Source organism: Ceratotherium simum, chromosome 25 (genome assembly GCF_057802395.1).
Source record: "Ceratotherium simum simum isolate JZ-2026a chromosome 25, ASM5780239v1, whole genome shotgun sequence".
NCBI lineage: Eukaryota > Metazoa > Chordata > Mammalia > Perissodactyla > Rhinocerotidae > Ceratotherium > Ceratotherium simum.
Window position 1 is genome coordinate 11,167,660 of NC_141924.1, and position 69,518 is coordinate 11,237,177.

Below are 69,518 nucleotides of genomic sequence, written 5' to 3' on the forward strand. Positions count from 1 at the left end.
GGCTGCTCATGTGCCCGGCGAGTCAGTGCTGATGTTGCCAGGAGCCCTGGTTCCTTAGCATGTGGACCTCTCCATGGGTCTGCTGAGTGGCCTCACAGTATGGCCACTAGCTTCCCCCAGAGTGGGTGGTCCCAGAGGGAGAGCAGGGAGGAAGCACAGTGGCTTTAACAACCGAGTCTCAGAAGTCCTGCACCACAGTACTCAGAGGGGACTGTGTGAGGGCGTGAGTTCCTGGAGCAAGGTATCACGGGGCTGTCTTAAGGGCCGGCTACTACAGTTTCTTCATCGTTTCACTGATGAAGAAACGGAGGCTCAGGGAGGTCAGTAGTTTACCCAGGGCCACACAGCTGGATTAGAGCCCAGATCTGACTCGTGGTGCTCCTGGATCCCTGTTAGTAGCTGTAGTGTTCTTATGGTGAGATGGGGAAGGACAAAGATGAATCCGCCTTGCAGAATCGTAGGGGAGTTTACTGGGCTTGTGATGAGCCAGGCTGAAAGAGCTGCACGTAGAATAAGCCCTCCTGGCATCGCAGTACAGTCATGCATTGCTTAATGACAGTGACACGTTCTGAGAAGTGCGCCCTTAGGTGATTTCTGGGTGACAGACCTAGATGGTGTAGCCCACTCCACACCTACGCTCTGTAGTGCTGATCTATGGGGCCACCGTCGTATATGCGGTCCGTCGTTGACTGAAATGTCGTTACGCAGTGCATGACTGTGTTTTCCCAGTCCCCTCTCAGTTCAGCCCTCCTCCCGTCCCGTAGCAGCCCGCACCCCCTGCCTGGTGATGGGCATTAGCAGGGGGACTGGAGAATGGAGCCTGCATGTGTGACCTTTGCTCCCCACTTGGAGCTGTTTGACTTACAAGTTCCATGTGATGGCCTCACTCTCTTCCTAGGAGCTCTTGGCCTCTGGTGACAGGTGGCAGTAGAAGGTACTATTCCAGAGTGATCCAGGCCCCCGTAACACCTTAGCACCAGGAACCTTTCTTGGATTGTATAAATTTCCTCCAGAGTCAATAAGACAAATCCCCAAATTATAAAACTCCAGCCCTCGAGTAGGGGAAGAGCGTGGCCTCCAGCCCTGTTTTAACAAGAGTTAGATGGGGCGTCAACAGAGGGCTGGACCCACATAGGGCTGCACTGCAGCTCAGAGCCAAGGAGCGCCCCTGGAGGGACGGAGGGGTGCCTCAAGGCTGCTGGCAGAGCACTGTCCTTGTGGCTGTGTGACGTGGTGCACCCCAGTGCTGTGTGTACCCTTCGGTTAACTCAGTTAAGAAACTTAGACCTCGGCCTCACACCATCTCCCTGGCAGCTAGCTGTTTCAGCTTTGGGGGTCCTTTAGTAAGCAAAGACTCCATTCCCGTAACGAAGAATAACTCTTTAATTTATCTGCTTCATAAATCCAGATTTGTTTTTTATTGGTCAGTTTTCAATTTGTACCGCTTGTGTGCTCCTCTGCTGTGCACCAAAGGAATATGCCACGGCCCCCATCCCTGAGCCGCTTATAGCCCCCTGGGAGAGGAGGCTGCACTGGGGCCAAGACGAGTGGCTGAGCCGGGCCAGGCGGGGGGCTGGGGCGGGTCAGGGGCGGCTCTCCGGGCTGGGGGAGGGTTGGGGTGCTCCTGGCTCAGGCGGGGGTCACAGCATGAGCAGAGGCGCGGCAGTGGGTGGGAGGGCGGGGCTGACCCGCCGTGCCCTGGCTTGCCCCCGCAGCGGCTGTACAGCATGGACCTGCGGAGCTCCCACAAGGCCAAGGGCAAGGAGAAGCTCTGCTTCTCCCTGGCGCGCCCACTCGGCAGCGGGAGCCCCGAGGGGGTGGTCAAGGCGGGGGCGCCTGAGCTGGCGGACAAGGGCCCCTTGGTGCCCACCCTGCCCTTCCCGCTCCGCAAGCCGCGCAAGGCCCACAAGTACCTGCGGCTCTCACGCAAGAAGTTCCCGCCCCGCGGGCCCAACCTGGAGAGCCACAGCCATCGACGGGAGCTCTTCCTGCAGGAGTCGCCGGCCCCGGACGTCCTGCAGGCGACCGGCGAGTGGGAGCCTGCTGAGCAGCCCCCCGAAGAGGAGGGTAAGGCGGCCCAGGCCCAGAGACCCTGAGACTGGAAAGGTCCCTTGAGTCCTCAGTGCCCAGAGAGGGCCCGGGGTGTTCCCAAGGCCACACAGCCTGCAGGGACCCTGGCACCTCTCTGCAGTCCCACTCCAGAGGCGCTCTCCTCCAGCCAGGGAGGATAGGTGTAGCGGCCAGCCTCGAGCCGGGCCCTGACCTGGCTGGAGACTCAGGAGGACCGGGTGTTGGAGGGTGGTGGCGGTCTGCATGTTGCCACCTGCTCCCACCTTCCCCCTTTGTCATCAACACTGTCGCCCGTCTGTCTGTCTTTCTCCCATGGCTGCAGCAGATGCAGACCTGGCTGAGGGGCCCCCTCCCTGGACACCCACGCTCCCCCCAAGTGAAGTGACAGTGACCGATATCACCGCCAACTCCATCACCGTCACCTTCCGCGAGGCCCAGGCAGCTGAGGGCTTCTTCCGAGACCGCAGCGGGAAGTTCTGAGTCACCATTTTTACTCTTCTTAAACTGTTTTCTTTAGGGCTTGGGGTGGGGACTTCCAGAGATGGGGAGGGGTTGGGGTGGGGTAATTATTTTATTTAAAAAAATATGGAACAGGAGATATGGTGGGGAGACCCAACACCCTCCCACCCCTCTGCCCCCTTCTCTACGCGTGATGTTTACAGAGAAGCTTGGGGGTCTGTTTCAGGGGCCAGGGCAGCCTGGCACTGCTCTGTCAGTTGGGGTGCCATCTCCAGGGTGGGATGGGGACAGAGCCACTCTCCCCTGGACACCTCCGTCACCATTCTTCTCTAGAGACATGGCAGCTGGTCCTAGGAACTAAAGGAGGGTGGGAGGGCCCCAAACCTCCCCCATGAGCAGCCCACCCCAGCCTTTCTGGTTGGTTTCCCTTTTCCTTTTTTGGGGGGGAGGGGTCTTTATTTCTAACTTTCCGCTCCAGCTTTGCAGTGAGATGTGGAGGCTGGCTTTGGCCAAAAGTCAGAGAGGAGGGCAGGAGGAAGGGTTTGAGATTGCTGGAGTGTGTCTGTGCCCTTCAGAGAGGCCTCTCCCTTCCCCAGCTGCCAGCGGAGCCCCTTCCACTGAGAGTTCCGCCCCCACCACCTGGCCTGTGAGAAAGGCTGCGTGCACACCCAGGCGCACAGCTCTGCGTGCACTGCCCCTCGCGCCCCTGTGACTGCGTGTCTGTGTCTGCAGACGGGTGCGGTGGGTCTGGCAAACCTCCTGTTTAGAAACCCTGACCAGGTGAATGTGAGGGGATTCACAGCACAAAGGAACTTGCCACGGGCACCCTCCACTCACACCACCTTGCTCGGCACATCATGTGACAGCTCTGTCCCAACTCAGTTTGCTCCCAGCTGTCAGCGGAGGGCAGGGTCCAGCCGTGGACGCTCCAGGCGTGCAGATGCAGTTTGGGCGCCTCACCTGGCCAGCCGCAGCGTGCAGGGGGGCCCTGTCCTTCCTCCCCGAGGGGCTCTTATCCTCTCTGACTCAGGTGGCTTTTCGGCCCTTCCCACTCCCCTCTTTTTCTGCCCTCCCTTCCAACTCAGCCAACCCAGACGTGGGTGTGGGTGGTGGGGGAAGGGAGTGTCCCACCACCTTCTCAGGGCTCCCTCGACTCCTGACACCCTTCCCCCTTCCCTTCTGTGTCCCCTCGCCATCCACCCTAAATGCCACAGCTAGAGCTGACCTGTGCTTCTGCGCGGGCGGTGTGGGGACGGGCCTCGGCCGTGTCTTCCCGTGGTCGGGCTGCAGTGGACGGTGGGTCAGGTTGTGTCTGCCGGCAGGAAGCTTTCTAGTTTGTACACGTGTGCCCCGTGGGCTAGTAGCTTCCTTGGCATTGAGGAGTGACTTCTCCCCTATCCCAGCCCTGTGGGGTGAAAAAGCCAGAGTGGGGGGGGGGGCGCCAGGGGAGCCAGTAAAAGGCTGGCTCCTTGCCCCCCCATTGTCAGGGTGGGGCACTCCTGTTACCCGGGCCCCGCCATCCCCCAGCTGTCTCCCCCTCTCTGCTTTCCTTGAGGAAGTCAGCAGAATCCCTGCTGAGGCAAGGATAGGGCGCTTCTTCCCCCAGACCCCTTCCCAACTTCCCAAACCAAAGACAGCCTGCACCCCCTTTTTGTTTGGGGTGCCCTGCCGGCAAGATACCCAAATCCCTGAGTCTCTCTCCCCTTCCTCTTTAGTCATTCGTTGTCCACGGTCAATTCAGTGCTTCCACTGGGGGATGGTCCCGTCGAGGTGACTTGACACATCCGCAGCCTGAGTAGTTGAATCTAGAGGAGTCTGTGGGGTGGGTCAGGGAAAGGAGGGCAGCAGGGAATCCTACCTGCCCAGATGTGGGACCTTGGGGGGCGAAGTGCAGCTTGGAGTTGGGGGCTTTCCCAGCAGAGGTGAGGGGGGTGGAGGGGGGTAGAGGGGCCTTCTCTAGTTGAATGCGGTTGGCTGTGGCTTTGGGACGTGGCTGGCAGCTCCCAGTAGAAGTCATCCTCCCATCCCCGGGAACGTGGGCCCTCTTCCTGCCTCGTGGGCACTTTCGAAGAGCCCTTTGTGCACTTTGTGGTTTGGGGCCCTTTTGTGGGATGAGCAGCTGTTTGTCGGTCAGCCGCCTCAGAACACTTGTTGCCTCTTACTCAGCCCTTCGTGGCCCACAGGGCACCTGTGTCTCGGGGGCTGAACCCTGCAGCAGGCCGGCTTCCGGGGGCAGGGCTGTGGGCTAGAGACCTCTCTAAGGGGTTGGGTGTGGTGTGCAGGCCTCCTCCCAGCCCTGAGCGTCCCAGAGGAGTGAGAGGGGGCAAGGCCGACACTGACCTTCTGCCTCACCCCACCGCCACCCCAGAAGGCCAGTACTCCAGAGGGTGGGGGTGCTCAGAAAGAGTTGGACCACCTGTCTTTCCTTCCCCAGCCCCACCTGTTTTGAATGTAGAGAGACCAGTTGGTACTTTTCTTTGGCTGTGGGCTGGGGCGAGGACGGTGTTCCTCCCCTGGCACGGCCACTTGTAGTGCCGTGAGCCGTGGGCGCCCTGATGAGCATCACTCCTAGGACGGTGATGGGCGATCGCATTGCCAACTTTCTCCTCCTCTCCTGCCCGGGTGGGCGCTCTGCTGCTGGGAGGTGTTTCTCTTTTGCTCTGTAAGTGGTAGCCTGGCCTCCGAGTCCCAGCACAGGAACGCCTCCTTTGCACAGAATGGGCATCGAGCTTTGTTCAGACGAAATGAATGTATTTGGGAAGGTGGGGCTGAGTCGATTCCAAGCACATGCCTTTTCTGAGTGAGTGTGTGCTGGGGAGAGCTAGAGTGGATGCAGAGCACGGTTTTATTTTTGTACTGATATTGGTAAGAGACTATAGCATCTATTTATTTAGATGATTTATCTGGTAAATGAGGCAAAAAATTACTAAAAATACATTAAAAATGATTTTAAAAAAAAACCTCTTGCATTCGAGCCTTCCTTTTGATGGTGTCACAGCTGTGTGGGGAAAGAGCTCCAGCCCCGGGTGGCGGGCTGGGATTTAGGGCCGAGCTCTGCCCGTCTCTGACCATGACCTTGGACAGGTCGTTCCGTTTTCTGAGCCCTCCAGACGTACCGTGAAGATTGATTCAGGTGATGAGTGGAACTGGCAATTGGAGGGTAGACGGACAGGTGCCCACTGTGGGGGTCCCCGCAGGGTATCGTCAGAGGCCGAGCAGAGCTTCTGGTCTCATCTCTGCTTCCTGCCAAGAGATTTGTGTTCTAGAACGTAGGGTGGTCAGCGTCCCAGGTCTCTGCAGTTGCAGGTTCTGGAACCCGGGATGGTCATGGCCTAACTCTCATCTACCATTCTGTGCCACCAACCCAGAGGGTGGTGGTCGGAGCAGAAAAGAGTGAGCGACGGGAGAGTCCTCCAAGCACGTCTGCCTGGGAGCGGGCGGGGCTGGCAGCGGGGAGAACAGGTAAGAGGCTGCTGCCACCCCCCGGGTGGGGGATGGTGAAGGCTGCAGCCAGGACGTGTCAGTGACGGGAGAATGGATGGGCCAGAGGTAGACTTAGGAGGGAGGATTGTCAAGACATTTTCGCCATGATTTGGTATGAGGGCGAGGGAGGTGTCACAGTTATGCCCGCGTTTCCAGTTTAGACAACTGCGTAGTGGTGGTTCTTTACCTGGATGGAGACTAAAGGAGGAGAAGCAGGATTGGAGGTGCCTTGGTCACCCTGAAAAATAGAGCCTAAAACAAGGGTTTTCTAGTCAGGGGGTTCATTTGGGAAGTGACCCAAGGAGCAGGGATGAGCAATTGGAATGGGTCAGGGAAGGAAGAAAAGGCACGAGGAGGAGCATCATTGAGGTCACCCTTATGGCAACTGGCGTGTTGTTCATTCTACCCGAGATCACCCAAGAAGTATACAAACATCCCCCAGAATTGGCCACTCCCAAAGGATGAGGGATGGGAGCATTACCCATTGAGTGCCATCCATCGTTGTTTGAGGGTTGCCCCCGGGTGTGCTAACCCGATCCCCCAACTCCCAAGCTTTGCATATGCCGGCTCCCACCTGTCCGTTACCCCGTCCACTGTATTGGAAGAGCCTGGGGTGGAAAGTGGAGACGTGCGGCCAGGACAATCCCATGTGGAACTGTCTGCCCCATCCACAGCTGCAGTCAGAGCTGAGGCCAAGACAGGAGTGCCCAAGGCGGGCACTAGAGGTGTCTGACACAGCTCACCCCTTGCCCTGCTCCACTTCCTGCATTCTCCGTAATAAATCCACTCTTTCACTGAGTCTTCAAAGAGGGGACCAGTTATAATCTCTGTAAATGAAGACTTGATAACTGATGGTTGGTGGCACACACCACGGTCCTCGGTGCTGCTGCTGGCCCCGAGGCTGTAGTGGATACTCGTCGTCTCCCTGCTTCCCGACTCTGCCCCGCACTCAGCCAGTGTTCCCGCTGGCTGGCTTACTCGCCCGGTGGGGAGACTCAGCCTCTCGTCCATGGAGAGTGTGAGCCTCGTCAACTAGTCCTTGCCCAGTCAGGCTGAGGTTGCAGCAAGTGCCTGTTTACAGTCACCACTGGGCACCAAGAGATGCCCGGTGGCAGACAAACTCCTCTCTGCCCACAGCGCTGACCCTGGCATCTCTTGTAATCATGGTCAGTTAACCTCATCAATTTAGTAACCACTCTTTTTGGCAAAGTGACCAGCCGATAGTTGTAGCTCCAGTTTCTGGGGAATTCCTTACACTGTCCCCTGGCAGAAACGTTCCCTCCGCTGGGCAGCAGGACCTCTGGTCTACCAGGGTCTAAGTTGCAGTGGTGAGGAGGGCCTGTGCAGCGTCCCCGCCTTGGCTGTCCCTGGACGCGGCACCACTGGTTCAGTGCATACACTAACCCTGGAGGACCGTGCCCCAGCTCTGCAGGGTGATGATGGTGGCGATGGCATAGATGGTGGTGATGCCGTGGACAGCGAAGGCAAAGCCACGTCCTGAGTGGGTCTGCCATCTGGTAAGCGTGAACTGCTGGCCTCTCCAGCGGGAAGGGAGGCTAATGCAATCAACTTGCCACGAAGTTTCCAGCTGATCTCCTTGAGGGCTGGCCGTATATCGAGGGCTCGCTGTCAGTACCTGCCTCTGACAGGTTGGACGTTCATCAGCTGTGGGAACTAGCCTTGGGACCAGCTTTGTGAAAGGAAGCCCATGCTGTTGGGCCCACGTGTAGCCTCCCTTTCATCCACTGGTGGGCTGATTGTGCAGGCACTGTGTGGCAAGGACAGAGGCTGCCTGTCATCCACCGTCAGATGGATGGATGGATCATTCTGTCCTGTTTCTTGAGTCTTATTTACGGTGAGTGCTCTCTAGTGGGCACAAATCTGAGATACAGTCTGCCCTCTTCAAGAGAACATGGTCAGATGTAATAAATCCATCCCCAAATTTCTACCAGCTTGAGCCTTCTGGCTCCTTCCCCAAACCTATGCCAAGTCTGTTTTAGCGTTTATTATGGTCACCTGCAGAAGCACCTGGAGCCCCTCACCCAAAATTTGGTTCAGATGTTGAGATTTATGCCACACACACCAGGAGGGTATGAAAACATTGATTACATACATAACTGAGGTCTCTGGGGCGAGTAAGGTAGCCCTCTCAAGCAGGTCAAAATGGCCCGGGAGAGCCAGGAAAGGAGCTGGTCTGGGTCTTCCTGGGGCTGGAGGGTGGGCCGGGCTGAGCATTCCTGTGCTGAGCAGAGGCCTGCATGGTGTGAATCTCCTGCTGGTGCCCAGGAAGGCGCATGAGGCTTTCTTATTAGCTTGCTCAGATGTGGGGCGCAAGAGGAAGAAGGAGGGGTGAGGCTTAAAAGCTGTCATCAGTTAAACATCAAACAGGGATTCAGGGCCAGCCCCGGTGGCCTAGTGGTTAAAGTTCAGTGCTCTCTGCTTTGGGGGCCTGGGTTCGGTTCTCGGGCACAGAACCACACCACTCATCTGTCAGTGGCCATGCCGTGGCAGTGGCTCACATGAAAAAAGAGGAGGTCTGGCAACAGATGTTAGCTCAGGGCAGATCTCCCTCAGCGTTCAGACTCCTCATGACAGCATCTCCATCCTGTAGCAGCTGTCGTCATGACGACACCCAGGCTCACGGAGCTATCTCTGCAGCGAGCGTGTTGGGTCTGGCACCAGTGTCCTTGTCAGTTTGTTAAACCTTGACTTGCAGAGAGCGCTCTCCCGTCAGTACTTCTCCCTGTCCAGTTTATTTTCCCCTCCAAGTCTCAAACCCTCAAACCTAGCCCACGTGTGCGCCCCATGTTCCTGTCGTGTGTGTTAGTGGGTCTCGCTGGCAGGACTCCCTGGGATCTATGCTGGGATAAGGAGGGGAGGCAAAGGTGACTCTTGAGAAGGAAAAGTGTGATCTTGAGGGGTGTCTGCCTCAGGTGAGGCCTTCACGTGGTCACCGGGTGAGGGGTCTGCTCCTCCCTCGTCAGGGTGATGGGCTTCCAAGGCCAGCCTGAGGCATCAGAGGATTCTGGTCCCTTGATCCCAAATGTTCTTATCCCAAGGCTTAAGATTCTGTTCCTTCCTGCCCTCCACTTAGCACAAGAGGCTGAGGCTCTTGCACAGCTGAGGCTGTGCATTAAGTCTCCTTTGCAGCACCTCTTACAACTAAATACTGGGCCCAGTGGTCAGCCGGGTATGCCCCATGGCTGTGGGAGACGGGCTCTTTAAAGCGGTCATATGAAAAAAATATATGATATATATATATGTGAAAAATAACTATATTTTCCAAAACAAAAAAACTCAGAAGAGGCCTTCTGGCTTTCACAGCATGGCCTGAGTGGATAGTGGGCTGACCTGAGGCTGCCGTTTTCTTTCTTCAGGGTTTCACACTGAGCCAACGCCACCATTCGAGGCCCAGAGCTGTCGTGTATCCCGGTGCTGCATCTCCGTAGCCCTTCCCGGGTCACGGCTGCGCCGAGGCTGCAGCACCTCAGGCACGCTCACCACCCTGGTTTTTCCAGCATCGGGTCCTTGTTGCTGTCTGACTGGTGGGGGATCCAGTTCCACGTCTCACGCTGAAGAGCTGCTCTTGTGGTCCATGTGCAGTAACCTGTCTTAGCTTCAGTGTCTGTTATGGGTTGAATTGTGAGCCTCTCCCCCCGCCTCCCTAAATTCATATATTGAAGTCCTAACCTCCACTACTTCCGAATATGACTTTATTTGGAGATAGAGTCTTTACAGAGACAGTCAAGTGAAAATAAGGTCATTAGGATGGGCCCTAGTTCACTGTGACTGGTGTCCTCATAAAAGGGGAAAATTTGGGCCCAGAGACAGACACGAAGGGAAGACGAAGTCAGGAGACACGGGGAGAAGGTGGCCATCTACAAGCCGAGGAGAGAGGGCTGGAACAGATGCTTCCCATCGTCAGTGTTACCCCACATTTGCTGGGATGCGGATGTGGGGTTCAGAGGAGGAGAGAAGGCAGTGGGTGGGTGTGTGAAGGGTGCGCTCTGCTGCCTCTCAGTCCCTGCACTGGGGTGAGTCGGCCCTCATCCGCGGCAGCTCCTCAACAGCTCCCTTTAGAAAGCGGAGGACTTAGCATGCCTTGCCCTCAGCTTTGAGCCTTGACCCTAATTCTGGGTCCCCAAGAAAAGTCGCATGGGGACAGGTGCACAGCCTCACTCTCAGGCGTGTTACCTGAGCACAGCCTTCTGTGGTGGGCGCTATCACTGCCCCCACTTTTATGGGCAGGGACAAAGAGTTAGAGAGGTTATGGTTAGCTAGTCAACTCCGCACAGCTCAGACGCAGTGAAGCAGGAGTTTGAACCTGTGTCTCATTACTAACCTCTCTACAGCGGCTCTCAAATTTCTTTTATGTCAGGACCCATTTACATTCTTAAAAATTATGGAGAATCCCAAAGAGCTTTTGTGTATGTGGGTTGTATCTGCCAATATTTACCCTATTAGAAATCAAAGTGGAGAAATTTTTAAAATATTTAAAATTCACTTTTAAAAATAATAAACCCATTACATGTTAATATAAATAACATTTTATGAAAAATAATTATATTTTCCAAAACAAAAAAATTCGAGAATTGGCTTGTTTTACTTTTTTTACCCCAAATCTCTTTAATGTCTGGCTTAATAGAAGATAGCTGGATTCTCGTACCTGCCTCTGCATTGTCTGTTGCAATATCCTATGGCATGTAGCCTCTAGAAAATTCTGCTAGACACTCGTGAGAGCATGAGAGTGGGGAAGACAAACAATGTCTTAAGCATTATTACAGAAACCTTTTGACCTCGAAGACCTCAGAAAGGGTCTTGGGGACTCCAGGCTCTGCGGACCACACCGGACAGCTGCTGCTTTTCGCCTTGTGAGCTCTGGTAGAGGGCTAGATTGAGACCTGGTTCTGGCTCTTTCCATGAAGGCATGTGGCCCCCTTGTTGGTTTCTCCTAGTTGAGGCCTTAATAGAGCTCCCTGCAAGTGACTTTTCTTGAGGTCAGCTGTCAACATCCCAGTTTCACTCTTCACTGCCTCCTAGAAGGAAAAGCCGAAGAACAAGAAAGAAAGAAGAACAAGAAAGAAAGCGAAAGAAGTTTCGGTGAAACTTTGCAGGGAGGGAGGGAGGGAGGGGGAAAGAGGCAGTGAGAGAAAAGATAGACAAGAGAGGAAGGGTTTAAGGCAAATGGACCCCCGTCCTCTCACCCCACCCCCAGTCTGGAGAGGGCAGTGGAGAGGAGAGGAGGGCACAGCGCCTGGGAAGCCATGTGGAGAACCACAAGGCCAGCTACTGCGCAAAGGAGGGGAAAGACGAGCACCTCCCCGGAGGTGGGGGAAGGGAGGGGGCACTTTGAGGGCAGAGGGAGACAGCCCTTGTCTGGACTATGGGGGAGCAGCCAGCAGCCTTCCTGGCTTTCCAAAGGTTCCCAGTTGTCCTTGAAAATCTGAGGGGAAAGGGGAGGAAACAGCCGGGTCCCAGGACTGGGAGCTGCAAGCCCCACATGCCCCGGGTCAGGCCTCCCCGTCCGTCCCTTTGCACAGCACGACAGGGCCTTTGGTCTTCTTCTGGACCCCACCTTTGAGATGGAGTCAGATGGAGTCTGTGCCTGGCGTGACCCTAAACACCTTTACACCCTGGTCCTCTTTCCTGGAATTCTGATTTCTCCCGCCCTCGTCCTGTGGCTTCCGGTGGTTTCTTCAGCCTCTCTCCCCACTGAGTGCATTCTGACTTCGGGAGGGCGTGGCAGGATGTGGGCCCCTGCCCACCGCAGACAGGAAGGAGTCTTGCCAAGGAAGCTGTGTGGCTAGGGGAGTCTCGGGGCGGCAGAGGAGGACGGGGCAGGGTGCTGGTTGAATAAGCCAGCGTAGTGGTCAGGCTGGCCCAGGAGCTGTCCACCTGCCAGCCCTCAGTTACCCGAGTACGATACGCTTTGTCCTCGAGAAGGAGTGCACATTTTTCGTCTGCTATTCGTTCACTTTTCCCTGCATTCTTTCATCTCTCCAGTCACTCAGCTAACGCCACCTGCACCTCTGGGTTCAAAATGGCAAACCGAGCGCGAGTGATCATCCCTCCTCCCTGCTAAAATCCCAGTAAAATGACCATCAAGCAACCAATCAATAAAATGAAAGCTAAAACAAGAGAAAGATGGATAGCAGGACTGGAGAACAGGAACAGGGACCATCAACAAAAGGCTGAGCAATTTCTGGAAGGTATAAAAGTGGCTGAGGTCAGAGTAGCAGAGGGACCAATCAGAGCTGAATGGGCAGCAGCTAGAGGGCATGTCCAGGGGTAAAGGACGGGAGGGTGGGTCTCCCGAGCTACAGAGAGTCTAGTTTTTCAAACAGACCTGGTGAACACCTCCACTCTGGACTTTGTGACCTGTTCTAGGGCCTCGTGGCATGTGAACAGAGTGGTCACCTGGGCCAGTAGCTCCCCAGGAATGACTGGCAGGTGGGCTCCTACAGGGGGTCTTTCCCAATAGGCTTCTGACGTGGACATCAGGGTCAGGGGACACAACAGCGAAGAGGGAATAAAGTGGTTCCAACAGCTGCAAACTCTGTAGTGTCTTGTACCCACTTCTTGTTGAAGGAGCCTCTGGTGGGCTGGCTCTCCCAGTGTCTCGCTGAGGCTGACACTGTTAGTTGCTGTATTCGTGTCCTAGGGCTGCGTAACAAAGGACCACAGACTGGGTGGCTTAAACAAGAGAAATTTATGTCCTCACCGTTCTGGAGGCTAGAAGTCCAAGATCAGGTGCCGGCAGCGTGGTTTCTCCTGAGGCCTCTTTCCTTCACTTGTAGACGGCCGTCTTCTCCCTGTGTCCTCTCATGGTCTTCCGTCTGTGTGCGTCTGTGTCCTGATCTCCTCTTCTTTATAAGGACATCAGTCATACTGGACTAGGGCCCATCTATGGGCCCTCATTGAGCTTAATCACCTCTTTAAAGGCCCCTCTCCAAATGCAGTCACATTCTGAGGTCTTGGGGGTTAGGACTCCGACATGAATTTTGTGGGGGGACACAATTCAGCCCATAACAGTTGCCTATCAACGCCCAACTCATCATCCTGCTAATAGAACCTTCCTTTCTTTGGGAGGGGAGGAAGTGGCAATTATCCAACGGAACGCTCACTTTCCCAGCCCCCTCCCCAGCCCCCTCCCCAGCCCCCCACAGCCCCCCACAGCTAGGTGTGCTACTTGACCAACGACAGGTAAGTGAGTGATTTGTAGCGTGCCCCTGAACTGGGGCTTCGCTGATGTTCCCTCTGACTAGATTCAGGTCATGTATCTTCGGCAGGAGCTTCAGCAAAGTGATGCGGTGTTGCTCTCACTGTACCCCATCAGGTGGCACGTGATTCTGGTTTGTCCCGTTGCTTGTGTCCACTTTGATCATTTGATTAAGGGGGTGTCTGCCAGGCTTCTCCACTGTGAAGTTACTCTTCTTCCTGTTGAAATTAATAACTATTTTCTGGAGGAGGTAATTTGAAACTGTGTAAATATCCTGTTCTTCATCACAGTTTCAATGTAGTTATTTATTTATATTAGTATGGATTCATGGTTTCCTATTTTGTTCAATGGTCTATAATCCATTATTATCATTATTTACTTGAATGCTCAAAATTTCTCAGATTTGGCCAGTGGGAGCCCTTTTCAGCTATTTTAGCTACTGTAGTTTTAGGGTATATTTAACATTTTAAAAGTTTTTTAATAGTTGGTAGGGCAACTCCCCCTTCCCCAACTTTGTTATTCTTTTTCAGAATTTTCTTAGCTATTCTCGCAGATTTTTTCTTTCCTTATTGAGTTTAGAATTGATTTGTCAAATTATGTAAAAAATTCAAGTGAAATTTTGGTTAACAGTGATTTGAATTTATAGAAGAAAAAGGAAGAAAAGTAAACTATTTTCTCTAGGAATATGAAATGTTTCTTCACTCTATTTACTTCTTTTGAAGTCCTTTATTAAAGTTTTTAAATTGTATTCATAAAGTGTGCATATTTCTTCTTAGGGCTCTTCCTAGGCATTTCGTATTTTTTGTTACGGTTGTGAATAGCATCCCCCCCAACACACACGAATATTTTTAAATTGGTTATCACTAGTTTATAGGACCACTACTTATATATACATTGTAACAGTTTCTCAGGACGCCATAACAGAGTACCACAGACTGGGTGGCTTTAGGCAACAGGAATTGATCCTCTCACAGTTCTGGAGGATGGAAGTCTGAAATCAGGGTGTCGGTAGGCTGTGCTCTCTCTGAAGGCTGTAGGGCAAGATCTTTTCTGTGTCCTCTGCAGGTGGGGCCTTTCTCCTTCTGGTGTTGCTGGCAATCCTCGGCTTGTAGACGCATCACTCCAATCTCTCCCTGTCTTCACACGGCCTCCCTGCGAGTCTGGTCTGTGTCTCTCCTCTTCTTATAAGGACACCAGTCGTATCGGATTAAGGGCCCGCCCTGCTTCAGTATGACCTCATCTTAAATAATTGCATCTGCAATGACCCTATCTCCAAATGAGGTCACATTCTGAGGTTCTGGGAAGGACAGGAATTTTGGGGGGATACTATCCAACCCAGTGCATACGTACTTCACATTTGTTATTAAAAACTTTCTCACATATATGGCAGAGACTAGTCATGGTCCCACTCTATTTGTTCTTTTTTTTTTTTTCAGAGTGTGTAACCCCTGATTTTTAGCAAGTTATGTGGCCATCCAAAATAAAGGCCACATTTCCCAGACTCCTTTGCTGCTTGTTGTGGCCGAGTGACTAAGTCCTGGTCAGTGGGATGTGAAAATAAATGCGGTACGGCGGCTTCTGGGACGCTTCCCTAGGAGGCAGCTGGCGTGGTCCTTTGCCCTTTTCATCTCCTCTTCCCGTGTCTGGCTGGTGGAACACAGACGTTACAACTGGCTACATGTTGAGCCACAAGGACAAAGGCCCCACACATCCCGAGGATGGCGAAGCAGAAAGCTGGAAACGGCCTGGGTCCAGAATGACTGTGGAGTCATTGTCCCAGCTCTGCAGCTTTTATCTGGACTTTTCTGTTGGAGATAAGGGTCCATCTGGGGCTGCCATGCTGCAGGAGCCCGGGGGACTGTTTACACGGTGGAGGACCTGAAGGAAGACCTTGGAGTTGTGAGGTGAACAAAATGCATGGCCATCCTCCGAGGCCCTGCTTCTGTCTAGTTTAAGCCCCCGGGTTTGGAGTTTCCATTACTTTCAGGCAATAATAGATTTTTGATAGTTTCTTTAATATCCAAGAGGTTTTTGTGCATGGAGGGGAATACTCAATAGTATTGGTACTTTGTTTATTGCACAATTTATGGAAGTAATATAACTCAGGAAATCAATTTTCCTTGAGTATTTAAACATTATTATTAGTTTGATTAACTACAGTCTCTTAAACTTAAACGGCAATTCAAATCTAGTATGACTGATTCTTCAAACCCTCCAGACATCTTCAATAACAGGCCAAACATACACAAATAAAATATCTCAGACGGGTCGAGATTGCAGGATCTGAGCACTGTAAAGATTGCTTCTTGACTGAGATGCACAGACTACGCAGATTTAAACTGAAATCTTTGATCATTAGGCTGAGTCTCTTTTTGAATAATAATAAATATTTATTTGTGGCATCAGGGACTAAGTTTCTCTTTGTCATAGAGATTTTAATTTTTACAACTTGGTATCTTTCCCAGAATTTATGCATTTTCTAAGTTTGCATGGCAAGTCAGGGTCGTTTGAGATTTCATATGGATTTTAGGATGGTTTTTCCTATTTCTGCAAAAAATGAGATGGAGATATTGATAGGGATTGTGTTGAATCTGTAGATCACTTTGGGTAATATGGATATTTTAACAATATTAAGTTTTCCCATCCATGAGCATGAGCAGTCTCTCCATATTTGTGTCTTTAATTTCCTTGCAGCAATTTTTTTTTTTTTTTGGTGAGGAAGATTGGCCCTGAGCTAACATTTGTTGCCAATCTTCCTCTTTTTGCTTAAGGAAGATTGGCCCTGAGCTAACATCTGTGCCCATCTTCCTCTATTTTGTATATGGGACGCCACCACAGCATGGCTTGATGAGCGGTGTGTAGGTCTGATCCTGGGATCTGAACCCACGAACCCCAGGCTGCTGAAGTGGAGCGTGCGAACTTAACCACTATGCCACTGGGCCGGCCCCTCAGCAATGTTTTGTAGTTGTCCATGTATAGGTATTTTATTCTATAATTAATGGGATTGTTAATTTCCTTCTCTGAATGTTCGTTGTTAGTGTATAGAAACACAACTGATTTTTATTTGTTCATTGGATTTAATAATTTTCATTACTATTTCAAGTGTTCCCCCTTTTCCATTTTTAGATGATTATTGTTAATAAAGAAAAAGAGGTTTTATATCTTCATTTTGTATTCATCCCTCTTATTTACTGAGTCCTTTCTTTTTTTTATCTCCAAATTCAAGTCTCTCGGGTTTGGAAGGTATATCATCATCAACAGCAACAACAGAAGAAAGTTTATGTCTTCTTTTCCAATGTTTACACTAATTATGGAATTTCTCTGTCTTATTCCATTCCTTGGACCTCCAGGACCATGTCGAACCAGTGGGGACAGACACCGTCCCTGTCATTTTCCCGATTTAATTGAAATGGTTTTAATGTATTGCCATTTATAATAATATTTATTGCTGTCTTTTTCAGAAAAGTCTTTTCTCATACTTTAGTATTTTTTGTTTCTATTTTACGTAATATTTGAACGATGGCTTCAGGCGTGGTTGGTGTGGATGGAGCAAAGTGCCTCCAGCAATGCTGTCATCGCTAGACCGGCTTTGAGCGTGGCTTGGGGGCTCCTTCCTGGCCTGGCAGCCTCCAAATATAGTCCTCCATCTTTCCTAGACATTCAGTGAGCCACCCGACAGCTTTTTAATAAGTCGTTTTTTTATGTTTTAATTAGCTAGAGTTGGTACTTTTTGCTTCAACCAAGAACACTGAATAACACAGTTCCAAGTGTTTTTTATTTTTTCCAATCAATTCTATGGGGCAACTCTGTGCAACAAAGTTTTACCTTATTTATTTAGACACATATTAGACACAAAAAAGGAACAGAGACTACATGACCACAAAATGATCCAACTATTCTAGACTATTCTAGAATACACAGGGAATTCTCAAATTCTTTTCTTCGTTCTGCAGAGTAAAACTCCTTTATGCTCATTTTTATGAAAGACCTGATTTACCCTTTAAAAAGTAACCCAAGTTTTACAGACTTAAAAATTATCTTTATTTTTTCAATTATAAAAATGTAAACAGTATTTCCCCCTTATCCACGGTATCGTTATCCACGGTTTCAGTTACCCGCGGCCAACGGGCCCAATTGTCAAATTTCTGAAGTTATTCTCTAAACCATTAAGATTTGAGGGCTGTTGAGAGAGAAAGAGAGACGTTAGGAAGCCTGGATTGGTTGATTGGCAGGAAACCTTGTGGGAGGAAGGGAAGGGGAGGTGACGCTGAAAGCCTGGGACGAGAAAAGAACCCCGTCAAGGAGGGCCAGCGAGGCCTTGAGAGAAACAAAAAGCTGACAAGAGCCTCAGAAAACGGCGAGAAGGAAACAACTGGATGCCCCTGGCAGGAGAGCCAAAAAGGGTGTGGTGGGAAAAGAAAAATGAGCGAGGGGCGGTAGAGAGAGAGCAGGGAGAGGAGTGACCTAGAAGGGGCCAGAAGCAGGGAAGGCGGGGTGCGGGAGAGGGAGGCCGGGGGCCTGCAGCGGGGACAGCTTCTCACCCTCAGGATCTTCTGGAGCCGTCGGTCTATGCTTTCGCTGTACTCCCTCAGCTTATCCCAGCCCTCGAAAGGCTCTCCCCTGTGGTCCACAAAGTTTTCCCAGCAGTCAGCAAACTCTGAGATGAAAGAGGGGGAGCGAGTCGGCCCCAGGGGCAGGGGAGCAGCAAGCCTGCACCCCCACCCCGCAGGGCTGGGGTGTCCTCCTTCCTTTCCCCTCCCCTCATGGGCTTTAGTCTCTCTCTGGGATTTTCCCTTCCGGGTGGTATCGCATTTTGGGCTTCAGCTGGGCCGCCACCCTTCCTGTCCAGCCACCCCCACCCCCGCCCGGGCTCCCCCAGTGGCTTTCCCCTCTTGGCACTGTAAACCCTGCCATCCACTGACAGCTCTCCCTCCCTTCTTACCTGGGTAACGCATGACAGCCAGGGGGACTGATGTCTGCAGCTGTTGCAGCCCCTGAATAGACCGCCTGCGCCAGTGGAAGTACAGGCGGGAGGCGAAGATCTGCAGGCTCAGTCTGGGGTAATCTCTGGTGAATGCAACCAGCTCTAGGGCACAGGTCGGGCAGGGGCTCCACGTGATATAGCAGGTGATTTCGTAGCTCTGGACTCTGTCCAGTCCCAGGGACTTGATCTTGTCAATAAAGCGAATTTCTGCGTGGCGCTTCTTCTGGGGAGGGTCCCAGTCAGAGAGAAAGAAGGTTAGAAGACAGAGACCAGAGGTCACGTACCAAGGGCAGAGTTGGGGATGAGGGGCTCTGCTGTGAGCTTTGAGTATGTGAACTTGTCTAGGACAGAGAAAGAACCTCCTTCCTTCCTTCATCATTCATTCCTTCACTCCCTCACGCATCCATTAATTCAACACCCCCAAAGCACCTGCAGTTTGATCCGAATCAGACCAGAGTCCCAGTGCCCAGAGGAGGCGGGTTGGCAGACAGACACCCCCACGGCACAGTCCCGAATGCTCTGCAGACCTCGCCTTTGGACACTTGCCCAGGAGGTTGTCTGGAGATGTTTGGACCTGGGGGTGCCCAAGGAGCAGGTCAGAGTGGGAGGGAGGAGGGACGGGGCAGGTTGGGAGACAGGCGAGAAGCAGAAATGTGAGGGAGGTCTGTAGCTGGAGTTAATGCTCAGTCCTGGAAGTGCACTTGGCTTCCCCAAAGCAGCCACTGAGCTGAGGTCTGGAGGACAGTCACCACCACCTTCTCAAGCAGGGGCAGGAGCACTCTGCTGGAGGGGCTGCCTCTGCGGAGGCCGGGGATGGGAAGCCGGGCTCACTCAGCCCCTGGTAAGCCTCAGTCTTTTCCCTGCACGTTGGACAGGGTTAGCCCCTGCCTGCCCTGTGCCCAAACATCCCACTTGGCACCTTGTTTTGAAAGTAGTCTTTGTCAATTATGGAGCCATCGAGCCCCTTCAGCTGGTAGCACAAGTAGGTCTTTCTCCGGCGGTAGGGCTTTGTGACCCGCGGCTGGTTGCCAAACTGCTGTTTGAATACGTCCTCTTTTAGCCCATTCTTTGTGTTTCTGTGCAATAGGAAGGAGAAAAACGGAGATGCAGAGAGCGTCTTCCAGCATCCCCCAGGCCGCGTGGCCTTCTGAACCCAACTCCTCGGGTTCCCTTGGGCCCCTGAGGGGCGGTAAAGGAGGATCTGCTCCTTTGTTGGCCAGGAGGACTGGGGAGGTAGAAGGAGGAGGGTGGGATCCCCACCTAGCCTGCTGCCTCCCACCTCCAGCCTGGCAAACCACACCACCCCCCACACTGGAAGCCATTGCAGGCAGGACGCCTGGGCTGGACGAGTGGGCCAGAGAACTGGACACCACGGTCCTTCCTTGGCTCACGCGCCGTTGTCCAGACCCCTTGGTTCAGGTCCCACAGGCAGGTCAACCCGTGTCCGATGTCAGAACCCTTCTCTTCGGGGAGTGAGAGGATGGAAGCTGGTGCTTCCTCTAACTCTGTCCTCTGCTCAGGAGTGTGTATCACAATTTTGTCTGTACAAAGAGCACAGAGGCGGGTGAACAGGAAAAACTGTTGTCACCAAGGAAGGGTTGTGACAGAGACTGGGGGCTGAAAGACTCACATGGCTTTTTGTCCCCATGTTATATTCCACAGAGTATTCATTTTGTATTTCACTTTTTTTCATGTAATATTATATTGCAAAGTGACCTGGCCCACATGGGCATGCAGAACCACTGGCATCATTTTGATAAATGCTGTTGGCTCTGCACAGGAAGAAGTAGGGGGACAGAGCTAGGAGCCTTCCTGCCACGTCCCAGAAAAATGCATGAGGGCTCGCTCTGGCCAGAGCCCTGCGCATGTGGACATTCATGGCCAAGTGGACGCCAAACAGTCTGAACAAGCTTGGGAGGCTTGATGGAGCCCCAGCCCGCTGTCCCTCTGGACACTTCATCCCAGGCTAATGTGACCTGGCTGACCATCGAGTCAGGCTCAGGTGACCACAGACCCTTGGAACTTGCATCTGGACACAGCAGTCAAGTCAAGGGTGCCGTCCCTCAGGGCACAGACCAAGGGGCACAATTGATTTCCATACCCTGTTTCTGCAAGGCCAGAAATGCCTCCCCAAGATTTCCAGCCAACTCATCGAAATAGTGCTAGTTTTGTCATTGAAAAACCATTTCTGACATCTGTTATGATAACTAACAAAGCTACTAATTTCATCAGTGGAAACCGTTCTCTGACATCCCTTGTGCTAATTAGTACAGTTTCAGGTGGATTTGGAATTTCAGGGCAATTGCTGAAGAGACCATGTCTGGACTGTGGCCTTTGATTACCAGCCTATGACCTTGCTTGAAGTTTGCACTCCCAATTAGGGCAACTGGCCACCCTCAGGGTGAGGATTAGAATGAAAAAACACCATTCATAGCACCCAAGGACCATGGACTGCCCTGCTTGCCTGGAATCTTCCTGATTTTAGCACTGAAGTTCTCATATTCTGGGAAATTCCCAAGTCCCAGGCAAACCTAGACAATCAAGGCTGAAATAGTTCAAATTTTAGACATATGCACTATCTTAATAGCACAAAATCGAACCTTGATCTTGAATAGCTAAAATTGTAGGTATGATAGAAACAACTTGTAAGAAGTATTTAAAGACCAATTTAATTTTTCACACTTGGTAGTGTCTTCATGGGAAACAATTTGTCTTCTTGTCTTGGAGCGTTTTCCCTCCACAGAGCAGAAATGAAAACATTCGTTGCAAAATTGTGCAAGTCTTTAAAATAAAATTTATAAATAGGCTTTTATAGCTGACTCCAACAATTGTTTCAATCATCCTCGAACCTAAAGTCTACAATCGAGTGTAACAACGAGCTTTAGGAAGAGCCGTGCCAATGGGACTTGGGCAGGGACGCAGAGACAGGCTGCAGGGGGGCATCTGCAGAGGCAGGGCTGGGGGCCTGAGGCCCTACAGAGAAGGAGCCAGAGAGGAAGAGAACCAAGGGCCCGGAGCTCGGAGGAGGCAGGAGGCAGAAAGGAGAGTGGGCAGCGGTGCCCGGTCCCTGCAGCCCGGCCGCAGCCTCCTTGGCAGGCTTGTCCCAGCCTGCCCTGGACACAGGGTGCTCCAGCTCCACCTTGCTCTCCCCAGGCTGCCCCTGGCCTTGGGAAAGCCCCTGATCTCTGAGTGTCCTCCTACAGCTGTCTGAGTCGTGGACCCACACCCTTCCTGCCATGGTAACGGGGTGGGGGTTGGGGCTGTGGGGGGTTGGGAGTTCCGGGGCCAGGGGTGGGGGCCCTAGGGTGCCTTTGCGTTTCTGGCTCAGACCCACCTTCTTTCCTCCTCCTGGGCTGTTGACTTACCCGATCCTGGGATTCTGGGTGTAGTTAACGCCTTGGAGGGCTTGTCCCTGCCCTGCCCCTTGTCTTGGGGGCTGGGGGTCCATTTCCTCTCACAGGCCTTTGCTTTAGGAAAGCCCCTTATCTGAGAGGGACCTCCCAGGACTCTCAGCTGAGGCCCCACCTCCTTCCTGCTTTGGCACCAGGGGCGGGAGGGCCCTCGGGTGGTTAGACTTCTCAGGCTCAGACCCACCTTCTCTTAGGCACCCCCCCCGCGCCGGCAGAGCTCGCCCGCTGATGGAGACAGGCCTGTCTGTGCAGCAGGACCCAGCGTTGTTGCAAAGGGAAAGAGAAAGTAATGATGCCAGAGAGACGGGGGCGGGACAGACCCTGTCTGAAGAGAGCAGGACAGAGGCCCTGCTCCTCTGGGGAGGGGCAGGCTGGAGCCCTCTCCACACCACCCCTGCTTTGCACTTAGTCATCATTAGTATCCTGAGCCAGAGACGCAAAGAGCCAGAGACTATGGCAGATGAGAAGAGTGGGGCGGGGGTCAAGGCTCTGGGTATGTATCTCCAGCCCCAGAGAAGGCAGGCATATGGAACAGATCCTGTACTCCATCCTCTACCCCAATCCACCAACAGCATCGAGAGGGAGGATCATTATCCTGACATATCCAGCACAGAGAGGCTGAGATACTCTCTCGAGGTCACACAGCAAAATGGCAGAGCTGGAATGCTGTCCAGGTGGCCTGGCCTGGCTCCCTCCCCCGGTCTTGCTCCCTCTGTTTCCTCATTGTTCCATGAAAAGGAACGATGGCACAAGGGGAGGGGCCTTGCTGACCTCACGGGGCCCCCCAGGTCAGTGTGCATCCGGAAAGGCATCTATGTCACATGTCCACCAAGACCTCCAGATGAAAAATAAAGAGCATCTTGCAAAAGTTGAATCTTAGGGAGGAGGTCTTAGAGCACTCGCCTGTCACCCGGAGACTAGATTGCACACAAGCCTGTGTCCCAGAGGAACCTTTCCCAGCTTGTCACCTCTCTGTTCCCTGACCCTACACACACCCCGTTCTGCCCCACAGGCCCTGGTTTGGCCCCAGGGGTAACAAGAGCGTGGGCAAGAGGTTAGGTTAGGTTAGGGGGTGGCGTCCCCCCCACCCCCATGTGTCCTAATGTCCAGGGGCCACAGCCAATGGAAGATTCTAGAATGAGCTGGGCCCTTCCAGGAAGAGTCTGCACACTGAGGTGGGTCAGGCTCCGAGAGCTAAGACACCCCCAGCCTGAGAAGCAGGAAGGATGCACAGGAAGGCTGACCCTTTGCCGGCCTTTCCCTAGTGACAGCACTGCTGCTCTAGCCTGGAGAATTCTTGCGAGCCATCTGAGATGGGGAAGAATGGAGATGTGCCGGGACTGGGACAGTGACTATCTTGGAGGAGACGTCCTGGAGGTCCCCGTGGATCTCTACGACTGGCCTTCTGCTTTGTTCTTTCCTTTCAGTTGGTGGAGACATTCTGAGCTGGCCACTTTGGCCCGTTTTGATGACAGAGACAGTCAAGAGGTGTGTCACCCCCGTCCGTGACTCCCTCCTTGGAGGAAACGTGGAAATGCAGAGCATCGAGATGGGTGAGCTGAGGCAGCCAGAGCGCCCCTGGATCTGCCCTGGACCCGCAGGCAGCCATGCGGACTGGGAGGGAGTGTGAAGGGACGGGTGTCTGTTGTCACCGACAATTCACACTGCGACGGCCAATCGGAGGGAGAAACAGCTGGTCTGCATGGGACCCAAGACATTCTCCACCACGATTTTATGGATGGATATCAAACCGAACTTCCCTCTTCCTTTTCCTTCCTCTGCCTCTGCCTGCCTGCCCAGAACCACACTGTGTCAGGGTCTCTCGCTCCCCTTTCGTTGTGCCACGGTCCAGGCCACCCCATCTGGAGCCTCTGCTGAGCTCCTCCCCAGTGCCTTTGCGTGGCAGCTGGCTCTGGGCTCAAAGAACCAGGTGTTCACTCCTGATTTCCCCTGAGGGCCTGAGCTGCTGTGTCTCTGACCTGCTTATCAGCTGCCGTCCATTTTCTCGTCTGCTTTTTGGAAAAGCTCTGATAATCTCAATCCTCACATACCCCACCCTACTTTTTTCTAAACGCTTATTTAAATTTAACTGTTCCTTTTTTTTTCTCGCTCACTCTCCATCACCATCCCTAGGCCGCATCCCCTCCAGAGCTTCTCCTCTGGCAGCAATCTGGGAGCGGGACCAGGGATGAGGGGGGTGGGGGCGGGGGTGATGACAGAGTGAGAGGCAAGGCGGGGGGTTCCAGGGGCAGCAGGGTCTGGCATGGAAGCAGGTGACTGTGACGAGAAAAGCAGCTTGGTTTTTCTGAGTTGCTGCCGAGGCATTTGCAGTATAACAAGGCTGCTGGCATTTCTAAGGACTGGACGTTTAGATGAGGACTTGAGTTTAAGATGCCTGCCATAGTTCCTGCTTTGCGTTTGCTTTTCCCGGGGAAACTTCTAAAATAGCCACTTAGATTGAAGCCCGCGAAAAGTTAGTGACCTCTGCTCACTCGTGACCTGGAATGGAGGAGGGCCCTTCCTCCGGCTCATTGCACCCCCTCGCTTCCGGGATCTGTGAGTAACAATACATCTCGTGACTCTAGTTCCCTTGTGTGGGTGCATTGAAACAGCGCCTTCCACCAAAACCCCCAAGGGGTTCCCCTCCACAAAGCGGGAGCTTGCCTGCTGTGCGAGCTACCTGTGGGCCACGTGAGGGTGGCTTGTGCCCCCTCCTCATCGAATCCTAAATTACACACAGGCAGACCTGGCTTTACTGCGCTCCGCAGACACTGCATTCTTTACAGATTGAAGGTTTGAGGCAACCCTGCGTCGAGCAAGTCAATCTGCGCCATTTTTCCAACAGCATTTGTTACTTCGTGTCTCAGTGTCACATTGTGGTAATTCTCACAATGTTTCAAGCTTTTTCATTATTATTCTATTTGTTATGGTGATCTGTGGTCAGTGGTCTTGGATGTTACCATTGTAATTGTTTTGGGGGTGCCACGCACCGCACCCATCTAAGACAGCAATCTTAATCGGTAAATGTTGTCTGCGTTCCGACAGCTCCACTGACCGGCTGTTCCGCCGTCTCTCTCCCTCTCCACGGGCCTCCCTCTTCCCTGAGACACAACAATATTGAAATTAGGCCAATTAATAACCCTACAATGGCCTCTAAGTGTTTGAGTGAAAACAAGGGTCTCATGTCTCTCACTACAAATCAAAAGCTAGAAACGATGAAGGCAGTAGAAAGCCGAGATAGGCCCAAAACTAGGCCTCTTGCGCCAAACAGTTACCCAAGTTGTGAGTGCAAAGCAGAAGTTCTTGAAGGAAATTAAAAGTGCTACTCCAGTGAACACGTTAATGATAAGAAAGTGAAACAGCTTTATTGCTGATATGAAGAAAGTCGTAGTGGTCTGAATAGAAGATCAAAGCAGCCACAACATTCCCTTAAGCCAAAGCATAATCCAGAGCAAGGCCCTGACTCTCTTCAATTCTGTGAAGGCTGAGAGAGGTGAGGAAGCTGCAGAAGAAAAGTCTGGGGCCAGCAGAGGTTGGTTCACGAGGTTTAAGGAAAGACGCCGTCTCCATAACATAAAAGTGCAGGGTGAAGCAGCAAGTGCTGATGTAGAGGCTGCAGCAAGTTCTGCAGAAGATCTAGCCGGGATAATTAGTGAAGGTGGCTACACTAGACAACAGACTTTCAGTGTAGATGAAACAGCCTTCTATTGGAAGGAGATACCATCTAGGACTTTCATAGCTGGAGAGGAGAAGTCAATGCCTGGCTTCAAAGCTTCAAAGGACAGGCTGACTGTCTTGTTAAGGAGTAATGCAGCTGGTGACTTTAAGTAGAAGCCAGAGCTCATTTACCATTCTGAAAATTCTAGAACCCTTGAGAATTATGCTAAATCTACTCATCCTGTGCTGTACAAATGGAACAACAAAGCCTGAATGCCAGCACTTCTGTTTACAACATGGTTTACGAAATTTTTTTAAGCCCACTGTTGAGACCTACTGCTCAGAAGAAAAGATTCCTTTCAAAATACGACTGCTCATTGACAATGCACCAGGTCACCCAAGAGCTCTGATGGAGATGGACAATGAGGTTAATGTCGTTTTCATGCCTGCTAACACAACATCCATCCTGTAGCTGGTGGATTAAGGAGTAATTTCGACTTTCAGGTGTTATTATTCAAGAAATACATTTCAGAAGGCTATAGCTGCCATAAAGGGTGATACCCCTGAGAGATTTGGGCAAAGCAAACTAAAAGCCTCTGGAAAGGATTTACCACTCTAGGTGCCATTCAGAACATTCATGATTCATGGGAAGAGGTCCAAATATCAATATTAACAGGAGTTTGTGTGACTGAACCAATGTGAGTTCACTTCTTGGTGAGTTGAAATCAGAGCCTTCACCAGAAATGGTTGTCTCACAGAGTAAACCTTATTTGCAACAAATAAGGAGACCACAGAGAACCATTTCCAAAGCTGTGGCTCCCCAAGTAAGGGAACGTGGATGCTTTTTATTTGAGGAGGGAATGAATAATCAAACGGGAAGTTTCATCCTTCATGTAGAGGTGGGTATAAGCTCGCCCCATCTCCTTAGGTGTCTGTGCTTCCTCTGTGCCTAAAAGTGTGCTGTTCCCCCCGCCGGCTGGGAGTTTTACCGTGTTAATGAAGCAAAGGTTGCTCTAGGGTTCTTCTTGGTTATTCTGCACACGCTTCAGTCGTGCAGCGCGGTCTGGACCAGTTCAAGGCGGTTGGTGTCTGTATCTCCTTCCTGGAACATAGCTGAGACAAACAACATCAAGGACCTTAGAGACAGGGACGCCTGCACTCCTCAGCAAGACAGGAGACATAGGCCAGAGTCCACGGCCTGTGACATTTGGAAGACGTTGATTCCAACCCGCGTGGGTGACTTTGGGGAGTCCAAGACTTCAGTGGAGGAAGTAACTGCAGATGTGGTGGAAATGGCAAGAGAACTAGAATTGCAAGTGGAGCCTGATGATGTGATCGAATGGCTGCAATCTCATGATAAAACGTTCATGGATGAGGAGTTGCTTCTCGTGGATGAGCAAGGAAAGTGGATTTATGAGATGGAATCTACTCCTGGTGAAGACGCCGTGAAGCTTGTTGCGGTGACAATACAGGATTTAGAATATTTCTGAAACTCTGTTGGCAAAGCAGCGGCAGACTTTGAGAGGATTGATTCCGATTCTGGAAGCTGTTCCACTGTGGGGAAAATGCTATCAAACAGCATCACGTGCTACAGGGAAATCGTTTGTGAAAGGAAGAGTCAACGGATGCGGCCAACTTCATTGTGGTCTTATTTAAGAAATCGCCACAGCCACCCAGCCTTCAGCACCCACCACCCTGTCAGTCAGCACCCGTCAAGTCGCAGGGAGACCTTCCACCAGCAGAAAGATTACCACTTGCTGAAGGCTCAGAGGGTGGTTGGCATTTTTTTAGCAATAAAGTATTTTAAAATTGAGGCATATACATTGGGTTTCATTAGACATAATGCTATTGCACACTTAATAGACTATAGTATCTTGTAAATAGACCCCCGTTTTGTTTGTTTTTTTTTTTTGCAGAGCAAGATTCACCCTGAGATAACGTCTGTTGCCAATCCTCCTCTATTTTTCTGCATATGAGTCACTGCCACAGGACAGCTGGTGAGTGGAGTATGTCTGTGCCTGGGATCTGAACCCGTGAACCCAGGCCGCCAAAGCAGACTGTGCAGAACTTGAACCACTCGGCCTAGGGGCTGGGCCCTAACTACGACTTTCACATGCACTGGGAAACCAAAACTTCATGTGACTCGCTTTATTGTGATATTGGCTTTATTGTGGTGGTCTGGAACAGAACCCGCAGTATCTTCCGAGTTGTGCCTGTGTCCTTAATTCAGTACTCCAGCTCCAGCCTCTCAATGCATGACAGGACAGAGGGAGGAGGCTGAGGAGGCTCTCATCAGAGAATGTCCTCAAGCGTTGTGACCAGGATCCAATAATTTTTATTAATACCTTTCCAAGGAATGAAGCGCATTCCGTCGTGGCGCACAAAGTTGTTCCAACAATATAAAAAATCTGGGATAAAGAGGGGAGAGGGCACTCAGGTCTGGGTCTCAGGAGACCTTTCTCTCCTGACCCTCCCCCCTCATAGTCTTGTCTCCCTGTCAGGTGCCGTCAGTCCTGCCTCAGTTTACCAGGCTGTCCTCCCACATACTCACCCTGGGAGCATTCTAGGTCCCCCCACCGGACCCTAGTCCCGCCCACAGCCCTGCCCACAGCTCCCTCTGCTCTCACCACTGAAGTACATGATGGCAACCTGGACCCCTGTGCGCTTCAGGGTGCGAAGTCCCTCCTGGATTTCTGGATCCTGGAAATGGTAGAGGCGGGCTGCGAAGATGCTCAGGTTCACGTTGCTGTGCCTCTTCAGGAACTCAGCCACCTGCTGTGCACACTGGGAGCAGGGGCTCCAGGACATGAACCAGGTGACATGGTAGCGCTCGTCAGGAGACAGCCAGCCGTAGAACCAAGAGAGGAAGCAGAGTTCTACGTGGCAGCTAGAGAGCTGGGAGAGATGGAGAAGGATGGGGACCCTCTTGGCTGACAGAGCAGGCAGGGTGGCAGGGGTGGGTGGAGTGGGGAGCAGGGGCAAGTTGTTCATTGATTTATCCCTTCTTTCCATCTCTCCCCTCCCTTCTTTTGTTGTGTAGTCATCCCTTCCCACATTCAGTGACTCCTCCATTAGTTCCAACATCCATTCTCCCATTCATTCATTCTACAAGCATTCTGAGTGCCTGCTCCGGGCCAGGCCTTCTGGGGTCCAGGCTTATCCCCTGGGTGGTGTCTGCAGGAGAGGGCCCCAGAGCTGGGCTGTCCCACGTGGGAGCCACTAGCCACATGTGTCTCTTGAGCACTTCAAATGCGGCTCCTCTGAATTGAGATGTGTGGCAAAGACACACCTCATTTCAATGACTTAGTATGAACAAGAATGTAAAGTATCTCACGAAGAATTTTTATAATAATTATATGTTGAAATAATATCTTAGATACATTGCCTGACACATTACCAATAGGACTTTGATCAGTTTCTCTTACCTTTTGAACACTGGGTACTATAAACAGTTGAATGACACGTGTGATTATGTTTCTACGGGATGACACTGCTATAGCACCCCATCCCGCCACGGCTCCCTCCCCCCACAGGTCCTGAAGAGCCTGCAGTTTCTCCTGGGTGGAGAAGAGGGGGCAGGCGTGGGGTAGGAGATTTCGCAGGAGTGGGCAGTGGTTGGCGTGGGGGCCGCGGGGTGGTGGGCTTGATCTTGTAAATGCTTCTGCTGCGGTGGTCAGCCAGGGAGACCTGGGCTGAGGGTTGGAGCAGGACAGGGGGCAGGCAGCACCAGGGATATGGCTTCTCCCCATGGGATCACAGGTCCTGGACACAGAGGAGTCTGGGGTGTGGCTGTGGGAGGACCCGCCAAGCAGAGCAGTTACCAGGGCCAGAGAAAGAGTACATCAGGCGGAACTTTCTAAAGACGCTCTTTCCTCCAAGACTGCAGAGGCCAAGCTGGATGACAAGACTTGTCATCAGCAGACTGTAAACAAGGTCTTGGGGGATAAGGCAAACGCCATCGTGTATCAGGTTCCAGGAGCGTCAAGCAGGGACATCACGGGTCAAGTACTTAGGAAAATGTTGTGGGAAGAAGCACACCCCACTGACAGCCCCCCATCTGGCATGTTACTTCTTACAGTCTTTTCCGCATCCTCAACAGCCTTAGCTGCCCCCTGCAGTGGGAGTATCGTCCGGGTCATACCTGGTTTACAAAGACGCCCATGTCAACGTGGACAAGTGAGCCATACTCCTCTCTTTGCACTTGGAAGCAGAGGTAGCAGTGGTACCGACCATAGGCGTATTGCAGGTTGTCGAAGTTGAAGTAGAATTTTTGGGGATACAACCACTTCCTGGGTTTTCTGGGGGCAAAAGAGAGAAACGTGAAGACGGAGGGAGAGTCTTTGCTGGAGCTATTCCCACTGGCGTCTGCTGAACACAGCCCCTGGACCCTCGTCGGCCCTGAGCATTCCCTGCTGCCTTTCCCGGCAGGGAGACTGGGGTGAGGACGGGGAGAGGGGCAGGGACAGCAGGGACCAGTGACCTGTCCCACAGGGGCCGGCTCTGCTCCTCCCAACAGCACACCCCACCCCAGTTTTCCTGCCCACCCATTCCCAACCCAACAGAAAAACAGAACAGACTAATAAAAGCCCCTCCACCCCAAAATAATAGCTTTTAACGTTTCAGTTCAATCCGTTGCTGACTTTTCACCTATGCATTTTTTTTTTTTTAAATATCAGGTTAACACCTAAATTCAGAGTCTCAGGCTACTCTTCTAAGTGCTTGATGTGCCTCAACTCATCCACTCCTCCCGAATCCTGTGGGAGCCGTCCTCATCTGCAGAGGAGGAAGTGGGGCACGGAGAGGAGAGCAGGCTGCCCGGCCACAGGCCAGGAAGAGACGGAGCCGGGCCCCCGTCCAGCCAAGCACGCTTCCAGCTGTCCCATTCGTGCGCTTGGGGGAGTGTGCAGTCTTGATGTGGCTTTCTTGTGTACTTGATTTTAAAATACGAGCATTTCTCCTGATCATTGCGTCTTGTCTCCAGCTCCATGTTAGTGGTTGGGTTATGGGCGTGAAGCCTGGGTACCTAGCTGGTGGACATGTTGGAGAACGGTCTGCTTTACTTTTCTGCTCACAGTTGGGATCTCCTTCTAAGAGATCACTTATCTTCTTGCCTCAGAGAGCTCTTCTCGCATGGTGTTTATAGCGGTGTAAATATTAGAGAAAATCAACCGAAGTACTTTAAACTAGATACACCAACTGCTTCAATCACCCTTTAGTCAAATTCTAAGCGTTAACAGAGCACAGGAACTTCCTGAAGCCCCACAGAGGAGGCAGCCTCACACAGGCAGGGTGGGGACAGCCCAGCCACGGAGACTTTCAGACTGAGAGGTGGGCCAGGAGGACGGACAGGGCTCGGGGAGGTGCGGGAGAGGCTGATTCAGAGGCCATAGTGAGGGCATCTTCAGAACCACGCCAGGACCCCAGATGGGAGTGGGTCCTGCAGAGAAGGAGCCCAGAGAGGGAGAGAGGCAAGGCTGGGAGTAGGGAGGAGGAGGAGGCCGAGGACAGAGGTACAGCAGGGGCCACCGCGAACGAAGGCACGGCCCAGAGGAGGCCCAGCAGGACAGAGCGGGCAGTGGTACCTGGGCCAGGCCATCCGGCTGTCGTCTCCTGGGTGTGCTTGCTCCAGCCCTGCCCTTTGTTTTGGGGGCTGGAGAACCACTTCTTCTCACAGGCCTTCGCTTTAGGAAAGCCCCTTATCTGAGAGGGACCTCCCAGGCCTCTCAGCTGAGGCCCCACCTCCTTCCGGCTTTGGCACCAGAGGTGGGAGGGCCCTCAGGTGGTTAGACTTCCTCAAGCTCAGACCCACCTTCTCTCGGGCCCCACCTCGTGGCGGAGCTCGCCCTCTGATAGAGACAGGCCTGTCTGTGCAGCAGGACCCAGCGTTGTTGCAAAGGGAAAGAGAAAGTAATGATGCCAGAGAGGGGGGTGGGGCAGACCCGGTCTGAAGAGAGCAGGACAGAGGCCCCGCTCCTCTGGGGAAGGGCAGGCTGGAGCCCTCTCCACACCACCCCTGCTTTGCACTTAGTTGTCATTAGTATCCCAACAGGACTCTGGGCACGATGGGAAGTGAGGGCGGGGGTCAAGGCTCTGGGTATGTTCTCCAGCCCCGAAGAAGGCAGGCATGTGGAGCAGATCCTGTACTCCATCCTCTACCCCAATCCACCAATAGCATCGAGAGGGAGGATCATTATGCTGGCAGGTCAGATGAGTTCCCAGCGCAGAGAGGCTAAGACACTCTATCAAGGTCACACAGCAAATAAATGGCAGAGCTGGAGTGCTGTCCAGGTGGCCTGGCCTGGCTCCCTCCCCCTGGCCTCGCTCCTTCTGCTTCCTCATTGTTCCATGAAAAGGATTGAAGAGTGGCACAAGGGGAGGGTCAGGGATGGAGTACCTGGACTTCGTGTGCATCTAGAAAGGCATCTTTGTCACATGTCCACCAAGACCTCCAGATGAAAAATAAAGAGCATCTTAAAGTTGAATCCAAGGGAGGAGGTCTTAGAGCACTCGCCTGTCACCCAGAGTCTAGATTGCACACAAGCGTGCGTCCTGTAGGAACCTTTCCCAGCTTGTCACCTCTCTGTTTCCTGACCCTACACACACCCCGTTCTGCCCCACAGGCCCTGGGATGGCCCCCGGGGTAACAAGAACATGGGCAAGAGGTTAGAGGATATGCTGGAATGTTGTACCATCCACCCCCATGAGTCCTAATGTCCGGGGGCCACAGCCAATGGATGATTCCAGAATGAGCTGGGCCCTTCCATGGAGAGTCTGCACACTGAGTTGTTGGTCAGACTCAAACATCTAAGTCACTCCCGGCCTGAGAAGCAGGAAGGATGCACAGGAAGGCTGACACCCTCTGCCGGCCTTTGCCTAGTGACAAAGGAAAGGCCTGGAGAATTGCTGCGAGCCGTCTGAGATGGGGGAGAATGGAGATGTGCCAGGACTGGGACAGTGACTGTCTTGGAGGAGACATCTTGAGGTCCCATGAGTCTCTACGACTGGCCTTCTGCCTTGTTCTTTTCCTCCAGTTGGTGGAGACATTCTGAGCCGGCCACTTTGGCCCGTTTTGATGGCGGAGACGGTCAAGAGGTGCGTCACCCCCGTCCATGTCTCCCTCCTTGGAGGAAACGTGGAAATGCAGAGCATCGAGATGGGTGAGCTGAGGCAGCCAGAGGGCCCCTGGATTCTGCCCTAGACCCCCAGGCAGCCATGCGGACTGGGAGGGGGTGTGAAGAGACGGGTGTCTGCTGTCACTGACAATTCACACCGCGATGGCCAATCGGAGGGAGAAACAGCTGGTCCGCATGGGACCGAAGGCATTCTCCACCACGATTTTATGGATGGATCCCAAACGAACCCCTTCGCTCTTCCTTTTCCTTCCTCTGCCTCTGCCGGCCCAGAACCACACTGTGTCAGGGTCTCTCGCTCCCCTTTCGCTGTGCCACGGGCCAGACCACCCCATCTGGAACCTCTGCTGAGCTCCCCCCCAGTGCCTTTGCATGGCAGCTGGCTCTGGGCTCAAAGAACCAGGTGTTCACTCCTGATTTCCCCTGAGGGCCTGAGCTGCTGTGTCTCTGACCTGCTTATCAGCTGCCGTCCATTTTCTCGTCTGCTTTTTGGAAAAGCTCTGATAATCTCAATCCTCACATACCCCACCCTACTTTTTTCTAAACGCTTATTTAAATTTAACTGTTCCTTTTTTTTTCTCGCTCACTCTCCATCACCATCCCTAGGCCGCATCCCCTCCAGAGCTTCTCCTCTGGCAGCAATCTGGGAGCAGGACCAGGGATGAGGGGGGTGGGGGCGGGGGTGATGACGGAGTGAGAGGCAAGGCGGGGGGTTCCAGGGGCAGCAGGGTCTGGCATGGAAGCAGGTGACTGTGACGAGAAAAGCAGCTTGGTTTTTCTGAGTTGCTGCCGAGGCATTTGCAGTATAACAAGGCTGCTGGCATTTCTAAGGACTGGACGTTTAGATGAGGACTTGAGTTTAAGATGCCTGCCATAGTTCCTGCTTTGCGTTTGCTTTTCCCGGGGAAACTTCTAAAATAGCCACTTAGATTGAAGCCCGCGAAAAGTTAGTGACCTCTGCTCACTCGTGACCTGGAATGGAGGAGGGCCCTTCCTCCGGCTCATTGCACCCCCTCGCTTCCGGGATCTGTGAGTAACAATACATCTCGTGACTCTAGTTCCCTTGTGTGGGTGCATTGAAACAGCGCCTTCCACCAAAACCCCCAAGGGGTTCCCCTCCACAAAGCGGGAGCTTGCCTGCTGTGCGAGCTACCTGTGGGCCACGTGGGGGTGGCTTGTGCCCCCTCCTCATCGAATCCTAAATTACACACAGGCAGACCTGGCTTTACTGCGCTCTGCAGACACTGCATTCTTTACAGATTGAAGGTTTGAGGCAACCCTGCGTCGAGCAAGTCAATCTGCGCCATTTTTCCAACAGCATTTGTTACTTCGTGTCTCAGTGTCACATTGTGGTAATTCTCACAATGTTTCAAGCTTTTTCATTATTATTCTATTTGTTATGGTGATCTGTGGTCAGTGGTCTTGGATGTTACCATTGTAATTGTTTTGGGGGTGCCACGCACCGCACCCATCTAAGACAGCAATCTTAATCGGTAAATGTTGTCTGCGTTCCGACAGCTCCACTGACCGGCTGTTCCGCCGTCTCTCTCCCTCTCCACGGGCCTCCCTCTTCCCTGAGACACAACAATATTGAAATTAGGCCAATTAATAACCCTACAATGGCCTCTAAGTGTTTGAGTGAGAACAAGGGTCTCATGTCTCTCACTACAAATCAAAAGCTAGAAACGATGAAGGCAGTAGAAAGCCGAGATAGGCCCAAAACTAGGCCTCTTGCGCCAAACAGTTACCCAAGTTGTGAGTGCAAAGCAGAAGTTCTTGAAGGAAATTAAAAGTGCTACTCCAGTGAACACACGAATGATAAGAAAGAGAAACTGCTTTATTGCTGATATGAAGAAAGTCGTAGTGGTCTGAATAGAAGATCAAAGCAGCCACAACATTCCCTTAAGCCAAAGCTAATCCAGAGAAAGGCCCTGACTCTCTTCAATTCTGTGAAGGCTGAGAGAGGTGAGAAAGCTGCAGAAGAAAAGTCTGGGGCCAGCAGAGGTTGGTTCACGAGGTTTAAGGAAAGACGCCGTCTCCACAACCTAAAAGTGCTGGGTGAAGCAGCAAGTGCTGATGTAGAGGCTGCAGCAAGTTCTGCAGAAGATCTAGCCGGGATAATTAGTGAAGGTGGCTACACCAGACAACAGACTTTCAGTGTAGATGAAACAGCCTTCTATTGGAAGGAGATACCATCTAGGACTTTCATAGCTGGAGAGGAGAAGTCAATGCCTGGCTTCAAAGCTTCAAAGGACAGGCTGACTGTCTTGTTAAGGAGTAATGCAGCTGGTGACTTTAAAGTAGAAGCCAGAGCTCATTTACCATTCTGAAAATTCTAGAGCCCTTAAGAATTATGCTAAATCTACTCATCCTGTGCTCTATAAATGGAACAACAAAGCCTGAATGCCAGCACTTCTGTTTACAACATGGTTTATGAAATTTTTTAAGCCCACTGTTGAGACCTGGGCTCAGAAGAAAAGATTCCTTTCAAAATACGACTGCTCATTGACAATGCACCAGGTCACCCAAGAGCTCTGATGGAGATGGACAATGAGATTAATGTTGTTTTCACGCCTTCTAACACAACATCCATCCTGTAGCCGGTGGGATCAAGGAGTAATTTCGACTTTCAAGTCTTAGTATTTAAGAAATACATTTCAGAAGGCTATAGCTGCCATAGAGGGTGATACCCCTGAGAGATTTGGGCAAAGCAAACTAAAAACCTCTGAATAGGATTTACCATTCTAGGTGCCATCCAGAACATTCATGATTCATGGCAAAAAGTCCCAATATCAACATTAGGAGGAGTTTGTGTGACTGAACCAATGTGAGTTCACTTCTTGGTGAGTTGAAATCAGAGCCTTCACCAGAAATGGTTGTCTCACAGAGTAAACCTTATTTGCAACAAATAAGGAGACCACAGAGAACCATTTCCAAAGCTGTGGCTCCCTGAGTAAGGGAACGTGGATGCCTTTTGTTTGAGGAGGGAATGAATATTCAAAGGGGAAGTTTCATCCTTCATCTAGAGGTGGGTATAAACTCGCCCCATCTCCTTAGGTGTCTGTGCTGCTTCTGTGCCTAAAAGTGTGCTGTTGCTCCCCACAGCCTGGGAGTTTTACTATGTTAATGAAGCAAAGGTTGCTCTAGGGTTCTTCTTGGTTATTCTGTACGTGCTTCAGTCGTGCAACTTGGTATGGACCAGTTCAAGGCGGTTGGTGTCTGTATCTCCTTCCTGGAACATAGCTGAGACAAACAACGTCAAGGACCTTAGAGACAAGGACGCCTGCACTCCTCAGCAAGACAAGAGACATAGGCCAGAGTCCACGGCCTGTGACATTTGGAAGACGTTGATTCCAACCCGCGTGGGTGACTTTGGGGAGTCCAAGACTTCAGTGGAGGAAGCAACTGCAGATGTGGTGGAAATGGCAAGAGAACTAGAATTGCAAGTGGAGCCTGATGATGTGACCGAATGGCTGCAATCTCATGATAAAACTTTCATGGATGAGGAGTTGCTTCTCGTGGATGAGCAAGGAAAGTGGATTTATGAGATGGAATCTACTCCTGGTGAAGACGCCGTGAAGCTTGTTGCGGTGACAATACAGGATTTAGAATATTTCTGAAACTCTGTTGGCAAAGCAGCGGCAGACTTTGAGAGGATTGATTCCGATTCTGGAAGCTGTTCCACTGTGGGGAAAATGCTATCAAACAGCATCACGTGCTACAGGGCAATCGTTTGTGAAAGGAAGAGTCAACGGATGCGGCCAACTTCATTGTGGTCTTATTTAAGAAATCGCCACAGCCACCCAGCCTTCAGCACCCACCACCCTGTCAGTCAGCACCCGTCAAGTCGCAGGGAGACCTTCCACCAGCAGAAAGATTACCACTTGCTGAAGGCTCAGAGGGTGGTTGGCATTTTTTTAGCAATAAAGTATTTTAAAATTGAGGCATATACATTGGGTTTCGTTAGACATAATGCTATTGCACACTTAATAGACTATAGTATCTTGTAAATAGACCCCCGTTTTGTTTTGTTTTTTTTTTTTGCTGAGCAAGATTCACCCTGAGATAACGTCTGTTGCCAATCCTCCTCTATTTTTCTGTATATGAGTCACTGCCACAGGACAGCTGTTGAGTGGAGTATGTCTGTGCCTGGGATCTGAACCCGTGAACCAGGCCGCCAAAGCAGACTGTGCAGAACTTGAACCACTCGGCCTAGGGGCTGGGCCCTAACTACAACTTTCACACGCACTGGGAAACCAAAACTTCATGTGACTCGCTTTATTGTGATATTGGCTTTATTGTGGTGGTCTGGAACAGAACCCGCAGTATCTCCGAGTTGTGCCTGTATCCTTAATTCAGTACTCCAGCTCCAGCCTCTCAATGCATGACAGGACAGAGGGAGGCGGCTGAGGAGGCTCTCACCAGAGAATTTCCTCAAGCGTTGTGACCAGGATCCAATAATTTTTATTAATACCTTTCCAAGGAATGAAGCGCATTCCGCCGTGGCGCACAAAGTTGTTCCAACAATATAAAAAATCTGGGATAAAGAGGGGAGAGGGCACTCAGGTCTGGGTCTCAGGAGACCTTTCTCTCCTGACCCTCCCCCCTCATAGTCTTGTCTCCCTGTCAGGTGCCGTCAGTCCTGCCTCAGTTTACCAGGCTGTCCTCCCACATACTCACCCTGGGAGCATTCTAGGTCCCCCCACCGGACCCTAGTCCCGCCCACAGCCCTGCTCCCAGCTCCCTCTGCTCTCACCACTGAAGTACATGATGGCAACCTGGACCCCTGTGCCCTCCAGGGTGCGAAGTCCCTGCTGGATTTCTGGATCCTTGAAGTGGTAGAGGCGGGCAGCGAAGATGCTCAGGTTCACGTTGCTGCACTCCTCCAGGAACTCAGCCACCTCCCGTGCACAATGGGAGCAGGGGCTCCAGGACATGAACCAGGTGACATGGTAGCGCTCGTCAGGAGACAGCCAGGAGTAGAACCAAGAGAGGAAGCAGAGTTCTACATGGCAGCTAGAGAGCTGGGAGAGATGGAGAAGGATGGGGACCCTCTTGGCTGACAGAGCAGGCAGGGTGGCAGGGGTGGGTGGAGTGGGGAGCAGGGGCAAGTTGTTCATTGATTTATCCCTTCTTTCCATCTCTCCCCTCCCTTCTTTTGTTGTGTAGTCATCCCTTCCCACATTCAGTGACTCCTCCATTAGTTCCAACATCCATTCTCCCATTCATTCATTCTACAAGCATTCTGAGTGCCTGCTCCGGGCCAGGCCTTCTGGGGTCCAGGCTTATCCCCTGGGTGGTGTCTGCAGGAGAGGGCCCCAGAGCTGGGCTGTCCCACGTGGGAGCCACTAGCCACACGTGTTTCCTGAGCACTTCAAATGTGGCTCCTCTGAATTGAGATGTGTGGCAAAGACACATCTCATTTCAATGACTTAGTATGAACAAGAATGTAAAGTATCTCATGAAGAATTTTTATAATAATTATATGTTGAAATAATATCTTAGATATATTGCCTCACACATTACCAATATGAATTTGATCAGTTTCTCTTACCTTTTGAACACTGGGTACTATAAACAGTTGAATGACACGTGTGATTATGTTTCTATGGGATCACACTGCTATAGCACCCCATCCCGCCATGGGTCCCTCCCCACACAGGTCCTGAAGAGCCTGCAGTTTCTCCTGGGTGGAGAAGAGGGGGCAGGCGTGGGGTAGGAGATTTCGCAGGAGTGGGCAGTGGTGGGCATGGGGGCCGCGGGGTGGTGGGCTTGATCTTGTAACTGCTTCTGCTGCGGTGGTCAGCCAGGGAGACCTGGGCTGAGAGCTTGGAGCAGGCCGTAGGGCAGGCAGCACCAGGGATATGGCTTCTCCCCCTGGGATCACAGGTCCTGGACACAGAGGAGTCAGGGGTGTGGCTGTGGGAGGACCCGCCAAGCAGAGCAGTTACCAGGGCCAGAGAAAGAGTACATCAGGCAGAACTTTCTAAAGATGCTCTTTCCTCCAAGATTGCTGAGGCCAAGCTGGATGACAAGACTTGTCATCAGCAGACTGTAAACAAGATCTTGGGGGATAAGGCAAATGCCATCGTGTATCAGTTTCCAGGAGCGTCAAGCAGGGACATCATGGGCCAAGGACTTAGGAAAATGTTGTGGGAAGAAGCACACCCCACTGACAGCCCCCCATCTGGTATGTTACTTCTTACAGTCTTTTCCAAATCCTCAACTGCCTTAGCTGCCGCTTGTGGTGGGAGTATCAACTGGGTCATACCTGGTTTACAAAGACGCCCATGTCAACGTGGACAAGTGAGCCATTCACCTCTCTTTCCACTTGGAAGCAGAGGTAGCAGTGGTACCGACCATAGGCGTATTGCAGGTTGTCGAAGTTGAAGTAGAAGGTTTGGGGATCCAACCACTTCATGGGGTTTCTGGGGGCAAAAGAGAGAAACGTGAAGACGGAGGGAGAGTCCTCGCTGGAGTTATTCCCACTGGCGTCTGCTGAACACAGCCCCTGGACCCTCGTCGGCCCTGAGCATTCCCTGCTGCCTTTCCCGGCAGGGAGACTGGGGTGAGGACGGGGAGAGGGGCAGGGACAGCAGGGACCAGTGACCTGTCCCACAGGGGCCGGCTCTGCTCCTCCCAACAGCACACCCCACCCCAGTTTTCCTGCCCACCCATTCCCAACCCAACAGAAAAACAGAACAGACTAATAAAAGCCCCTCCACCCCAAAATAATAGCTTTTAACGTTTCAGTTCAATCCATTGCTGACTTTTCACCTATGCATTTTTTTTTTTTTAAATATCAGGTTAACACCTAAATTCAGAGTCTCAGGCTACTCTTCTAAGTGCTTCATGTGTCTCAACTCATCCACTCCTCCCGAATCCTGTGGGAGCCGTCCTCATCTGCAGAGGAGGAAGCGGGGCATGGAGAGGAGAGCAGGCTGCCCGGCCACAGGCCAGGAAGAGACGGAGCCGGGCCCCCGTCCAGCCAAGCACGCTTCCAGCTGTCCCATTCGTGCGCTTGGGGGAGTGTGCAGTCTTGATGTGGCTTTCTTGTGTACTTGATTTTAAAATACGAGCATTTCTCCTGATCATTGCGTCTTGTCTCCAGCTCCATGTTAGTGGTTGGGTTATGGGCGTGAAGCCTGGGTACCTAGCTGGTGGACATGTTGGAGAACGGTCTGCTTTACTTTTCTGCTCACAGTTGGGATCTCCTTCTAAGAGATCACTTATCTTCTTGCCTCAGAGAGCTCTTCTCGCATGGTGTTTATAGCGGTGTAAATATTAGAGAAAATCAACCGAAGTACTTTAAACTAGATACACCAACTGCTTCAATCACCCTTTAGTCAAATTCTAAGCGTTAACAGAGCACAGGAACTTCCTGAAGCCCCACAGAGGAGGCAGCCTCGCACAGGCAGGGTGGGGACAGCCCAGCCACGGAGACTTTCAGACTGAGAGGTGGGCCAGGAGGACGGACAGGGCTCGGGGAGGTGCGGGAGAGGCTGGTTCAGAGGCCATAGTGAGGGCATCTTCAGAACCACGCCAGGACCCCAGATGGGAGTGGGTCCTGCAGAGAAGGAGCCCAGAGAGGGAGAGAGGCGAGGCTGGGAGTAGGGAGGAGGAGGAGGCCGAGGACAGAGGTACAGCAGGGGCCACCGCGAACGAAGGCACGGCCCAGAGGAGGCCCAGCAGGACAGAGCGGGCAGTGGTACCTGGGCCAGGCCATCCGGCTGTCGTCTCCTGGGTGTGCTTGTTCCAGCCCTGCCCTTTGTTTTGGGGGCTGGAGAACCACTTCTTCTCACAGGCCTTCGCTTTAGGAAAGCCCCTTATCTGAGAGGGACCTCCCAGGCCTCTCAGCTGAGGCCCCACCTCCTTCCGGCTTTGGCACCAGAGGTGGGAGGGCCCTCAGGTGGTTAGACTTCCTCAAGCTCAGACCCACCTTCTCTCGGGCCCCACCTCGTGGCGGAGCTCGCCCTCTGATAGAGACAGGCCTGTCTGTGCAGCAGGACCCAGCGTTGTTGCAAAGGGAAAGAGAAAGTAATGATGCCAGAGAGGGGGGTGGGGCAGACCCGGTCTGAAGAGAGCAGGACAGAGGCCCCGCTCCTCTGGGGAAGGGCAGGCTGGAGCCCTCTCCACACCACCCCTGCTTTGCACTTAGTTGTCATTAGTATCCCAACGGGACTCTGGGCACGATGGGAAGTGAGGGCGGGGGTCAAGGCTCTGGGTATGTTCTCCAGCCCCGAAGAAGGCAGGCATGTGGAGCAGATCCTGTACTCCATCCTCTACCCTAATCCACCAATAGCATCGAGAGGGAGGATCATTATGCTGGCAGGTCAGATGAGTTCCCAGCGCAGAGAGGCTAAGACACTCTATCAAGGTCACACAGCAAATAAATGGCAGAGCTGGAGTGCTGTCCAGGTGGCCTGGCCTGGCTCCCTCCCCCTGGCCTCGCTCCTTCTGCTTCCTCATTGTTCCATGAAAAGGATTGAAGAGTGGCACAAGGGGAGGGTCAGGGATGGAGTACCTGGACTTCGTGTGCATCTAGAAAGGCATCTTTGTCACATGTCCACCAAGACCTCCAGATGAAAAATAAAGAGCATCTTAAAGTTGAATCCAAGGGAGGAGGTCTTAGAGCACTCGCCTGTCACCCAGAATCTAGATTGCACACAAGCGTGCGTCCTGTAGGAACCTTTCCCAGCTTGTCACCTCTCTGTTTCCTGACCCTACACACACCCCGTTCTGCCCCACAGGCCCTGGGATGGCCCCCGGGGTAACAAGAACATGGGCAAGAGGTTAGAGGATATGCTGGAATGTTGTACCATCCACCCCCATGAGTCCTAATGTCCGGGGGCCACAGCCAATGGATGATTCCAGAATGAGCTGGGCCCTTCCATGGAGAGTCTGCACACTGAGTTGTTGGTCAGACTCAAACATCTAAGTCACTCCCGGCCTGAGAAGCAGGAAGGATGCACAGGAAGGCTGACACCCTCTGCCGGCCTTTGCCTAGTGACAAAGGAAAGGCCTGGAGAATTGCTGCGAGCCGTCTGAGATGGGGGAGAATGGAGATGTGCCAGGACTGGGACAGTGACTGTCTTGGAGGAGACATCTTGAGGTCCCATGAGTCTCTACGACTGGCCGTCTGCCTTGTTCTTTTCCTCCAGTTGGTGGAGACATTCTGAGCCGGCCACTTTGGCCCGTTTTGATGGCGGAGACGGTCAAGAGGTGTGTCACCCCCGTCCATGTCTCCCTCCTTGGAGGAAACGTGGAAATGCAGAGCATCGAGATGGGTGAGCTGAGGCAGCCAGAGCGCCCCTGGATTCTGCCCTAGACCCCCAGGCAGCCATGCGGACTGGGAGGGGGTGTGAAGAGACGGGTGTCTGTTGTCACTGACAATTCACACCGCGATGGCCAATCGGAGGGAGAAACAGCTGGTCCACATGGGACCCAAGGCATTCTCCACCACGATTTTATGGATGGATCCCAAACGAACCCCTTCGCTCTTCCTTTTCCTTCCTCTGCCTCTGCCGGCCCAGAACCACACTGTGTCAGGGTCTCTCGCTCCCCTTTCGCTGTGCCACGGGCCAGACCACCCCATCTGGAACCTCTGCTGAGCTCCCCCCCAGTGCCTTTGCATGGCAGCTGGCTCTGGGCTCAAAGAACCAGGTGTTCACTCCTGATTTCCCCTGAGGGCCTGAGTTGCTGTGTCTCTGACCTGCTTATCAGCAGCCGTCCATTTTCTCGTCTGCTTTTTGGAAAAGCTCTGATAATCTCAATCCTCACATACCCCACCCTACTTTTTTCTAAACGCTTATTTAAATTTAACTGTTCCTTTTTTTTTCTCGCTCACTCTCCATCACCATCCCTAGGCCGCATCCCCTCCAGAGCTTCTCCTCTGGCAGCAATCTGGGAGCGGGACCAGGGATGAGGGGGGTGGGGGCGGGGGTGATGACGGAGTGAGAGGCAAGGCGGGGGGTTCCAGGGGCAGCAGGGTCTGGCATGGAAGCAGGTGACTGTGACGAGAAAAGCAGCTTGGTTTTTCTGAGTTGCTGCCGAGGCATTTGCAGTATAACAAGGCTGCTGGCATTTCTAAGGACTGGACGTTTAGATGAGGACTTGAGTTAAGATGCCCGCCATAGTTCCTGCTTTGCGTTTGCTTTTCCCGGGGAAACTTCTAAAATAGCCACTTAGATTGAAGCCCGCGAAAAGTTAGTGACCTCTGCTCACTCGTGACCTGGAATGGAGGAGGGCCCTTCCTCCGGCTCATTGCACCCCCTCGCTTCCGGGATCTGTGAGTAACAATACATCTCGTGACTCTAGTTCCCTTGTGTGGGTGCATTGAAACAGCGCCTTCCACCAAAACCCCCAAGGGGTTCCCCTCCACAAAGCGGGAGCTTGCCTGCTGCGCGAGCTACCTGTGGGCCACGTGGGGGTGGCTTGTGCCCCCTCCTCATCGAATCCTAAATTACACACAGGCAGACCTGGCTTTACTGCGCTCCGCAGACACTGCATTCTTTACAGATTGAAGGTTTGTGGCAACCCTGCGTCGAGCAAGTCAATCTGCACCATTTTTCCAACAGCATTTGTTACTTCGTGTCTCAGTGTCACATTGTGGTAATTCTCACAATGTTTCAAGCTTTTTCATTATTATTCTATTTGTTATGGTGATCTGTGGTCAGTGGTCTTGGATGTTACCATTGTAATTGTTTTGGGGGTGCCACGCACCGCACCCATCTAAGACGGCAATCTTAATCGGTAAATGTTGTCTGCGTTCCGACAGCTCCACTGACCGGCTGTTCCGCCGTCTCTCTCCCTCTCCACGGGCCTCCCTCTTCCCTGAGACACAACAATATTGAAATTAGGCCAATTAATAACCCTACAATGGCCTCTAAGTGTTTGAGTGAAAACAAGGGTCTCATGTCTCTCACTACAAATCAAAAGCTAGAAGTGATGAAGGCAGTAGAAAGCCGAGATAGCCAAAAGCTTGGCCTCTTGCGCCAAACAGTTAGCCAAGTTGTGAGTGCAAAGAAGTTCTTGAAGGAAATTAAAAGTGCTACTCCAGTGAACACACGAATGATAAGAAAGAGAAACTGCTTTATTGCTGATATGAAGAAAGTCGTAGTGGTCTGAATAGAAGATCAAAGCAGCCACAACATTCCCTTCAGCCAAAGCTAATCCAGAGCAAGGCCCTGACTCTCTTCAATTCTGTGAAGGCTGAGAGAGGTGAGAAAGCTGCAGAAGAAAAGTCTGGGGCCAGCAGAGGTTGGTTCACGAGGTTTAAGGAAAGACGCCGTCTCCATAACATAAAAGTGCAGGGTGAAGCAGCAAGTGCTGATGTAGAGGCTGCAGCAAGTTCTGCAGAAGATCTAGCCGGGATAATTAGTGAAGGTGGCTACACTAGACAACAGACTTTCAGTGTAGATGAAACAGCCTTCTATTGGAAGGAGATACCATCTAGGACTTTCATAGCTGGAGAGGAGAAGTCAATGTCTGGCTTCAAAGCTTCAAAGGACAGGCTGACTGTCTTGTTAAGGAGTAATGCAGCTGGTGACTTTAAGTAGAAGCCAGAGCTCACTTACCATTCTGAAAATTCTAGAGCTCTTCAGAATTATACTAAATCTACTCATCCTGTGCTGTACAAATGGAACAACAAAGCCTGGATGCCAGCTCTTCTATTTACAACATGGTTTACGAAATTTTTTAAGCCCACTGTTGAGACCTGGGCTCAGAAGAAAAGATTCCTTTCAAAATACGACTGCTCATTGACAATGCACCAGGTCACCCAAGAGCTCTGATGGAGATGGACAATGAGGTTAATGTCGTTTTCATGCCTGCTAACACAACATCCATCCTGTAGCTGGTGGATTAAGGAGTAATTTCGACTTTCAGGTGTTATTATTCAAGAAATACATTTCAGAAGGCTATAGCTGCCATAAAGGGTGATACCCCTGAGAGATTTGGGCAAAGCAAACTAAAAGCCTCTGGAAAGGATTTACCACTCTAGGTGCCATTCAGAACATTCATGATTCATGGGAAGAGGTCCAAATATCAACATTAACAGGAGTTTGTGTGACTGAACCAATGTGAGTTCACTTCTTGGTGAGTTGAAATCAGAGCCTTCACCAGAAATAGTTGTCTCACAGAGTAAACCTTATTTGCAGCAAATGAGGAGACCACAGAGAACTGTTTCCAAAGCTGTGGCTCCCCGAATAAGGGAACGTGGATGCTTTTCATTTGAGGAGGGAATGAATAATCAAACGGGAAGTTTCATCCTTCATGTAGAGGTAGGTACAAGCTCACCCCATCTCCTTAGGTGTCTGTGCTTCCTCTGTACCTAAAAGTGTGCTGTTCCCCCCCGCCGGCTGGGAGTTTTACCGTGTTAATGAAGCAAAGGTTGCTCTAGGGTGCTCCTTGGTTATTCTGTACGTGCTTCAGTCGTGCAGCGCGGTCTGGACCAGTTCAAGGCGGTTGGTGTCTGTATCTCCTTCCTGGAACATAGCTGAGACAAACAACGTCAAGGACCTTAGAGACAGGGACGCCTGCACTCCTCAGCAAGACAGGAGACAGAGGCCAGAGTCCACGGCCTGTGACATTTGGAAGACGTTGATTCCAACCCGCGTGGGTGACTGTGGGGAGTCCAAGTCTTCAGCGGAGGAAGTAACTGCAGATGTGGTAGAAATGGCAAGAGAACTAGAATTGCAAGTGGAGCCTGAAGATGTGACCGAATGGCTGCAATCTCATGATAAAACTTTCATGGATGAGGAGTTGCTTCTCGTGGATGAGCAAGGAAAGTGGATTTATGAGATGAAATCTACTCCTGGTGAAGACGCCATGAAGCTTGTTGCTGTGACAATAAAGGATTTAGAATATTTCTGAAACTCTGTTGGCAAAGCAGCGGCAGACTTTGAGAGGATTGACTCCGATTCTGGAAGCTGTTCCACTGTGGGGAAAATGCTATCAAACAGCATCGCCTGCTACAGGGAAATCGTTTGTGAAAGGAAGAGTCAACGGATGCGGCCAACTTCATTGTGGTCTTATTTAAGAAATCGCCACAGCCACCCAGCCTTCAGCACCCACCACCCTGTCAGTCAGCACCCGTCAAATCGCGGCGAGAGCCTCCACCAGCAGAAAGATTACCACTTGCTGAAGGCTCAGAGGATGGTTAGCAGCTTTTAGCAATAAAGTATTTTAAAATTGAGGCATATACATTGGGTTTCGTTAGACATAATGCTATTGCACACTTAATAGACTATAGGATAGTGTAAATAGAGTTTTTTTTTTTTTGAGCTAACATTCGTTGCCAATCCTCCTATATTTTTTTGTATGTGGCTCACCGCCATAGCCTAGCTGGTGAGTGGATTAGGTCCGCACCCAGGATCCGAACCCGTGAACCCCGGCCACCAAAGCAGAGCATGCACAACTTTAACCACTCGGCCTTGGTGCCGGGCTCTAACTACAACTTTCACATGCACTGGGAAACCAAAACTCCATGTGACTGGCTTTATTGTGACATTGGCTTTATTGGGGTGGTCTGGAACAGAACCCGCAGTATCTCCGAGTTGTGCCTGTGTCCTTAATTCAGTACGTCAGCTCCAGCCTCTCAACGGATGACAGGACAGAGGGAGGCGGCTGGGGAGGCTCTCACCAGAGAATGTCCTCAAGCGTTGCCACCAGGACCATGTAATTTTTATGAATGTTTCTCCAAGGATTGAAGCACGTTTCACCGTGGTGCACAAAGTTTCTCCAACAGTGTATAAAATCTGGGATAAAGAGGGGAGAGGGCACTCAGGTCTGGGTCTCGGGAGGCCTTTCTCTCCTGACCCTCCCCGCTCATGGTCTGGTCTCCCTGCCAGATGTCGTCAGTCCTGCCTCAGTTTCCCAGGCTGTCCTCCCATGGGCTCACCCTCGGAGCATTCTAGGTCCCCCCACCGGACCCTAGTCCCGCCCACAGCCCTGCCCCCAGCTCCCTCTTCTCTCACTCCTGAAGGACATGATGGCCACCCGTGCCCCTGCGCTATCCAGGCTGCGAAGGCCCTGCTTGAATTCTGGGCGCCAGAAATAGTAGAGGCGGGCAGCGAAGATGCTCAGGTTCACGTTCCTGTGCCTCTTCAGGAACTCAGCCACCTCCTGTGCACAGTCAGAGCAGGGGCTCCAGGATATGAACCAGGTGACATGGTAATGCTTGTAACGAGACAGCCTGGCGTGGAACCAAGAGAGGAAGCAGAGTTCTGCATGGCGGCGAGTCTCGGGGTAGACCTGGGAGAGATGGAGAAGGACGGGGACCATCTTGGCTGACAGAGCAGGCAGCGTGGCAGGGCTGGGTGGAGTGGGGAGCAGGGGCATGTTGTTCATTGATTTATCCCTTCTTTCCATCTCTCCCCTCCCTTCTTTTCTTATGTAGTCATCCCTTCCCGCATTCAGTGACTCCTCCATTAGTTCCAACATCCATTCTCCCATTCATTCATTCTACAAGCATTCTGAGTGCCTGCTCCGGGCCAGGCCCTCTGGGGTCCAGGCTTATTCCCTGGGTGGTGTCTGCTGGGGAGGGCCCCAGAGCTGCGCTGTCCTACAGGGCAGCCACTAGCCACACGTATCTCCTGAGCACTTCAAATGTGGCTCCTCTGAATTGAGATGTGTGGCAAAGACACACCTCATTTCAATGACTTAGTATGAACAAGAATGTAAAGTATCTCATGAAGAATTTTTATATTAATTATATGTTGAAATAATATCCTAGATATATTGCCTGACACATTATCAATAGGACTTTGATCAGTTTCTCTTACCTTTTGCACACTGGGTACTAGAAGCAGTTGAATGACACGTGTGGTTATGTTTCTATGGCATCGGACTGCTACAGCACCCCCATCCCACCATGGCTCCCTCCCCCCACAGGTCCTGAAGAGCCTGCAGTTTCTCCTGGATGGAGAAGAGGGGGCAGGCCTGTGGTAGGAGATTTCGCAGGAGTGGGCCCTGGTTGGCGTGGGGGCCGCGGGGTGGTGGGCTTGATCTTGTAACTGCTTCTGCTGCGGTGGTCAGCCAGGGAGACCTGGGCTGAGGGCTTGGAGCAGGCCGGGGGGGAAGGCAGCACCAGGGATGTGGCTTCTCCCCCTGGGATCACAGGTCCTGGACACAGAGGAGTCAGGAGTGTGGTGGGGGGAGGACTCGCCAAACAGAGCAGTTACCAGGGCCAGAGAAAGAGTACATCAGGCGGAACTTTCTAAAGATGCTCTTTCCTCCAAGATTGCTGAGGCCAAGCTGGATGACAAGACTTGTCATCAACAGACTGTAAACAAGTTCTTGGGGGATAAGGCAAACGCCATCGTGTATCAGGTTCCAGGAGCATCAAGCAGGGACATCACGGGCCAAGGACTTAGGAAAATGTTGTGGGAAGAAGCACACCCCACTGACAGCCCCCCATCTGGCATGTTACTTCTTACAGTCTTTTCCACATCCTCAACTGCCTTAGCTCCCCCCTGCAGTGGGAGTATCATCCGGGTCATACCTGGTTTACAAAGACGCCCGTGTCAATGAGGACAAGTGAGCCATTCTCCTCTCTTTCCACTTGGAAGCAGAGGTAGGAGCAGTTCCGTCCATTGGCGAATTCCAGGTTGCGGAAGTGGAAGTAGAAGGTTCGGGGATCCAACCGATCCATGGGGTTTCTGGGGACAAAAGAGAGAAACGTGAAGACGGAGGGAGAGTGCTCGCTGGAGTTATTCCCACTGGCGTCTGCTGAACACAGCCCCTGGACCCTCGTCGGCCCTGAGAATTCCCTGCTGCCTTTCCCGGCAGGAAGACTGGGGTCAGGACAGGGAGAGGGGCAGGGACAGCAGGGACCAGTGACCCCTCCCACAGGGGCCGGCTCTGCTCCTCCCAACAGCACACCCCACCCCAGTTTTCCTGCCCACCCATTCCCAACCCAACAGAAAAACAGAACAGACTAATAAAAACCCCTCCACCCCAAAATAATAGCTTTTAACATTTCAGTTCAATCCATTGCTGACTGTTCACCTATGCATTTTTTTTTTTAAATATCAGGTTAACACCTAAATTCAGAGTCTCAGGCTACTCTTCTAAGTGCTTGATGTGCCTCAACTCATCCACTCCTCCCGAATCCTGTGGGAGCCGTCCTCATCTGCAGAGGAGGAAGAGGGGCACGGAGAGGAAAGCAGGCTGCCTGGCCACAGGCCAGGAAGAGACGGAGCCGGGCCCCCGTCCAGCCAAGCACGCTTCCAGCTGTCCCATTCGTGCGCTTGGGGGAGTGTGCAGTCTTGATGTGGCTTTCTTGTGTACTTGATTTTAAAATACGAGCATTTCTCCTGATCATTGCGTCTTGTCTCCAGCTCCATGTTAGTGGTTGGGTTATGGGCGTGAAGCCTGGGTACCTAGCTGGTGGACATGTTGGAGAACGGTCTGCTTTACTTTTCTGCTCACAGTTGGGATCTCCTTCTAAGAGATCACTTATCTTCTTGCCTCAGAGAGCTCTTCTCGCATGGTGTTTATAGCGGTGTAAATATTAGAGAAAATCAACCAAAGTACTTTAGACTAGATACACCAACTGCTTCAATCACCCTTTAGTCAAATTCTAAGCGTTAACAGAGCACAGGAACTTCCTGAAGCCCCACAGAGGAGGCAGCCTCGCACAGGCAGGGTGGGGACAGCCCAGCCACGGAGACTTTCAGACTGAGAGGTGGGCCAGGAGGACGGACAGGGCTCGGGGAGGTGCGGGAGAGGCTGGTTCAGAGGCCATAGTGAGGGCATCTTCAGAACCACGCCAGGACCCCAGATGGGAGTGGGTCCTGCAGAGAAGGAGCCCAGAGAGGGAGAGAGGCGAGGCTGGGAGTAGGGAGGAGGAGGAGGCCGAGGACAGAGGCACAGCAGGGGCGAAGGAAGGCACGGCCCAGAGGAGGCCCAGCAGGACAGAGCGGGCAGTGGTACCTGGGCCAGGCCATCTGGCTGTCGTCTCCTGGGTGTGCTTGTCCCAGCCCTGCCCTTTGTCTCCGGGGCTGGAGAACTGCTTCCTATCACAGGCCTTTGCCTTAGGAAAGCCCCTTATCTGAGAGGGACCTCCCAGGCCTCTCAGCTGAGGCCCCACCTCCTTCCTGCTTTGGCACCAGAGGTGGGAGGGCCCTCAGGTGGTTAGACTTCCTCAGGCTCAGACCCACCTTCTCTCGGGCCTCCCCTCTCAGCAGAGCTCGCCCTCTGATGGAGACAGGCCTCTCTGTGTAGCAGGACCCAGCGTTGTTGAAAAGTGAAAGAGAAAGTAATGATGCCAGAGAGACGGGGGCGGGACAGACCCTGGCTGAAGAGAGCAGGACAGAGGCCCCGCTCCTCTGGGGAGGGACTGGCTGGAGCCCTCTCCACACCACCCTGCTCCCAGCCCAAATCCGTGCCTGGTGCTTTGCTCTCCACCTGCCTATTGAAGGAATGGAGGTGATGAGAAGGTGTGGATCTTGGACCAGGACTCCACAGCAGAAGTGAAGGGACAGGTGTCCTCTGCAGTCTTAATTTTGTGCTTGGCCTTCTGCATAAGTCCCCTCAGCCCTCACAGGGCAGAGAGTGAGAGAGAGCACACAAGTCAAGCTGTGGTCTCTCTCCTTCTTCTTTGTTTCTTTTTTCCTGAGGAAGATTAGCCTTGAACTAACATCCGTGCCAATCTTCCTCTGTTTTGTCTGTGGGTTGCTGCCACAGCATGGCTGACGAGTGGGGTAGGTCCAAGCCCAGGATCCAAACCCCGGGCTGATGAAGCAGAGTGCGCCAAACTTAACCACTAGGCCACCAGGGCTGGCCCCTCTCTTCCTCTTCTTGTAAGGAGGCTAATCCCCTCATGGGGGTCCCACCCTCATGACCTCACCTAAACCTACTCAACCCAAAGGCCCCACCTCCAAATACCATCACACGGGGGGTTAGGGCTTCAGCATATGAATTTGGGGGGACACACACATTGACTGACAGTCCATGGCCCATGACTGACAGGATTCCTCTGGCCGCCTCTTGGACAGTGACGGTTTATGTCATCACCGCTGCACGGAGGTGGGTGCTGCCTTCACCAGATCTCAGTCTCCAGGCTCCCTGGCTGCCTCTCCACAGGTCGTGTTCACGGCTGCCTCTGGAGGCCCGGAACACGGGGAGTTTTAGCTGAGCCATTGTTGCCCTTGGGATGGAGATCTCCTTGTGGGAATAAAAAGGAGCAAAGGAGTGTTGGTGGGGAAGTAGGGGCGTCTTCCCAGCAGATTAATTAGCAGCAGGTGTGAATCGGAGGAGCTTTCGGGAAACTGCTGGCAGAGCGATCCCTGAAGCTATTCCATCTTGGGTGGAGGTGCTCTGGGGAGATCTCACCCTCTGTCCTGGGTGTAATCGACACAGGAGTGATAAGTGTTGGGTCCCTCCTGCTGCCCCCTCCTCCAATGCTGTTGTCCCATCATGTCTCTTTGCCTGTGTAGATTCCCTTGATTGCATCTGCACCCTTTATCCCACGGCCTTCAGTGGTGGTGTTTCCATATCACCATGGATACAGTTCCCCTCTGTGCTGTCTCGCCTACCGAGAGGGGTGAGGGCCGTGGCCATCGAGGGGACCTGAGGGTGATCAACACACGCAGCTCTCTGAGGGTCCTGTGAAGAACTTGGGCACTCATGGCCCAGGTCCTGTGGACCCTGTCCCCACACTCACCCTGGGTGCCTTTCTGTCCTGTCCAGCCCATCCCTGGTACCCAGAGATTCCTCAGCTGCTCCCTACCCCCCCACCCCACCAGCACCCCAGGCCCTTCTCAACGAGACTGAAAGGCAGGTCTCTGGAAGGATCTACGCCAGGAGTGGCAGTGATCTGGAGCGCCCTTGATTTCAGGGAGAGCAGAAGGCAGAACCGGGTGTGTCTGTTTCGACCCACAGCTGGCGGACCACCCCCCCATCCCTGCCCCCTCACTGTCTGTGTGTCGCCCAGGCTCTAGGTCAAGGTCAGCTCTGAGGGCGGGCTCAAGTAAGGGGCCCCTGAGGTGAGGAGGGCAGAGCAGCCCCAGGAAGGGCTCTGCTGAACAGCCAGAGTCCATGGAGCAAGAAAACAGGAGGAAATCAAGTGCCAACCCGCCGCCCAGCCTCTTTTTGTGTTGTGTGAATTTCACCTCAATGAATTAAAAAAGAAATAGAGCACATGAATAAACCCAAAACCACTCAAGTAAAAGATTCATTAATTAAATTGTATCCATAACCACACATGCACACACACACATGTGGATCGCCAACTGTACCAACACAATTTAATGAGTTTTATTCACTTCCCACTGGTTTATAATGCCATATCTTTTTTTTAATGATATTTTTGTTGTACATTATTGTTTATCAGTCACCATATAGGTGCATCCCTCTACCCCTTGTGCCCACCCCCTACCCCCCTAGCCCCTGGTAACCACCAAACAGTTCTCTCTGTCCATATGTTGGTTTACCTTCCATATATGAGTGAAATCATACACTGTTTGTCTTTCTCTTTCTGGCTTATTTCACTTAACATAATATCCTCCAGGTCCATCCATGTTGTTGCAAATGGAACAATTTTGTCTTTTTTTATGGCTGAGTAGTATTCCATGGTATATATATACCACATCTTCTTTATCCAATCATCAGTCAAGGAACACTTCGGTTGCTTCCACATCTTGGCTATAGTGAATAATGCTGCGATGAACATAGGGGTGCATAAGCCTCTTTGGATTGTTGATTTCGGGTTCATTGGGTAGATACCCAGTAGTGGGATAGCTGGGTCATGGGGTATTTCTCTTTTTAATTTTTTGAGGACTCTCCATACTATTTTCCATAGAGGCTGCACCAGTTTGCATTCCTACCAGCAGTGGATTAGGGTTCCCATTTCTCCACAGCCTCTCCAGCATTTGTTGCTTTTTGTCTTGGTGATTATAGCCATTCTAACGGGTGTGAGGCGATATCTTAGTGTGGTTTTGATTTGCATTTCCCTGATAATTAGTGATGTTGAGCATCTTTTCATGTGCCTATTGGCCATCTATATATCTTCTTTGGAGAAGTGTCTGTTCATTTCCTCTGCCCATTTTTTGATTGGGTTGTTTGGTTTTTTTTGTTATTCAGTTGTGTGAGTTCTTGATATATTATGGAGATTAATCCCTTGTCAGATATATGGTTTGCAAATATTTTTTTCCCAGCTGGTGGGTTCCCTATTCATTTTGATCCTGTTTTCATTTGCTTTGTAGAAGCTCTTTAATCTGATCAAGTCCCACTTGTTTATTTTTTCTTTTGTTTCCCTTGTCTGAGTAGACATGGAATTCAAAAAGATCCCTTTATGGCTGATGACGAGTAGTGTATATAGGTATATTTTCCTCCAGGAGTTTTATAGTTTCAGGTCTCACCTTCTGGTCTTTGATCCATTTTGAGTTAATTTTTGTGTATGGTGAAAGAAGGTGGTCTACTTTCATTCTTTTGCAAGTGGCAGTCCAGTTTTCCCAGCACCATATATTGAAGAGACTTTCCTTTCTCCATTGTATGTCCTTAGCTCCTTTGTCAAAGATTAGCTGCCCATAGATATAAGGTTTTATTTCTGGACTTTCAATTCTGTTCCATTGATCTGTGTGTCTGTTTTTGTACCAGTACCATGCTGTTTTAATTACTATCGCTTTGTAGTATGTTTTGAAGTCAGGGATTGTGATGCCTCCAGCCTTGTTCTTCTTTTTCAGGATTGCTTTAGCTATACGGGGTCTTTTGTTGCCCCATATGAATGTTAGTATTCTTTGGTTCTACTTCTGTGAAGAATGTCCTTGGGATTCTGATTGGGATTGCATTGAATCTGTAGATTGCTTTAGGTAGTATGGACATTTTAACTATGTTTATTCTTCCAATCCAAGTGCATGGAATATTTTTCCATTTCTTTATGTCATCATTGATTTCACTCAATAATGTCTTAGAGTTTTCATTGTATAGGTCTTTCACTTCCTTGGTTAGATCTATTCCTAGATATTTTATTCTTTTTGTTGCAATTGTAAATGGGATTGTCTTCTTGAGTTCTCTTTCTGTTAGTTCGTTGTTGGTATATAGAAATGCAACTGATTTCTGTAAGTTGATTTTGTACCCTGCAACTTTGCTGTAGTTGTTGATTATTTCTAATAGTTTTCCAGTGGATTCTTTAGGGTTTTCTATATATAAGATCATGTGATCTGCAAACAGCGAGAGTTTCATTTTTTCATTGCCTATTTGGATTCCTTTTATTCCTTTTTCTTGCCTCATTGCTCTGGCCAGAACCTCCAGTACTGTGTTGAATAAGAGTGGTGAGTGGGCACCCTTGTCCCTGTTTTCAGAGAGATGGCTTTCAGTTTTTCCCCATTGAGTATGATGTTGGCTGTGGGTTTGTCATACATGGCCTTTATTATGTTGAGGTACTTTCCTTCTTTACCCATTTTGTTGAGAGTTTTTTTATCATAAATGGATGTTGGATCTTGTCAAAAGCCTTCTCTGCATCTATTGAAATGATCATATGGTTTTTATTCCTCGTTTTGTTAATGTGGTGTATCACATTGATTGATTTGCAGATGTTGAACCATCCCTGTGTCCCTGGTATAAATCCCACTTGATTGTGGTGTATGATCTTTTTAATGTATTGTTGTATTCAGTTTGCCAATATTTTGTTGAGGATTTTTGCATCTATGTTAATCAGGGATATTGGTCTGTAGTTTTCCTTCTTAGTCTTGTCTTTGTCTGGCTTTGGTATGCGGGTGATGTTGGCCTCATAGAATGTGTTGGGAAGTATTACATCTTCCTCTATTGTTTGGAATAGCTTGAGAAGGATAGGTATTAAGTCTTCTTTGAATGTTTGGTAAAATTCTCCAGAGAAGCCATCTGGTCGTGGACTTTTATTTTTTGGGAGGTTTTTGATTACTGTTTCAATCTCTTCACTTGTGGTTGGTCTATTCAGGTTCTCTATTTCTTCTTGATTCAGTTTTGGGAGGTTGTATGAGTCTAGGAACTTATCCATTTCTTCTAGATTGTCCAATTTGTTGGCATACAGTTTTTCATAGTATTCTCTTATAATCTTTTGTATTTCTGTGGTATCTCTTGTAATTTCTCCTTTTTCATTTCTAATTTTATTTATTTGAGCCTTCTCTCTTTTTTTCTTGGTGAGTCTGGCTAAGGGTTTGTCAATTTTGTATATCTTCTCAAAGAACTGGCTCTTTGTTTCATTGATCATTTCTACTGTTTTTTTTACTTCAATTTCATTTATTTCTGCTCTGATTTTTATTATTTCCCTCCTTCTGCTGACTTTAGCCTTTGTTTGTTCTTCTTTTTCTAATTTTGTTAGGCATAGTTTGAGGTTGCTTATTTGGGCTTTTTCTTGTTTGTTAAGGTTGGTCTGTATTGCTATGAGTTTCCCTCTCAGGACCGCTTTTGCTGCATCCCATATGAGTTGGTACGGTGTATTTTCATTTTCATTTGTCTCTAGATATGCTTTTATTTCTCCTTTAATTTCATCAATGATCCATTGGTAGTTTAGTAGCATGTTGTTGAGTGTCCACAGCTTTGTCACTTTCCCGGTTTTTTCCGTGCAGTTGATTTCTAACTTCATGGCATTATGGTCTGAAAAGATGCTTGTTATGATTTCAATCTTCTTGAATTTATATAAGCATGCCTTGTTTCCCAACGTATGGTCTATTCTTGAGAATGTTCCACGCATGCTTGAGAAAAATGTGTAATCTGCTGTGTTTGGGTGGAGTGCTCTATATATATATCTATTAAGTCCATCTCATCTAGTTTTTCATTTAGGTCCATTATTTCCTTTTTTATTTTCTGTCTGGATGATATGTCCATTGATGAGAGTGGGGTGTTAAGATCCCCTACTATTATTGTGTTGTTGTTAATATCTCCTTTTAGGTTTGTTAATCGTTGCTTTATGTACCTTGGTGCTCCTGTATTGGGTGCATATATATTTAAAAGTGATATGTCTTCTTGGTGGAGTGTCCCTTTTATCATTATATATTGCCCCTCTTTGTCTCTCATTACCTGTTTTATCTTGAAGTCAACTTTGTCTGATACAAGTATGGCAACACCTGCTTTCTTTTGTTTGTCGTTAGCTTGGAGTATTGTCTTCCATCCTTTCACTCTGAGCCTGTGTTTATCTTTAGAGCTGAGATGTGTTTCCTGGAGGCAGCATATTGTTGGGTCTTGTTTTTTAATCCATCCCACCACTCTCTGTCTTTTGATTGGAGAGTTCAGTCCATTTACATTTAGGGTAATTATTGGTACATGGGGGCTTGTTGCTGTTATTTTATCACTCTTTTTCCGGTTCTTTTGCATTTCTTTTGTTTCTCGTCCCATGTGTTTCAGACTACCAATTCAGTTTGGTAGTTTTGTATGGGGGTTCTCTTAGTTTTCTCTTTCTTTATTGTGTGTGATTCTGTTCTGATTATTTGGTTAGTGTTTACCATGAGGTATGTATAAAAAAATCTCGTGGATGTGATAGTCCATTTTTTGATGGCCTCTTATTCCCTTAGACTAAGTTGATTCAATCCCTTTCCCCTTCCCCTTCTAAGTTATTGTTGTCACATCTTATTCTTTCTTGTGTTGTGAGTTCATGTTTAACATGATGAGGTTATATTTATGCTTGGTGCTTACCTTCCCTTGATCTTTGGTTTTATAATTAAGTGTTTGCTAATCTATTTTGATAGAGGACTGTAATTTTTCTGGTTTTGTCGACCTATTTTCCTCCTTGTTCAAAACTTTGAATCCCCTTTCTCTTTTTTTCCTCAAGGATGAGGGCCTTCTTGAGCACTTCTTGTAGTGGGGGTCTTGTGGCAATGAACTCCCTTACCTTTTGTTTATCTGGGATAGTTATTATTTCTTCATCATATCTGAAGGATATTTTTGCTGGATAGAGTATTCTTGGCTGAAAGTTTTTGTCCTTCAGAATTATCATTCCACTCTCTCCTAGCCTGTAAATTTTCTGTCAAGAAATCGGCTGAGAGCCTGATAGTAAATCCTTTGTATGTTATTTATTTATTTATTTATTTATTTATTTATTTATTTATTTATTTGTCTAGCTGCCCCTAATATTTTTTCTTTGTCATTGGCTTTTGCCAGCTTTACTACTATATGCCTTGGGGAGGGTCTTTTCATGTTGATATATTTAGGAGATCTATTTATTTCATTCACTGGTATTTCCAGCTCCTTCCCCAGGTTTGGGAAGTTTTCAGATATTATTTCTTTGAACAAGTTTTCTGCTCCTTTTTCCCTCTCTTCTCCCTCTGGAATACCTATAATCCTTATGTTGAATTTCCTAACTGAGTCGGATATTTCTCAGAGAGTTTCTTCATTTCTTTTTAGTCTTAGTTCTCTTTCCTCCTCCATCTGGAGCATTTCTGTATTGCTGTCCTCAATATTGTTAACTCCTTCCTCCATATTGTCAGCTCTGATGCTTAAGGCTTCCATATTTGTCTTTATCTCCTCTATTGTGTTTTTCATCTTTAAGATTTCTGATTGGTTTTTTTTTTTATAGTTTCAATTTCTTTTGTGAAGAAACTCCTGATTTCATTAAATTGTCTGTCTGTGTTTTCTTGTATTTCATTAAGCTTTTTTATGATGGCTGTTTTGAATTCTCTGTCATTAAGGTTATACATTTCTGTGCTTTCCAGGTTGACTTCTAGGTGCTTGTCATTTTCCTTTTGGTCTGGAGATTTAATATATTTTTGCATGGTGCCTGTTGGTGTTGGCTTACTTTTTCTCATAGTGAAAATATATGGTCACAATTTCCTCTTGCTGCCACTGGGTGGGGGTCAGGGGCTGTGTATTCTGGCCTGACTCAATCCACAGGCACTCTTCTCAGCCCCTGGCTGATCTGAGGCATGGCTGAGTGGAGACTGCTGGGGGAGAAGCATGGGAACAGCTGGAGCTGGAGCACAGCTAGGCCAAAGCAGCTGGGGCTCAGGTGTGGGTGGGTTGAAGGAGCTGCAGCTGAAGTGCCACTGGGCAAAAGAAGCAGGAGCTGGAGCACCACTGGGCCGAAGAAGCTGGAACTGGAGTATACTGGGCCAGAGAAGCTGGAACTGGAGTGCGGTGGGCCAAAGTTGCTGGTGCCAAGTCAGCTGGAGCCTGAGCACAGGCCAAGCCGAAGCAACTGGAGCCAGGGGGAAGGGGAGCGGTCCAGCCAAAGGAGCCAGGGATGGGGCACGGTGGAGCCAGGGAAGCTGGGGCCGTGGCTTGGTCCAGCCAGAACAGCTGTGGCTGTGGCGTGGTGGGGCCTAAGCTGCCGCTGCCTCTGGTGCGGGGGCGCAGGCTTGCCCCGCTGCTGGTCGGGCCTGGGCACCTGGGGGCCACTGCCTGTGGGGGTTGGAGCGTGGTCACCCTGCCCCTGCTGATGGTGCTTGGGCGCCTGGGGGCCACTGCTTCTGGGGATGGGGCTGAGCTGAAGCGCTGCTGTGCTGAAGCACCAGTCGGGTGGGCTGGGTGGGGGAGGGGCGCTTACTTTCGCCTCCCCCATCTCAGAGGTTTCTCACCTCACTGTTGCTCTCTGCTCTACTGACGGGCTAGCTTGTTAAAGTACACTCGCAACAGTTCTGCTCCCTCTGTGCGAGAATCCCCTCGGGCTGTCAGGGGTCTTGGCGAGCACCAGTTTTCATGAGGCGAGCCACCCCTCCCCCTCCTCTGAGAGCTATGTGGTCTCAATCTCTGAGTCACAGTCCTTGGGGAAGGAAGGGAGCTCCTCTTACCTCCTTAGACTTCCTCTGGGGATTCCAGCACCTCAGTCCTCAAGTGTACGGCTGCCTGGGTGCCTCAGACATCCCCTGTGCTGTGTGAATAGCTTCTGTTGGAATATGAATGTCCTTTTTGTTGTGTGTTAGAGGGGGAGAGTTCAACGGCGGAAGCTCACTCTGCCATGATGCTGGCGTCACTCCAATGCTATATCTTTTAAAAACAAATATACATATGAAAAATTAGACATGTGTATATTTCTGTGTTTATGTCCATGTGTATATATGTGTGTGTATCTCTGTGTTTATTTCTGTGGGTATGTGTGTGCCTGTGTGTGTGTCCGTCTGTGTATATGTGCGTGTGTGTCCTACAGAGAGAAGGATCACTCTTAATTGTTTCCACTCGCCTTCCAAGGAAAGGCCAGGCTGGTCTCTGGGTGGCTCGCCACCACCTCTTATTTTCGGAGACTTGCGCAGTGGTCGTGGTGGGTGTGGAGGACCCTGGGAGGTCTCAGTTGCTCTGCATTTGAATTAGGAAGAAGTTGGGGTGCTGAATGGAGGGAATAACCCAGAAAGCATGGAGAGCAGAGCCCTGTTATTGGAGGGGCCATATGGTGGGACGAGGGAGAAATGGGGTGGGATTTGAGAAGCAGGAAATAGACAGCTGGTGGGTCAGGAGGCCACCTGGGGAGCAGTGTCCCTGGGGTTAAGGGGGGGAATGCTCTTCTCCCTGAAATGTAGACCCGTCTTTGGTTTCTCCAAAAATTCTTCAGTAATACCTGTAATAGTCAACTGTTTTAGGGCGCGTGTTTGCTGTTTTGATAACGTGAGGAAGAGCTGAGCCCGCCGAAGTCAGCCGCTGTCCAGGACTCTGCTCAAGCCGGGGTCACGCTCTGTCCGGGGCTCCGCTCACGCCCGGGTCACGTGTCTGGGCTCCCGTCTGGGATTCCTCTGTCACCTGCATCTCCATCGAGTCCTCACCCTGCGGGCAGCCCAGGGCCCTCTGGCCCTGTGTTTTCCATTGTGGAATACTGTAAACAAAGAGAAGAGAACAGAATATAACAGACACCCCTGTGCTCATCACCGAGATTCAATAGATACTGTGTTACCCTATATTTGCTACAGATCTCTCGATATATTTCTTTGTCTGAAAATATAAAATTATCATTGTGTAGAGATACAGATGAGTATCCATTCCTGCTTCTTCTTGCCCTTCCGTGGATAACCACATCCTAAAACTAGTGTTTCCCTCTCTTCCATGTTTTACTACTTATGTATGTAGCTTTCCATAAACAGTATGTGGCCTTTTTCTTCACCATTTGCATTGGTGGCGTCATTCATATCTATCTTTCTGGCTATTTGCTTTTTCATTCAACATTATGCTACTGTGATTCGTCCACGCTCCCACATGGAGATACAATTCTGACTTAAACTGTGGCTGCGGTCTCCCACCACAGCATTGGAAGCTGATTAAAATTTTCCCCTATGGGGGATCAATTAGATTGCTCCCCCTTTTCCACCGCTGCTGACAGCCTGGCAGCGATCTCCTATGGTGTACTTGTGAGCAAGTCTGTCTAGTGAAGGCTCTACAATAGAAAGTGCTGGCACAGGGGTGTGGATATCTTCACCCATACATGGCACAGCCAAACTGTTTTCCAAGCCCTTGTGCCACCAAACACCCCAGGAGGAATGAAAAGCATTACCATGCCCCACATCCTCACCAACACTGGTATTATCACACCTCTCACTTTCCCAACGTGACGGGATGTGAAAGCTATCCCACTGAGGTTTTATTTTATATTTTCCTGATTTCTAGTGAGACCAGGTATCTCTTCATATTTTTCTGTCTCTTCCGTTTTCCTCCTTTATAGAACATTTGGTCAAATCCTTTGTACATCTTTCTATTTTGTACATATCTACAAAGAAATGTACATTTCTTTGTACATTTTTCAAAAGAATTTCCAGATATTCTGGATAGTAATCCTTTGTCAGTTACATACATACGAATACTTTCTTCCAATCTGTGGCTTGGCTCTTAGTGTCTTTCCACATATAGATGTTTTAATGTTTAATGTTTTCAAATGTATCCATTTTTCCATGTATGTATATGATATGACATAGATATCTAATTTTTAATTTTGTATATGGATGGCCAATACAAGAAGAATTTAATGAATTTCTATCCATGTCCCCCTGTCCTACTGGTGTGTAGTGCCACAAACTTAATATATGTGTGTATGTCTACAGGCACACTTTGGAGATATTGCAGACTGGGTTCCAGCCCACTGCAATAAAGCAAATATTGCAATAAAGCGAGTCACACGAATTTTTTGGTTTCACAGTGCAAATAAAAGTTCTATTTACACTATACTGTACTCTAAGTGTGCAATAGAATTATGTCTAAAATATGTATATATCTTAATTGAAAAATACTTTATTGCTAAAAAATGCTAACCATCATCTCAGCCTTCAGCAAGTCGTAATCTTTTTGCTGGTAGAGGGTCTTATAAAAAATGCCACATCTGTGAAGTGCAATAAAATGAGGTATGCCTGTATGTGTGTGTGTGAGTGTGTGTGTGTGTGTGTGTGTGTAGGCTGTCTCTGAACTCTCTCACCTGCTCCACTGCTGTATTTGTCTACACCTGGGCTACTGCCACACTGGTCTCCTTAGGTCTTTAGAGTACGTCTTAATATCTGGGGTGGAGAGCTGCCTTATCATCCTATTCTTTGAAATTGTATTGGCCCTTTATAGATCAACATGAATATAACCATGCTGTGAACCATGCTTCCCCAGAGTGCTTTCTTCTCTGGGGAAGGGAGCACTTCTGGACCAGTCCTCACATTAGGCTCAATAAATATCACTCTACCTTTCTTATCTATAGATTAAAATCTTTATCAATTATTTGCATCGACCATGGTATATATCTTGATTTATATAGGTCTTCTTTTATGTTTTCAGTTAGTTTGTACTTTTTCATAAAGTACACATTTTGTTAGCTTTATTTCTAGTAAACTTTTTGGGAGATGTTGTAGACTTCACCTATCTTTACACTTTTGTTTGTTGCTAGGATCTGGGAACACTATTAATTTTTCTAAATTGAACTTGAACCTACCAACCTTGCTGAGAACTTGCTTACTATTTCTAGTAATTTCTGTTCTTTTCCAATCCCCATAGCTCTTGTTTTTTATTGTGGTCCTGGGACACTGGTTTGGACTACAGTACAACATTGAACAGTCACAGTCATAAAGGGTATCTTTGTGTCCTTCCACTTTAAGGAAAATTCTAAGACAGGAAAACAGAAAATTATAAATCCCATGTTGTTTAAATCTTCCTTGGCTTGAATATTTGTTTGCTAACAGTTTAATTATGATTTTTTGCTTCTATGTTTATAAATAAATATGACTATAATTTTTCTTTTCATGCTCTTCTTATCCAGTTTTAAATAAAGATTCTTGTAGCTGCCCAAAATCAATTGGAGAAGTTGAACTCTTTCCTCTTTCCTGGGAAAGTTCAATTCAAATCCTTACAGGGTTGATGACTCATCATAAAAACCCTCCGGGCTGGTGATTTGACGTGGTTGTTTATGTGGACGTTTTAACTAATAATTGCATTTCTTTAATGGTTTAGGGTTGAATCATGTATGCTATTTCTTTCGGTATCATTTTTATCATATTTTTTTCTAGAAAGTTGTTCAGTCTGCCTTATTTTTCAAACTTTTTGGCATAAGTGTGTTCATAGTATTCTCTTCTGACTTTGTACACTGTGAAAAGTCTCTGTAGTGATGACCCCATTTTTTATTCATAATTTAGTTTATTTTTGCTTTCTCTTTGTGGAGATTTTTCAGCTTTATTATTTTCTTCAAAGTACTAGGTTTCGATTTGAATCCTTTGTTATTCCCTTTTCTAGCTTCTTGAACTGATCACTTAAACTTCATCTCAATTTTTTTCTTTTCTAACACATGCATTTAATGACACAAATTTTTCTCCTAAGTACTATTTTAGTTTATTCCACCAGTTAAATATGTGTTGTTTTAAAAAGTCAATGAGTTCTAAATATGCCCAATTTCCACTACAATTTTGTCTTTAGCACACGAATTATTTAGGAGAGGGAATGTGCTCGTCTAGGTGAGGAGCAGGAATCTGGTTCAAATCCTGACACTAACATGTCCTAACTGTGCCACCTCGCCTGAACCCACTGGAAATCAATACCCATCAGTCCCCAGGCAGCGGGGTCAATCAACACTCAGACTTAATCACATTCCCTAAGAAGCAGATATACCACACAAAGTGTAATGAGCATCGACATTTTACTAAATGTTTTTGGAGTGATGAAGGAGGAGGGTAACACTTCAGGGATGTATTAGTCAGGGTTCAACCAAGAAGCAGAGCCACTATGATATACATATTTCATATAAGGATTTCTGTTTTTTCCCCAGCTTTATTGAGGTATAATTGACAGATAAAATTGCACATATTTAAAGCATACAATGTGATGATTTGATATACATATACATTGTGAAATGATTCCCACAATCAAGTTAATTAACTATATCCATCACCTCATGTGGTTACCTTTCGTGTGGTGAGAACTCTTAGGATTTATTCTCTGAGCAAATTTCAAGTCTACAACACAGTGTTATTAACTGTAGGCGTTAATAATTAATTAACTGTAATTATTAATAGTCACCAGGCTGTACATTAGATGCTCCGAACTTACTCATCTTATAACTGAAGGTTTGTACCCTGTGACCCACCTCTCCCCATTTCCACCACACCAGCCCCCAGCAACCACCATTCTCCTCTCTGTTTCTATGAGTCCGACTTTTCTTTTTTTTTTTTTTATTCCACATATAAGTGATACGATACAGTATTAGTCTTTCTCTGTCTGTCTTATTTCACTTAGCATAATGCCCTCCAGGTTCCTCAGATTGTCACAAATGGCAGAATTTCCTTCTTTTCCATGGCTGAATAATATTCCATTATATATATATAATATATATTTATATATCTTTTTTATCCACTCATCTATTGATGAACACTTAGGTTGTTTCTATGTCTTGGCTATTGTGAATAACGCTGCAATGAACATGGGGGTGCAGATATCTCTTCAAGATACTGATTTCATTTCCTTTAAATATATACATACCCAGAAGTGGGATTGCTGGGTCATATGGTACATATAAGGATTTCTTACAGGATTCTGACTTTACGCGATTGTGGGGCTGGTTAAGCAGTCTCTATAAGGTGTTGTGTTCACCTCTGAAGCTGCAGCTTGAAGTCCTCAGGACGAGCAGTTTGGAAGGGGCGATGGATGTGAGGTGTGGGAGAGCAAGAACAAACTGGAACCCACAACTAAGAGCCGTGGGGCACATGAGGATGCACAGAAACCCATGTATTCATTCTTGCCTCTGACTTTAGTGGTCCAGGTGCCCTGCTGGGGTCCTTGGTCACGGAGCTAAGGACACACACCTGGCCCAGGGGTGGGAGAAGCTCAAGGAGGATGTGGGGCAAGCCCTCTCGGTTGCTGCTTCACATCAAGGAGATGAGTCAAGTCAGCAGCGCAGACGTAACCCGCTAGAAAAGGCTGCTGCTTCACTTCCTCCCTCTCGATTGCCAGAATACAGTAATCTCTCCCCGCCCATCCTGATCCAAAACTACTGGAAAGGGAATTCTGGGAAATGTAGTTCATCTGGCCAAGCCGACGCACTGCAAAGCTGCCACAAGGGGGCAGAACTGAGAATGGGACTGGGACTGGGAACGTGCTTGGCATCTATAGAATTGATGTCTTAACAATATTGAGCCCTCCCATCCACGAACATGGTATATCTCTCCATTTTTTAGGTCTTTGCTTTCTCTCGGTAATGTTTTGTAGTTTTCAGTGTACGGGTCTTACACAACTTTTGCAAGATGATGTTTAATGCTCTGTTTTCAGAGACAGATTTCTAATAACACTAAACACTTCAATAATGCTTACTATGGGTCAGGCACTCTTCATAATACATGTAGATATAAATATGGACAAATTCGTTTAAGCCTCACAACCACCTATGAGGAAGTTCTCTTATTATCTCCATTTTATATGCCTATAATTTGGCTAACCAGCCAGATGTCATAATCCAGTAAGTGGGGGAGGCAGGATTAGAACCCAGGTGGCCGGCTCCAGAGCCCCTGTTCCCACCACTGCCCTACACCACGTGGTAACAGTTTCCAGTGTTCACACAAGTGACCAATAGCACAGAACATCAAGACCGGTGCTCTGCAAATGTGAGACTTTAATCTTATGTTCCGATTCACTGAACTAGTTCTGACACAGCAAGATCTCTTTCCCTCAATTGCTGCAGAGGGAAAGACACATTTCCATCTCAGGCTTACGTTATCCTATGTTTGTGAAGATTGGCAAATTTTTTAGAATGAGCATGGAACTTCATTAGTTAGTAGGAAAGGCAACAGCAGGCCGGTAGAGCCCAATCTTATACGAAGAAAGGGAGTGAGAGGCGGGTAGGATTTCCGTTGAAAAGAGCTTAAAACAAAAACATCACTTTCATCTCCTCCCTAGTAATCAGGGAAATGCAAATTAGGACCAATAAGATGGGAGGAAGGGAAGGAGAGAGGGAAGGAGATGGAGGGGAGGGGAGTAAGTAGAGGGGAGGGAGGGAGGCAGAGAGGGACACGGGACTGGAGACAAAGCAGAGAGCGAAGCTGAGGTGAGCACAGGATGGGGAGAAGAGAGGCTGCAGGGAGCACGGGGGAGAAAGGAAAACCTGCGGAAAGGAAAGTCTCCCCAGAAAGGGTGGGAAGGGTGAGAGATGGGTGAGAGATGGGGCCGAGAGAGAGAGGGCTGAGGGGGCGGAGGGTGCCTCACCCCAGGAGGCCTGCAGGTATGTGTGTGCAGACTGGACCAGGGCTCAAAGGCCTTCCCTGTTGGTCCACTAAGTCTTCCCAGAGTTCCAAAAACTGCAGTGAGTGAGGAGACAGTCAGCTTCCAGGAGGGAAGCAGAGGCTGCCTGGACACACACGCCCATCTCCAGCTCCTGTATGTCATAGACTTGTCCCCAAATCTTGTCCCCAGTGTCACCTTTAGTCGTAACCCAGGACCCTCCCCTCGGAACTGATGGGCCCTCCCCTGCGGCCCCCCAGCCAGGCAGCTGATCCCTGGAAGCCACCATCCTGACGAGGCCCCAGCCCTGCGCAGGGTCTCAGCTCCTGCCAATCTGCTGGGACATCACTGTAGTGGTCGGGTCTTAGGCTGAGGTCGCTGTGCTCAGTTAGGAACTTGGTCAGGTTCTGGGCACTTTCAGGACGAGGGCTCCAGGAAAGGTACCACCTGACCAAGCAGCGTCTGTGCGCCTCCAGCTTCCCCAGAATGTTCCTGGAGAATATGAAACACATTTCTGCATGGCAAGATTCCTGCCAGAGGAGAAGGGAAGGAGGGGCGGTGGGTTGGGTGACCACGCAAGCTAGATAGGAGGTCCCCAGGCCCTGCCTTCTGGAACCCTGTTCTCCGCAGGGAAGGAAAAGCTGGTTCAGTCATTCATTGATTCCCTCATTCATTCAAAAATAACCCACTGAGCACCTACTGGGGGTCACACCTCGGGCAGGAGCCTGGGATGCAAGGGTAAGCCAGGCACTGTCCTGCCCTCAAGGAGATCACAGTCTAGGGAGACAGGCGAGGACCTATAGTGACCCCCACCCTCTCTGTCCCACAGACCCCCCTCCTATATCTGCCTGTGGCCCCAGCAGCCGGGACTTTTGCCCCAACAGCTGCGTGCGGGCGTCACCCTGAGACCTGCAGTCGAGTCGGGGGCCGTGCTCAGGGAGGGGGTAGGACAGAGAGGCGGGAGGGCACAGGCAGGTGGGTGCAGGCTGAGAGGACGTGTGTTGCACGTGGCTGGGGTGGCAGCTTTGCTCTAGGCGTGGGAGGCAATGGCTCTGGCTACCTGGTGGGCTGGTGTTGAAGTCCTGTGACAGTGTGGGGGCGCTCTGAGGGGCACCCCAAGACTAGGGTTTCCATCTCTGTTGCCTCCACCCAACTCCACGCTGCCCGCGTCTTTGGTCCAGACTTGATGGGAAGAAAGGTGTACGAATGAGAAAATCCCCAGAGTTTTACCCGCACATCGGGCATGTCTATACCTGTCCCTGTCTGACACCCACTCTGAGGGCATCAATGTCCAGCAAGTCAGGGTGGCACCGGCCAGTGGCACCCGATGGTAGCATCTGTGAGGCTTGGGCGGTCCTCTGGCCGTTGAGTGGCAGTTGAAGCCCCCTGGGGGCATCGGGCACCTGGAGGCCAGAGCTGGAGGAGAAAGGGAAGGCGCAGCGCCCTCTCCTGGGGTCCTTGCAGGCCCTTGTTCGTCTCTGAGCCCACAACCACCTGGGACAGCAGAGAAGCTTTTGTTCCCTTTGCTGGTGGCCCCCAGGACGCTCTGCCCTGAATTTAGGCTGGCCCACATGGCCACATCTCATCCTTTTCTCTGCTGGACTTGGGGACACGGTCACCTCAAGACCCAGGGGCTGCTGGCTCCCTCCCTCAGGTCCTCCTCTGTGTGATGACTGCCCCTCAGCCCTCCCTGTCCCAGGCCACTGACTCTCTGTCCCCGTGGCCAGTGGGCTTCTCGCCTTGCCCGTCCCACAGGCACCTCCGTCCCCACAGGTCCCACCCTGGACCCCTCCTCCCTTAGGGAGCAGCAGGTGGCCAACATGGGACCCTCTAAGGGGTGACTCCGCTGAGCCCCAGCGTAGAAGGTAGAGCCTTCACCCAGAGTAATCTGATCACAGCGACACCAGGGATTTTGTTCCAGAATAGCGACCAGGTTGTGGTTTGGGGCTGAATTCCTCGCAGGCTGTGGGTTGGTTCCTCTTCTTCCCCTGACCAGGGAGCCCCCAGACGCAGAGGAGCCAGGAGTGGAGGGGGCTCACAGGCACCTCTCCAACCCTCCAGCTGGGAGAGGAACTCCGAGAGGACTTTCATAGGGAAGTCTGTCGAAGGGTACCAAAAGCTTCAGGGTCCAATCCTTAGGAAATTTTCCAGGATCATCTGTCCAACAGGCCAGAGCGTTTGTAAAACTCAGTGTTGCAGCTTTACTGATAATATGGGAAATATGGAAACTACCTAAATGTGTTCCATTAGGGGATTGGTTGGAACGTCAGGGAATATTCACACATAGAATAGCATGCCTCCTTTTGCATATGGATGCATTCGTTTCAACATTTGAATATCATGCATTCATTTATGGCATATTTTTAAGACTTGGGGAAATGTTTATGACATGCTATGGGGGACTCTAACTTGTGGGCACAGTATGTTTTCAAGTGCAGGGCAGTTTATGACCTGTGGGCTAGAGGCTGGCCCTGTTCCAAGGGCTGTGCCTGTGTTCATCCATTTCATCCTTCATTTGAGGCACAGAGAGGGTTACTCACTCAGCTGAAGTCACACAGGTAGTTGGAGGAGTTGCTGGGAGTTGAACCCAGGAAATCTGTGCCCAGAGCCCATGCCTTTGACAGCTACACTCTATCGTTTTTGATGTAAAAGTATTGAGCAGAAAAAAAATCAGGCAGAAGAATCACCGGAATGTTCCTAGGCTTACCCCTGAGCTGGTAGTCAAGCGAGATTGATTTGAGGGAGGTGGGGGCAGGGCGGTGGTGGGCTGTCTTGTGTCTATTTCCTAAGGGGCGGAGTGGGCACTTCGTGTTCACATAGTATCCTATTTAAATCTTATAAATTAAAAAACTATTTTCTATATTGAATGTTTAATTAAACTTTAAAAAAGGCATTTTACTGGTGCATTTATCATTTGAAGTGGGAGTAATTTACATTGTCAATATTGGAAAGTTCTGTCTGTGTAGTTAAAGGACAAATTGATTTCCTTTCTGAAGAGTAATAGCTTCCTGATAGGAGACTGTATAACTTCCTTTTCCTCTACAAGGGGGCTTTTTTTTCTTTAACACGGGATCTGAGATAAAGTTACTGCTTATAAAATCGTGTAATTCTTTATACTTAAAAAAATGTCGGTGACCAATTTCAGACTTTCTTCAATCCTCCCAGGCAGGGTTTGAGCACGCAGGCTTCAAGGTGCCCTGCTGGTTCAGATCCCAGCTCTGCTCTGTGACCTCTGACCCCACGAGCCTCAGTTTCCTCGACTGTACAGTGGAGGCGAGAATGATGGATCCTCACTGCTGGGCCAGGTGGGAGGTTGAAAAGAGCCACTCCCGACCAGGCACGAGGAGGCCAGCCTGGTAGATGGTCAGTGCTCAGGAGATGTTGGTTATTTTTACTTATTTCTGCATCAGTTTGAGTCCTTAAAGTTCCCTGCACAGGGCGTGTCACGATGACCCAGCGTCTGCTCCCGGGTTCTACGGCTGCCCACACTCACGGACCCACAGCACCAAAGGCCAAACCAAGGGCAGGTACATGGAGGAGAAGAGGAGAAAGTCAGGAGTGACCGCAGGGCCCAGCCTAGGGGACTTCTGGCGTCCAGCTGGCCTGTGGTCATTACCTAGGACGGCAGTGCAAAGCTCAAACCTGGCTGATGCTTCTCAGGGCTTGGCTGGTCTGACACCTTTCTTTCTTACCTTTTTTCCTTTAATTTGTCAATTTAATTTTAATTATATAGGTGAAATGATGTTTAATTATACTGATGAAAATGGCGATTAAAAATCCCACAGCATCCCTGTGTGTTCACAGACCCAGTGCCATCTGAATACACGGGTAGGTCACACCTGGGTCCTGCGCACGGAGCCCTGCTGAGCGAGGGAGACACAGCCTCGGGGCCCGGGACCCCCACCCGGAGTCCGGGGCTCACCAACGTCCAGGCACATTCGAAAAGTTGAACATCAAGTTAAAAAATAGAGGAGAGCCTTTAAATTGAATAAACGAGACATTCAAGGGACATTGTTCAGAGATGAAAATAAGTGTATTCTTCAAGTAGATTTTATGTTATGTGTCTTTTACCAAAATAAAAAAAAAAAGTGTTTTCTTCAAATGATATTCAGCGTGTCTAGTACCGAACAGCTGTCCGTCCAGACAGCATAAGGAGAACATGCCGGGCCGGACATCTGATAAGCCAGAAGGAAAACATTTCAGCTACAAATGAACAGAAGCTAAATACGCTCTAGGAGCTGGAAGTTCCCCTTTTGTCATTAGGTTCAACACACGCTTCCCATCAGTATCCAAGCGAAGGCTGAGCACCAATGAAGTCGATGTGGAATTCACACCCAACTTGTGGAATTCACCTTCCTTTGCACCAACAACTCAAGATGAGTTCTACAGACACGCTAATTCTCCCCCTGAGCCTCCTGCAGCCCAGAAGAAAACCAGCTGCTAGATTATTTAAGCCAGGCTTCCTTAGGGCTTTCTGGTTCCCTGTTACAGCCAGACCACGGGGAAGGACAGTCTTCCCTGTCACAGGGCGGTGGCCAGACTCA

The 69,518-nt window shown here is 50.1% G+C and overlaps 3 protein-coding genes across 6 annotated transcripts in view; 1 reads left to right on the top strand and 2 right to left on the bottom strand.

The window, feature by feature from the left end:
* The window catches only part of CBX7 (chromobox 7), a 20,015-nt gene extending 14,526 nt beyond the window's left edge, over window positions 1-5,489 (top strand). Inside the window, exons 5-6 of one of the 3 annotated variants that reach the window (XM_014793218.2) lie at window positions 1,716-2,067; window positions 2,396-5,489. In XM_014793218.2, the coding sequence (XP_014648704.1) occupies window positions 1,716-2,067; window positions 2,396-2,550 (507 nt within the window). In that variant the 3' untranslated portion in view covers window positions 2,551-5,489. Of the gene's footprint in view, window positions 1-1,715; window positions 2,068-2,392 lie in introns of all 3 variants that reach the window. The other 2 variants (XM_004437870.3, XM_087448911.1) reach the window with 2 other exon arrangements.
* Window positions 5,490-16,987: 11,498 nt separating this feature from the next.
* LOC101390267 (DNA dC->dU-editing enzyme APOBEC-3H) lies at window positions 16,988-21,741 on the bottom strand. 2 transcript variants are annotated; one of them, XM_087448910.1, is made up of 5 exons: window positions 21,581-21,741; window positions 19,135-19,291; window positions 18,174-18,438; window positions 17,773-17,888; window positions 16,988-17,411 (listed from the first exon to the last, which is right to left on the bottom strand). In XM_087448910.1, exons 1-5 carry the CDS (start codon window positions 21,661-21,663, stop codon window positions 17,343-17,345), a joined length of 690 nt encoding a protein of 229 aa, XP_087305036.1. In that variant the 5' UTR covers window positions 21,664-21,741; the 3' UTR covers window positions 16,988-17,342. The 2 variants fall into 2 exon arrangements, with proteins under 2 accessions (XP_087305036.1, XP_087305035.1); XM_087448909.1 differs by having other exon boundaries at window positions 16,988-17,888.
* A 3,227-nt stretch (window positions 21,742-24,968) lies between these two features.
* LOC101402772 (DNA dC->dU-editing enzyme APOBEC-3F) lies at window positions 24,969-49,546 on the bottom strand. Its single transcript, XM_087448588.1, has 13 exons — window positions 49,348-49,546; window positions 47,915-48,071; window positions 46,389-46,665; window positions 46,055-46,169; window positions 42,637-42,643; window positions 42,260-42,315; window positions 38,684-38,840; window positions 37,169-37,436; window positions 36,834-36,949; window positions 33,000-33,055; window positions 29,424-29,580; window positions 27,910-28,177; window positions 24,969-27,690 (listed from the first exon to the last, which is right to left on the bottom strand). Exons 1-13 carry the CDS (start codon window positions 49,359-49,361, stop codon window positions 27,575-27,577), a joined length of 1,764 nt encoding a protein of 587 aa, XP_087304714.1. The 5' UTR covers window positions 49,362-49,546; the 3' UTR covers window positions 24,969-27,574.
* Window positions 49,547-69,518: the final 19,972 nt, after the last annotated feature.

Bases quoted from the DNA above. Each gene is read 5' to 3' on its own strand.
- LOC101390267 (XM_087448909.1), bottom strand. From the start codon at position 21,663: ATGGACCCCCAGCCCCCAAGACAAGGGGCAGGGCAGGGACAAGCCCTC. The intron at 18,439-19,134 runs GTGCCAAGTGGG...GACCCTCCCCAG, and splicing joins AAGACTACTTTCAAAACAAG to AAGAAGCGCCACGCAGAAAT. The intron at 17,889-18,173 runs GTAAGAAGGGAG...CTTTCATCTCAG, and splicing joins GGCTGTCATGCGTTACCCAG to AGTTTGCTGACTGCTGGGAA.
- LOC101402772 (XM_087448588.1), bottom strand. The intron at 46,666-47,914 runs GTATGACCCGGA...CATCTCTCCCAG, and splicing joins CGGGCGTCTTTGTAAACCAG to GTCTACCCCGAGACTCGCCG. The intron at 29,581-32,999 runs GTGAGCGAGAAA...TTTTGCCCCCAG, and splicing joins CCTAGGGATGGTGATGGAGA to AAAACCCAGGAAGTGGTTGT.